This window comes from Ovis canadensis, chromosome 8 (assembly GCF_042477335.2).
Source record: "Ovis canadensis isolate MfBH-ARS-UI-01 breed Bighorn chromosome 8, ARS-UI_OviCan_v2, whole genome shotgun sequence".
Classification (NCBI taxonomy): Eukaryota; Metazoa; Chordata; class Mammalia; order Artiodactyla; family Bovidae; genus Ovis; species Ovis canadensis.
Window position 1 is genome coordinate 1210398 of NC_091252.1, and position 70903 is coordinate 1281300.

Here is a 70903-nt window from a genome sequence, read left to right on the forward strand (position 1 = left end):
GGAAAGCCTCGTGGGAAAGCCTCGTGGGAAAGACTCGAGGGAAAACCATAGATCCTTTGATCCACGCGGCGGACTGCGTGACACTGCTGCTACCGCTCTGGAGGAAAGCGCAAGTGCATGCCCGCATTCGAGACGAGGACTGACTCCCCTGGGGAGACTCCAGAAGTACCCCAAGATCCATGTCAGCACTGGAGAGGAATCCTCAGGTTCCGGCCCCGACTCCACACAAGGTCTTAGGCCCCGGCATCGACGGGAGAGGAATCCCGAGAGGCCCCCGAGAAACTCGCATCGGGACTGGCCTTTCCTGAGGCCACCAGAGCGGGTCCCTGAGGTCCCCGTCGTAAGTCGAGAGCACCTGCCGCAACTCGAGAAAATCCAGGAGGTTTTGCCCTCCAGGCGAGATGAGGCCCATTTCCGCTGAGGTTCTCGAGGCCAATCACGTCTCACCACTGGAACTTCCAAAGGGTCCTTCACACCCTTGCTGCAACTCCAGAAGTTCCCCGACATACCCGTCTACACTCGAGAGGAAGCACGTGGTGTCCCGCACACATCCAGGGGAGACCCGTTTCCGCCTCCTAGCTCGAGATGAGGGATCTTTTCCCTGTTTCCTAGGGAAAGAATTCCCGGCGTTCCTGTCGCATCTCAAGAGGTGGCGCTCTCCACAGGAAAGGCGAGAGGAACTCCAGGGTCATGCCACTATTCCAAGAGTCCCCCAGATGTGTCAGTCCATTCCAGAGGAACCTGTTTTCCCTGCACTGCCTTGACGTTCAAGCCGAGGATCGACTCCCACCACGTGTGCACGTGGGACAGCCCTGTGGGAAAGCCTCGTGGGAAAGCCTCGTGGGAAAGACTCGAGGGAAAACCATAGATCCTTTGATCCACGCGGCGGACTGCGTGACACTGCTGCTACCGCTCTGGAGGAAAGCGCAAGTGCATGCCCGCATTCGTGACGAGGACTGACTCCCCTGGGGAGACTCCAGAAGTACCCCAAGATCCATGTCAGCACTGGAGAGGAATCCTCAGGTTCCGGCCCTGACTCCACACAAGGTCTTAGGCCCCGGCATCGACGGGAGAGTAATCCCGAGAGGCCCCCGAGGAACTCGCATGGGGACTGGCCTTTCCTGAGGCCACCAGAGCGGGTCCCTGAGGTCCCCGTCGTAAGTCGAGAGCACCTGCCGCAACTCGAGAAAATCCAGGAGGCTTTGCCCTCCAGGCGAGATGAGGCCCATTTCCGCTGAGGTTCTCGAGGCCAATCACGTCTCACCACTGGAACTTCCAAAGGGTCCTTCACACCCTTGCTGCAACTCAAGAAGTTCCCCGACATACCCGTCTCCACTCGAGAGGAAGCACGTGGGGTCCCGCACACATCCAGGGGAGCCCCGTTTCCGCCTCCTAGCTCGAGATGAGGGATCCTTTCCCTGTTTCGTAGGGAAAGAATTCCCGGCGTTCCCGTCGCATCTCAAGAGGAGGCGCTCTCCACTGGAAAGGCAAGAGAATCTCCAGGGTCGTGCCACCATTCCAAGAGTCCCCCAGATGTGTCAGTCCATTCCAGAGGAACCTGTTTTCCCTGCACTGCCTTGACGTTCAAGCCGAGGACCGAGTCCCACCACGTGTGCACGTGGGACAGCCCTGTGGGAAAGCCTCGTGGGAAAGCCTCGTGGGAAAGCCTCGAGGGAAAACCATAGATCCTTTGATCCACGCGGCGGACTGCGTGACACTGCTGCTACCGCTCTGGAGGAAAGCGCAAGTGCATGACCGCATTCGAGACGAGGACTGACTCCCCTGGGTAGACTCCAGAAGTACCCCAAGATCCACGTCAGCACTGGAGAGGAATCCTCAGGTTCCGGCCCCGACTCCACACAAGGTCTTAGGCCCCGGCATCGACGGGAGAGTAATCCCGAGAGGCCCCCGAGGAACTCGCATGGGGACTGGCCTTTCCTGAGGCCACCAGAGCGGGTCCCTGAGGTCCCCGTCGTAAGTCGAGAGCACCTGCCGCAACTCGAGAAAATCCAGGAGGTTTTGCCCTCCAGGCGAGATGAGGCACATTTCCGCTGAGGCTTCTCGAGGCTAATCACATCTAACCACTGGAACTTCCACAGGGTCCTTAACACCCTTGTTGCAACTCAAGAAGTTCCCCGACATACACGTCTCCACTCGAGAGGAAGCACGAGGGTCCCACACACATCCAGGGGAGCCCCGTTTCCGCCTCCTAGCTCGAGATGAGGGATCCTTTCCCTGTTTCGTAGGGAAAGAATTCCCGGCGTTCCCGTCGCATCTCAAGAGGAGGCGCTCTCCACAGGAAAGGCGAGAGGAACTCCAGGGTCGTGCCACCATTCCAAGAGTCCCCCAGATGTGTCAGTCCATTCCAGAGGAAACTGTTTTCCCTGCACTGCCTTGACGTTCAAGCAGAGGATCGACTCCCACCACGTGTGCACGTGGGACAGCCCTCTGGGAAAGCCTCGTGGGAAAGCCTCGTGGGATAGACTCGAGGGAAAACCATTGATCCTTTGATCCACGCGGCGGACTGCGTGACACTGCTGCTACCGCTCTGGAGGAAAGCGCAAGTGCATGCCCGCATTCGAGACGAGGACTGACTCCCCTGGGGAGACTCCAGAAGTACCCCAAGATCCATGTCAGCACTGGAGAGGAATCCTCAGGTTCCGGCCCCGACTCCACACAAGGTCTTAGGCCCCGGCATCGACGGGAGAGGAATCCCGAGAGGCCCCCGAGAAACTCGCATCGGGACTGGCCTTTCCTGAGGCCACCAGAGCGGGTCCCTGAGGTCCCCGTCGTAAGTCGAGAGCACCTGCCGCAACTCGAGAAAATCCAGGAGGTTTTGCCCTCCAGGCGAGATGAGGCCCATTTCCGCTGAGGTTCTCGAGGCCAATCACGTCTCACCACTGGAACTTCCAAAGGGTCCTTCACACCCTTGCTGCAACTCAAGAAGTTCCCCGACATACCCGTCTCCACTCGAGAGGAAGCACGTGGGGTCCCGCACACATCCAGGGGAGCCCCGTTTCCACCTCCTTGCTCGAGATGAGGGATCCTTTCCCTGTTTCGTAGGGAAAGAATTCCCGGCGTTCCCGTCGCATCTCAAGAGGAGGCGCTCTCCACTGGAAAGGCAAGAGAAACTCCAGGGTCGTGCCACCATTCCAAGAGTCCCCCAGATGTGTCAGTCCATTCCAGAGGAACCTGTTTTCCCTGCACTGCCTTGACGTTCAAGCCGAGGACCGAGTCCCACCACGTGTGCACGTGGGACAGCCCTGTGGGAAAGCCTCGTGGGAAAGCCTCGTGGGAAAGACTCGAGGGAAAACCATAGATCCTTTGATCCACGCGGCGGACTGCGTGACACTGCTGCTACCGCTCTGGAGGAAAGCGCAAGTGCATGACCGATTTCGAGACGAGGACTGACTCCCCTGGGGAGACTCCAGAAGTACCCCAAGATCCATGTCAGCACTGGAGAGGAATCCTCAGGTTCCGGCCCCGACTCCACACAAGGTCTTAGGCCCCGGCATCGACGGGAGAGGAATCCCGAGAGGCCCCCGAGGAACTCGCATGGGGACTGGCCTTTCCTGAGGCCACCAGAGCGGGTCCCTGAGGTCCCCGTCGTAAGTCGAGAGCACCTGCCGCAACTCGAGAAAATCCTGGAGGTTTTGCCCTCCAGGCGAGATGAGGCCCATTTCCGCTGAGGCTTCTCGAGGCCAATCACATCTAATCACTGGAACTTCCAAAGGGTCCTTCACACCCTTGCTGCAACTCAAGAAGATCCCCGACATACCAGTCTCCACTCGAGAGGAAGCACGAGGGTCGCACACCCATCCAGGGGAGCCCCGTTTCCGCCTACTAGCTCGAGATGACGGATCCTTTCCCTGTTTCGTAGGGAAAGATTCCCGGCGTTCCCGTCGCATCTCAAGAGGAGGCGCTCTCCACAGGAAAGGCGAGAGGAACTCCAGGGTCTTGCCACCATTCCAAGAGTCCCCCTGATGTGTCAGTCCATTCCAGAGGAACCTGTTTTCCCTGCACTGCCTTGACGTTCAAGCTGAGGATCGACTCCCACCACGTGTGCACGTGGGACAGCCCTGTGGGAAAGCCTCGTGGGAAAGCCTCGTGGGAAAGACGCGAGGGAAACCATAGATCCTTTGATCCACGCGGCGGACTGCGTGACACTTCTCCTACCGCTCTGGAGGAAAGCGCGAGGGCATTCCCGCATTCGAGACGAGGACTGACTCCCCTGGGGAGACTCCAGAATTACCCCAAGATCCATGTCAGCACTGAAGAGGAATCCTCAGGTTCCGGCCCCGACTCCACACAAGGTCTTAGGCCCCGGCATCGACGGGAGAGGAATCCCAAGAGGCCCCCGAGGAACTCGCATGGGGACTGGCCTTTCCTGAGGCCACCAGAGCGGGTCCCTGAGGTCCCCGTCGTAAGTCGAGAGCACCTGCCGCAACTCGAGAAAATCCAGGAGGTTTTGCCCTCCAGGCGAGATGAGGCCCATTTCCGCTGAGGCTTCTCGAGGCAAATCACATCTAACCACTGGAACTTCCAAAGGGTCCTTCACACCCTTGCTGCAACTCAAGAAGTTCCCCGACATACCCGTCTCCACTCGAGAGGAAGCACGAGGGTCCCGCACACATCCAGGGGAGCCCCGTTTCTGCCTCCTAGCTCGAGATGAGGGATCCTTTCCCTGTTTCGTAGGGAAAGAATTCCCGGCGCTCCCGTCGCATCTCAAGTGAAGGCGCTCTCCACAGGAAAGGCGAGAGGAACTCCAGGGTCGTGCACCATTCCATGAGTCCCCCAGATGTGTCAGTCCATTCCAGAGGAATCTGTTTTCCCTGCACTGCCTTGACGTTCAAGCCGAGGATCGACTCCCACCACGTGTGCACCTGGGACAGCCCTGTGGGAAAGCCTCGTGGGAAAGCCTCGTGGGAAAGACTCGAGGGAAAACCATAGATCCTTTGATCCACGCGGCGGACTGCGTGACACTGCTGCTACCGCTCTGGAGGAAAGCGCAAGTGCATGTCCGCATTCGAGACGAGGACTGACTCCCCTGGGGAGACTCCAGAAGTACCCCAGGATCCATGTCAGCACTGGAGAGGAATCCTCAGGTTCCGGCCCCGACTCCACACAAGGTCTTAGGCCCCGGCATCGACGGGAGAGGAATCCCGAGAGGCCCCCGAGGAACTCGCATGGGGACTGCCCTTTCCTGAGGCCACCAGAGCGGGTACCCGAGGTCCCCGTCGTAAGTCGAGAGCACCTGCCGCAACTCGAGAAAATCCAGGAGGTTTTGCCCTCCAGGCGAGATGAGGCCCATTTCCGCTGAGGCTTCTCGAGGTTAATCACATCTAACCACTGGAACTTCCAAAGGGTCCTTCACACCCTTGCTGCAACTCAAGAAGTTCCCCGACATACCCGTCTCCACTCGAGAGGAAGCACGAGGGTCCCGCACACATCCAGGGGAGCCCCGTTTCCGCCTCCTAGCTCGAGATGAGGTATCCTTTCCCTGTTTCGTAGGGAAAGAATTCCCGGCGTTCCCGTCGCATCTCAAGAGGAGGCGCTCTCCACAGGAAAGGCGAGAGGATCTCCAGGGTCGTGCCACCATTCCAAGAGTCCCCCAGATGTGTCAGTCCATTCCAGAAGAACCTGTTTTCCCTGCACTGCCTTGACATTCAAGCCGAGGATCGACTCCCACCACTTGTGCACGTGGGACAGCCCTGTGGGAAAGCCTCGTGCGAAAGCCTCATGGGAAAGACTCGAGGGAAAACCATAGATCCTTTGATCCACGCGGCGGACTGCGTGACACTGCAGCTACCGCTCTGGAGGAAAGCGCAAGTGCATGTCCACATTCGAGACGAGTACTGACTCCCTTGGGGAGACTCCAGAAGTACCCCAGGATCCATGTCAGCACTGCAGAGGAATCCTCAGGTTCAGGCCCCGACTCCACACAAGGTCTTAGGCCCCGGCATCGACGGGAGAGGAATCCCGAGAGGCCCCCGAGGAACTCGCATGGGGACTGGCCTTTCCTGAGGCCACCAGAGCGGGTCCCCGAGGTCCCCGTCGTAAGTCGAGAGCACCTGCCGCAACTCGAGAAAATCCAGGAGGTTTTGCCCTCCAGGCGAGATGAGTCCCATTTCCGCTAAGGCTTCTCGAGGCTAATCACATCTAACCGCTGGAACTTCCAAAGGGTCCTTCACACCCTTGCTGCAACTCAAGAAGTTCCCCGACATACACGTCTCCACTCGAGAGGAAGCACGTGGGTCCCGCACACATCCAGGGGAGCCCCGTTTCCGCCTCCTAGCTCGAGATGAGGGATCCTTTCCCTGTTTCGTAGGGAAAGAATTCCCGGCGTTCCCGTCGCATCTCAAGAGGAGGCGCTCTCCACAGGAAAGGCGAGAGGAACTCCAGGGTCGTGCCACCATTCCAAGAGTCCCCCAGATGTGTCAGTCCATTCCAGAGGAACCTGTTTTCCCTGCACTGCCTTGACGTTCAAGCCGAGGATCGACTCCCACCACGTGTGCACGTGGGACAGCCCTGTGGGAAAGCCTCGTGGGAAAGCCTCGTGGGAAAGACTCGAGGGAAAACCATAGATCCTTTGATCAACGCGGCGGACTGCGTGACACACACTGCTACCGCTCTGGAGGAAAGCGCAAGTGCATGCCCGCATTCGAGACGAGGACTGACTCCCCTAGGGAGACTCCAGAAGTACCCCAGGATCCATGTCAGCACTGGAGAGGAATCCTCAGGTTCCGGCCCCGACTCCAAACAAGGACTTAGGCCCCGGCATGGACGGGAGAGGAATCCCGAGAGGCCCCTGAGGAACTCGCATGGGGACTGGCCTTTCCTGAGGCCACCAGAGCGGGTCCCTGAGGTCCCCGTCGTTAGTCGAGAGCACCTGCCGCAACTCGAGAAAATCCAGGAGGTTTTGCCCTCCAGGCGAGATGAGGCCCATTTCCGCTGAGGCTTCTCGAGGCTAATCACGTCTAACCACTGGAACATTCAAAGGGTCCTTCACACCCTTGCTGCAACTCAAGAAGTTCCCCGACATACCCGTCTCCACTTGAGAGGAAGCACGAGGGTCCCACACACATCCAGGTGAGCCCCGTTTCCGCCTCCTAGCTCGAGATGAGGGATCCTTTCCCTGTTTCGTAGGGAAAGAATTCCCTGCGTTCCCGTCGCATCTCAAGAGGAGTCGCTCTCCACAGGAAAGGCGAGAGGAACTCCAGGGTCGTGCCACCATTCCAAGAGTCACCCAGATGGGTCAGTCCATTCCAGAGGAACCTGTTTTCCCTGCACTGCCTTGACGTTCAAGCCGAGGATCGACTCCCACCACGTGTGCACGTGGGACAGCCCTGTGGGAAAGCCTCGTGGGAAAGCCTCGTGGGAAAGACTCGAGGGAAAACCATAGATCCTTTGATCCACGCGGCGGACTGCGTGACACTGCTGCTACCGCTCTGGAGGAAAGCGCAAGTGCATGCCCGCATTCGAGACGAGGACTGACTCCCCTGGGGAGACTCCAGAAGTAGCCCAAGATCCATGTCAGCACTGGAGAGGAATCCTCAGGTTCCGGCCCTGACTCCACACAAGGTCTTAGGCCCCGGCATCGACGGGAGAGGAATCCCGAGAGGCCCCCGAGGAACTCGCATGGGGACTGGCCTTTCCTGAGGCCACCAGAGCGGGTCCCCGAGGTCCCCGTCGTAAGTCGAGAGCACCTGCCGCAACTCGAGAAAATCCAGGAGGTTTTGCCCTCCAGGCGAGATGAGGCCCATTTCCGCTGAGGATTCTCGAGGCTAATCAGATCTAACCACTGGAACTTCCAAAGGGTCCTTCACACCCTTGCTGCAACTCAAGAAGTTCCCCGACATACCCGTCTCCACTCGAGAGGAAGCACGAGGGTCGCGCACACATCCAGGGGAGCCCCGTTTCCGCCGCCTAGCTCGAGATGAGGGATCCTTTCCCTGTTTCGTAGGGAAAGAATTCCCAGCGTTCCCGTCGCATCTCAAGAGAAGGCGCTCTCCACAGGAAAGGCGAGAGGAACTCCAGGGTCGTGCCACCATTCCAAGAGTCCCCCAGATGTGTCAGTCCATTCCAGAGGAACCTGTTTTCCCTGCACTGCCTTGACGCTCAAGCCGAGGATCGACTCCCACCACGTGTGCACGTGGGACAGCCCTGTGGGAAAGCCTCGTGGGAAAGCCTCGTGGGAAAGACTCGAGGGAAAACCATAGATCCTTTGATCCACGCGGCGGACTGCGTGACACTGCTGCTACCGCTCTGGAGGAAAGCATAAGTGCATGCCCGCATTCGAGAAGAGGACTGACTCCCCTGGGGAGACTCCAGAAGTTGCCCAAGATCCATGTCAGCACTGGAGAGGAATCCTCAGGTTCCGGCCCCGACTCCACACAAGGTCTTAGGCCCCGGCATCGACGGGAGAGGAATCCCGAGAGGCCCCCGAGGAACTCGCATGGGGACTGGCCTTTCCTGAGGCCAACAGAGCGGGTCCCCGAGGTCCCCGTCGTACGTCGAGAGCACCTGCCGCAACTCGAGAAAATCCAGGAGGTTTTGCCCTCCAGGCGAGATGAGGCCCATTTCCGCTGAGGCTTCTCGAGGCTAATCACATCTAACCACTGGAACTTCCAAAGGGTCCTTCACACCCTTGCTGCAACTCAAGAAGTTCCCCGACATACCCGTCTCCACTCGAGAGGAAGCACGAGGGTCCCGCACACATCCAGGGGAGCCCCGTTTCCGCCTCCTAGCTCGAGATGAGGGATCCTTTCCCTGTTTCGTAGGGAAAGAATTCCCGGCGTTCCCGTCGCATCTCAAGAGGAGGCGCTCTCCACAGGAAAGGCGAGAGGAACTCCAGGGTCGTGACACCATTCCAAGAGTCCCCCAGATGTGTCAGTCCATTCCAGAGGAACCTGTATTCCCTGCACTGCCTTGACGTTCAAGCCGAGGATCGACTCCCACCACGTGTGCACGTGGGACAGCCCTGTGGGAAAGCCTCGTGGGAAAGCCTCGTGGGAAAGACTCGAGGGAAAACCATAGATCCTTTGATCCACGCGGCGGACTGCGTGACACTGCTGCTACCGCTCTGGAGGAAAGCGCAAGTGCATGCCCCCATTCGAGTCGAGGACTGACTCCCCTGGGGAGACTCCAGAAGTACCCCAAGATCCATGTCAGCACTGGAGAGGAATCCTCAGGTTCCGGCCCCGACTCCACACAAGGTCTTAGGCCCCGGCATCGATGGGAGAGGAATCCCGAGAGGCCCCCGAGGAACTCGCATGGGGACTGGCCTTTCCTGAGGCCACCAGAGCGGGTCCCTGAGGTCCCCGTCGTAAGTCGAGAGCACCTGCCGCAACTCGAGAAAATCCAGGAGGTTTTGCCCTCCAGGCGAGATGAGGCCCATTTCCGCTGAGGCTTCTCGAGGCCAATCACATCTAACCACTGGAACTTCCAAAGGGTCCTTCACACCCTTGCTGCAACTCAAGAAGTTCCCCGACATACCCGTCTCCACTCGAGAGGAAGCACGTGGGGTCCGGCCCACATCCAGGGGAGCTCCGTTTCCGACTCCTAGCTCGAGATGAGGGATCCTTTCCCTGTTTCGTAGGGAAAGAATTCCCGGCGTTCCCGTCGCATCTCAAGACGAGGCGCTCTCCACAGGAAAGGCGAGAGGAACTCCAGGGTCGTGCCACCATTCCAAGAGTCCCCCAGATGTGTCAGTCCATTCCAGAGGAACCTGTTTTCCCTGCACTGCCTTGACGTTCAAGCCGAGGATCGACTCCCACCACGTGTGCACGTGGGACAGCCCTGTGGGAAAGCCTCGTGGGAATGCCTCGTGGAAAAGACTCGAAGGAAAACCATAGATCCTTTGACCCACGAGGCGGACTGCGTGACACTGCTGCTACCGCTCTGGAGGAAAGCGCAAGTGCATGCCCGCATTCGAGACGAAGACTGACTCCCCTGGGGAGACTCCAGAAGTACCCCAAGATCCATGTCAGCACTGGAGAGGAATCCTCAGGTTCCGGCCCCGACTCCACACAAGGTCTTAGGCCCCGGCATCGACGGGAGAGGAATCCCGAGAGGCCCCCGAGGAACTCGCATGGGGACTGGCCTTTCCTGAGGCCACCAGAGCGGGTCCCTGAGGTCCCCGTCGTAAGTCGAGAGCACCTGCCGCAACTCGAGAAAATCCAGGAGGTTTTGCCCTCCAGGCGAGATGAGGCCCATTTCCGCTGAGGCTTCTCCAAGCTAATCACGTCTAACAACTGGAACTTCCAAAGGGTCCTTCACACCCTTGCTGCAACTCAAGAAGTTCCCCGACATACCCGTCTCCACTCGAGAGGAAGCACGTGGGTCCCGCACACATCCAGGGGAGCCCCGTTTCCGCCTCCTAGCTCGAGATGAGGGATCCTTTCCCTGTTTCGTAGGGAAAGAATTCCCGGCGTTCCCGTCGCATCTCAAGAGGAGGCGCTCTCCACAGGAAATGCGAGAGGAACTCCAGGGTCGTGCCACCATTCCAAGAGTCCCCCAGATGTGTCAGTCCATTCCAGAGGAACCTGTTTTCCCTGCACTGCCTTGACGTTCAAGCCGAGGATCGACTCCCACCACGTGTGCACGTGGGACAGCCCTGTGGGAAAGCCTCGTGGGAAAGCCTCGTGGGAAAGACTCGAGGGAAAACCATAGATCCTTTGATCCACGCGGCGGACTGTGTGACACGGCTGCTACCGCTCTGGAGGAAAGCGCAAGTGAATGCCCGCATCGAGACGAGCACTGACTCCCCTTGGGAGACTCCAGAAGTACCCCAAGATCCATGTCAGCACTGGAGAGGAATCCTCAGGTTCCGGCCCCGAATCCACACAAGGTCTTAGGCCCCGGCATCGACGGGAGAGGAATCCCGAGAGGCCCCCGAGGAACTCGCATGGGGACTGGCCTTTCCTGAGGCCACCAGAGCGGGTCCCTGAGGTCCCCGTCGTAAGTCGAGAGCACCTGCCGCAACTCGAGAAAATCCAGGAGGTTTTGCCCTCCAGGCGAGATGAGGCCCATTTCCGCTGAGGCTTCTCGAGGCTAATCACGTCTAACAACTGGAACTTCCAAAGGGTCCTTCACACCCTTGCTGCAACTCAAGAAGTTCCCCGACATACCCGTCTCCACTCTAGAGGAAGCACGTGGGTCCCGCACACATCCAGGGGAGCCCCGTTTCCGCCTCCTAGCTCGAGATGAGGGATCCTTTCCCTGTTTCGTAGGGAAAGAATTCCCGGCGTTCCCGTCGCATCTCAAGAGGAGGCGCTCTCCACAGGAAAGGCGAGAGGAACTCCAGGGTCGTGCCACCATTCCAAGAGTCCCCCAGATGTGTCAGTCCATTCCAGAGGAACCTGTTTTCCCTGCACTGCCTTGACGTTCAAGCCGAGGATCGACTCCCACCACGTGTGCACGTGGGACAGCCCTGTGGGAAAGCCTCGAGGGAAAGACTCGTGGGAAAGACTCGAGGGAAAACCATAGATCCTTTGATCCACGCGGCGGACTGCGTGACACTGCTGCTACCGCTCTGGAGGAAAGCGCAAGTGCATGCCCGCATTCGAAACGAGGACTGACTCCCCTGGGGAGACTCCAGAAGTACCCCAAGATCCATGTCAGCACTGGAGAGGAATCCTCAGGTTCCGGCCACGACTCCACACAAGGTCTTAGGCCCCGGCATCGACGGGAGAGGAATCCCGAGAGGCCCCCGAGGAACTCGCATGGGGACTGGCCTTTCCTGAGGCCACCAGAGCGGGTCCCTGAGGTCCCCGTCGTAAGTCGAGAGAACCTGCAGCAACTCGAGAAAATCCAGGAGGTTTTGCCCTCCAGGCGAGATGAGGCCCATTTCCGCTGAGGCTTCTCGAGGCCAATCACATCTAACCACTGGAACTTCCAAAGGGTCCTTCACACCCTTGCTGCAACTCAAGAAGTTCCCCGACAAACCGTCTCCACTCGAGAGGAAGCACGTGGTGTCCCGCACACATCCAGGGGAGCCCCGTTTCCGCCTCCTAGCTCGAGATGAGGGATCCTTTCCCTGTTTCGTAGGGAAAGAATTCCCGGCGTTCCCGTCGCATCTCAAGAGGAGGCGCTCTCCACAGGAAAGGCGAGAGGAACTCCAGGGTCGTGCCACCATTCCAAGAGTCCCCCAGATGTGTCAGTCCATTCCAGAGGAACCTGTTTTCCCTGCACTGCCTTGACGTTCAAGCCGAGGATCGACTCCCACCACGTGTGCACGTGGGACAGCCCTGTGGGAAAGCCTCGTGGGAAAGCTTCGTGGGAAAGACTCGAGGGAAAACCATAGATCCTTTGATCCACGCGGCGGACTGCGTGACACTGCTGCTACCGCTCTGGAGGAAAGCGCAAGTGCATGCCCGCATTCGAGACGAGGACTGACTCCCCTGGGGAGACTCCAGAAGTACCCCAAGATCCATGTCAGCACTGGAGAGGAATCCTCAGGTTCCGGCCCCGACTCCACACAAGGTCTTAGGCCCCGGCATCGACGGGAGAGGAATCCCGAGAGGCCCCCGAGGAACTCGCATGGGGACTGGCCTTTCCTGAGGCCACCAGAGCGGTTCCCTGAGGTCCCCGTCGTAAGTAGAGAGCACCTGCCGCAACTCGAGAAAATCCAGGAGGTTTTGCCCTCCAGGCGAGATGAGGCCCATTTCCGCTGAGGCTTCTCGAGGCCAATCACATCTAACCACTGGAACTTCCAAAGGGTCCTTCACACCCTTGCTGCAACTCAAGAAGTTCCCCGACAAACCGTCTCCACTCGAGAGGAAGCACGTGTTGTCCCGCACACATCCAGGGGAGACCCGTTTCCGCCTCCTAGCTCGAGATGAGTGATCCTTTCCCTGTTTCGTCGGGAAAGAATTCCCGGCGTTCCCGTCGCATCTCAAGAGGAGGCGCTCTCCACAGGAAAGGCGAGAGGAACTCCAGGGTCGTGCCACCATTCCAAGAGTCCCCCAGATGTGTCAGTCCATTCCAGAGGAACCTGTTTTCCCTGCACTGCCTTGACGTTCAAGCCGAGGATCGACTCCCACCACGTGTGCACGTGGGACAGCCCTGTGGGAAAGCCTCGTGGGAAAGCCTCGTGGGAAAGACTCGAGGGAAAACCATAGATCCTTTGATCCACGCGGCGGACTGCGTGACACTGCTGCTACCGCTCTGGAGGAAAGCGCAAGTGCATGCCCGCATTCGAGACGAGGACTGACTCCCCTGGGGAGACTCCAGAAGTACCCCAATATCCATGTCAGCACTGGAGAGGAATCCTCAGGTTCCGGCCCCGAATCCACACAAGGTCTTAGGCCCCGGCATCGACGGGAGAGGAATCCCGAGAGGCCCCCGAGGAACTCGCATGGGGACTGGCCTTTCCTTAGGCCACCAGAGCGGGTCCCTGAGGTCCCCGTCGTAAGTCGAGAGCACCTGCCGCAACTCGAGAAAATCCAGGAGGTTTTGCCCTCCAGGCGAGATGAGGCCCATTTCCGCTGAGGCTTCTCGAGGCTAATCACGTCTAACAACTGGAACTTCCAAAGGGTCCTTCACACCCTTGCTGCAACTCAAGAAGTTCCCCGACATACCCGTCTCCACTCGAGAGGAAGCACGTGGGTCCTGCACACATCCAGGGGAGCCCCGTTTCCGCCTCCTAGCTCGAGATGAGGGATCCTTTCCCTGTTTCGTAGGGAAAGAATTCCCAGCGTTCCCGTCGCATCTCAAGAGGAGGCGCTCTCCACAGGAAAGGCGAGAGGAACTCCAGGGTCGTGCCACCATTCCAAGAGTCCCTCAGATATGTCAGTCCATTCCAGAGGAACCTTTTTTCCCTGCACTGCCTTGACGTTCAAGCCGAGGATCGACTCCCACCACGTGTGCACGTGGGACAGCCCTGTGGGAAAGCCTCGTGGGAAAGCCTCGTGGGAAAGACTCGAGGGAAAACCATAGATCCTTTGATCCACGCGGCGGACTGCGTGACACTGCTGCTACCGCTCTGGAGGAAAGCGCAAGTGCATGCCCGCTTTCGAGACGAGGACTGACTCCCCTGGGGAGACTCCAGAAGTACCCCAAGATCCATGTCAGCACTGGAGAGGAATCCTCAGGTTCCGGCCCCGACTCCACACAAGGTCTTAGGCCCCGGCATCGACGGGAGAGGAATCCCGAGAGGCCCCCGAGGAACTCGCATGGGGACTGGCCTTTCCTGAGGCCACCAGAGCGGGTCCCTGAGGTCCCCGTCGTAAGTCGAGAGCACCTGCCGCAACTCGAGAAAATCCAGGAGGTTTTGCCCTCCAGGCGAGATGAGGCCCATTTCCGCTGAGGCTTCTCGAGGCCAATCACATCTAACCACTGGAACTTCCAAAGGGTCCTTCACACCCTTGCTGCAACTCAAGAAGTTCCCCGACAAACCGTCTCCACTCGAGAGGAAGCACGTGGTGTCCCGCACACATCCAGGGGAGCCCCGTTTCCGCCTCCTAGCTCGAGATGAGGGATCCTTTCCCTGTTTCGTAGGGAAAGAATTCCCGGCGTTCCCGTCGCACCTCAAGAGGAGGCGCTCTCCACAGGAAAGGCGAGAGGAACTCCAGGGTCGTGCCACCATTCCAAGAGTCCCCCAGATGTGTCAGTCCATTCCAGAGGAACCTGTTTTCCCTGCACTGCCTTGACGTTCAAGCCGAGGATCGACTCCCACCACGTGTGCACGTGGGACAGCCCTGTGGGAAAGCCTCGTGGGAAAGCCTCGTGGGAAAGACTCGAGGGAAAACCATAGATCCTTTGATCCACGCGGCGGACTGCGTGACACTGCTGCTACCGCTCTGGAGGAAAGCGCAAGTGCATGCCCGCATTCGAGACGAGGACTGACTCCCCTGGGGAGACTCCAGAAGTACCCCAAGATCCATGTCAGCACTGGAGAGGAATCCTCAGGTTCCGGCCCCGACTCCACACAAGGTCTTAGGCCCCGGCATCGACGGGAGAGGAATCCCGAGAGGCCCCCGAGGAACTCGCATGGGGACTGGCCTTTCCTGAGGCCACCAGAGCGGGTCCCTGAGGTCCCCGTCGTAAGTCGAGAGCACCTGCCGCAACTCGAGAAAATCCAGGAGGTTTTGCCCTCCAGGCGAGATGAGGCCCATTTCCGCTGAGGCTTCTCGAGGCTAATCACGTCTAACAACTGGAACTTCCAAAGGGTCCTTCACACCCTTGCTGCAACTCAAGAAGTTCCCCGACATACCCGTCTCCACTCGAGAGGAAGCACGTGGGTCCCGCACACATCCAGGGGAGCCCCGTTTCCGCCTCCTAGCTCGAGATGAGGGATCCTTTCCCTGTTTCGTAGGGAAAGAATTCCCGGCGTTCCCGTCGCATCTCAAGAGGAGGCGCTCTCCACAGGAAAGGCGAGAGGAACTCCAGGGTCATGCCACCATTCCAAGAGTCCCCCAGATGTGTCAGTCCATTCCAGAGGAACCTGTTTTCCCTGCACTGCCTTGACGTTCAAGCCGAGGATCGACTCCCACCACGTGTGCACGTGGGACAGCCCTGTGGGAAAGCCTCGTGGGAAAGCCTCGTGGGAAAGACTCGAGGGAAAACCATAGATCCTTTGATCCACGCGGCGGACTGCGTGACACTGCTGCTACCGCTCTGGAGGAAAGCGCAAGTGCATGCCCGCATTCGAGACGAGGACTGACTCCCCTGGGGAGACTCCAGAAGTACCCCAAGATCCATGTCAGCACTGGAGAGGAATCCTCAGGTTCCGGCCCCGACTCCACACAATGTCTTAGGCCCCGGCATCGATGGGAGAGGAATCCCGAGAGGCCCCTGAGGAACTCGCATGGGGACTGGCCTTTCCTGAGGCCACCAGAGCGGGTCCCTGAGGTCCCCGTCGTAAGTCGAGAGCACCTGCCGCAACTCGAGAAAATCCAGGAGGTTTTGCCCTCCAGGCGAGATGAGGCCCATTTCCGCTGAGGCTTCTCGAGGCCAATCACATCTAACCACTGGAACTTCCAAAGGGTCCTTCACACCATTGCTGCAACTCAAGAAGTTCCCCGACATACCCGTCTGCACTCGAGAGGAAGCACGTGGGGTCCCGCACACATCCAGGGGAGCCCCGTTTCCGCCTCCTAGCTCGAGATGAGGGATCCTGTCCCTGTTTCGTAGCGAAAGAATTCCCGGCGTTCCCGTCGCATCTCAAGAGGAGGCGCTCTCCACAGGAAAGGCGAGAGGAACTCCAGGGTCGTGCCACCATTCCAAGAGTCCCCCAGATGTGTTAGTCCATTCCAGAGGAACCTGTTTTCCCTGCACTGCCTTGACGTTCAAGCCGAGGATCGACTCCCACCACGTGTGCACGTGGGACAGCCCTGTGGGAAAGCCTCGTGGGAAAGCCTCGTGGGAAAGACTCGAGGGAAAACCATAGATCCTTTGATCCACGCGGCGGACTGCGTGACACTGCTGCTACCGCTCTGGAGGAAAGCGCAAGTGCATGCCCGCATTCGAGACGAGGACTGACTCCCCTGGGTAGACTCCAGAAGTACCCCAAGATCCATGTCAGCACTGGAGAGGAATCCTCAGGTTCCGGCCACGACTCCACACAAGGTCTTAGGCCCCGGCATCGACGGGAGAGGAATCCCGAGAGGCCCCCGAGGAACTCGCATGGGGACTGGCCTTTCCTGAGGCCACCAGAGCGGGTCCCTGAGGTCCCCGTCGTAAGTCGAGAGCACCTGCCGCAACTCGAGAAAATCCAGGAGGTTTTGCCCTCCAGGCGCGATGAGGCCCATTTCCGCTGAGGCTTCTCGAGGCTAATCACATCTAACCACTGGAACTTCCAAAGGGTCCTTCACACCATTGCTGCAACTCAGGAAGTTCCCCGACATACCCGTCTCCACTCGAGAGGAAGCACGTGGGGTCCCGCACACATCCAGGGGAGCCCCGTTTCCGCCTCCTAGCTCGAGATGAGGGATCCTTTCCCTGTTTCGTAGGGAAAGAATTCCCGGCGTTCCCATCGCATCTCAAGAGGAGGCGCTCTCCACAGGAAAGGCGAGAGGAACTCCAGGGTCGTGCCACCATTCCAAGAGTCCCCCAGATGTGTCAGTCCATTCCAGAGGAACCTGTTTTCCCTGCACTGCCTTGACGTTCAAGCCGAGGATCGACTCCCACCACGTGTGCACGTGGGACAGCCCTGTGGGAAAGCCTCGTGGGAAAGCCTCGTGAGAAAGACTCGAGGGAAAACCATAGATCCTTTGATCCACGCGGCGGACTGCGTGACACTGCTGCTACCGCTCTGGAGGAAAGCGCAAGTGCATGCCCGCATTCGAGACGAGGACTGACTCCCCTGGGGAGACTCCAGAAGTACCCCAAGATCCATGTCAGCACTGGAGAGGAATCCTCAGGTTCCGGCCCCGACTCCACACAAGGTCTTAGGCCCCGGCATCGACGGGAGAGGAATCCCGAGAGGCCCCCGAGGAACTCGCATGGGGACTTGCCTTTCCTGAGGCCACCAGAGCGGGTCCCTGAGGTCCCCGTCGTAAGTCGAGAGCACCTGCCGCAACTCGAGAAAATCCAGGAGGTTTTGCCCTCCAGGCGAGATGAGGCCCATTTCCTCTGAGGCTTCTCGAGGCTAATCACATCTAACCACTGGAACTTCCAAAGGGTCCTTCACACCATTGCTGCAACTCAAGAAGTTCCCCGACATACCCGTCTCCACTCGAGAGGAAGCACGTGGTGTCCCGCACACATCCAGGGGAGCCCCGTTTCCGCCTCCTAGCTCGAGATGAGGGATCCTTTCCCTGTTTCGTAGGGAAAGAATTCCCGGCGTTCCCGTCGCATCTCAAGAGGAGGCGCTCTCCACAGGAAAGGCGAGAGGAACTCCAGGGTCGTGACACCATTCCAAGAGTCCCCCAGATGTGTCAGTCCATTCCAGAGGAACCTGTTTTCCCTGCACTGCCTTGACGTTCAAGCCGAGGATCGACTCCCACCACGTGTGCACGTGGGACAGCCCTGTGGGAAAGCCTCGTGGGAAAGCCTCGTGGGAAAGACTCGAGGAAAAACCATAGATCCTTTGATCCACGCGGCGGACTGCGTGACACTGCTGCTACCGCTCTGGAGGAAAGCGCAAGTGCATGCCCGCATTCGATACGAGGACTGACTCCCCTGGGGAGACTCCAGAAGTACCCCAAGATCCATGTCAGTACTGGAGAGGAATCCTCAGGTTCCGGCCCCGATTCCACACAAGGTCTTAGGCCCCGGCATCGACGGGAGAGGAATCCCGAGAGGCCCCCGAGGAACTCGCATGGGGACTGGCCTTTCCTGAGGCCACCAGAGCGGGTCCCTGAGGTCCCCGTCGTAAGTCGAGAGCACCTGCCGCAACTCGAGGAAATCCTGGAGGTTTTGCCCTCCAGGCGAGTTGAGGCCCATTTCCGCTGAGGCTTCTCGAGGCCAATCACATCTAACCACTGGAACTGCCAAAGGGTCCTTCACACCATTGCTGCAACTCAAGAAGTTCCCCGACATACCCGTCTCCACTCGAGAGGAAGCACGTGGGGTCCCGCACACATCCAGGGGAGCCCCGTTTCCGCCTCCTAGCTCGAGATAAGGTGTCCTTTCCCTGTTTCGTAGGGAAAGAATTCCCGGCGTTCCCGTCGCATCTCAAGAGGAGGCGCTCTCCACAGGAAAGGCGAGAGGAACTCCAGGGTCGTGCCACCATTCCAAGAGTCCCCCAGATGTGTCAGTTCATTCCAGAGGAACCTGTTTTCCCTGCACTGCCTTGACGTTCAAGCCGAGGATCGACTCCCACCACGTGTGCACGTGGGACAGCCCTGTGGGAAAGCCTCGTGGGAAAGCCTCGTGGGAAAGACTCGAGGGAAAACCATAGATCTTTGATCCACGCGGCGGACTGCGTGACACTGCTGCTACCGCTCTGGAGGAAAGCGCAAGTGCATGCCCGCATTCGATACGAGGACTGACTCCCCTGGGGAGACTCCAGAAGTACCCCAAGATCCATGTCAGCACTGGAGAGGAATCCTCAGGTTCCGGCCCCGACTCCACACAAGGTCTTAGGCCCCGGCATCGACGGGAGAGGAATCCCGAGAGGCCCCCGAGGAACTCGCATGGGGACTGGCCTTTCCTGAGGCCACCAGAGCGGGTCCCTGAGGTCGCCGTCGTAAGTCGAGAGCACCTGCCGCAACTCGAGAAAATCCAGGAGGTTTTGCCCTCCAGGCGCGATGAGGCCCATTTCCGCTGAGGCTTCTCGAGGCTAATCACATCTAACCACTGGAACTTCCAAAGGGTCCTTCACACCATTGCTGCAACTCAGGAAGTTCCCCGACATACCCGTCTCCACTCGAGAGGAAGCACGTGGGGTCCCGCACACATCCAGGGGAGCCCCGTTTCCGCCTCCTAGCTCGAGATGAGGGATCCTTTCCCTGTTTCGTAGGGAAAGAATTCCCGGCGTTCCCATCGCATCTCAATTGGAGGCGCTCTCCACAGGAAAGGCGAGAGGAACTCCAGGGTCGTGCCACCATTCCAAGAGTCCCCCAGATGTGTCAGTCCATTCCAGAGGAACCTGTTTTCCCTGCACTGCCTTGACGTTCAAGCCGAGGATCGATTCCCACCACGTGTGCACGTGGGACAGCCCTGTGGGAAAGCCTCGTGGGAAAGCCTCGTGAGAAAGACTCGAGGGAAAACCATAGATCCTTTGATCCACGCGGCGGACTGCGTGACACTGCTGCTACGGCTCTGGAGGAAAGCGCAAGTGCATGCCCGCATTCGAGACGAGGACTGACTCCCCTGGGGAGACTCCAGAAGTACCCCAAGATCCATGTCAGCACTGGAGAGGAATCCTCAGGTTCCGGCCACGACTCCACACAAGGTCTTAGGCCCCGGCATCGACGGGAGAGGAATCCCGAGAGGCCCCCGAGGAACTCGCATGGGGACTGGCCTTTCCTGAGGCCACCAGAGCGGGTCCCTGAGGTCCCCGTCGTAAGTCGAGAGCACCTGCCGCAACTCGAGGAAATCCAGGAGGTTTTGCCCTCCAGGCGAGATGAGGCCCATTTCCGCTGAGGCTTCTCGAGGCCAATCACATCTAACCACTGGAACTGCCAAAGGGTCCTTCACACCATTGCTGCAACTCAAGAAGTTCCCCGACATACCCGTCTCCACTCGAGAGGAAGCACGTGGGGTCCCGCACACATCCAGGGGAGCCCCGTTTCCGCCTCCTAGCTCGAGATGAGGTGTCCTTTCCCTGTTTCGTAGGGAAAGAATTCCCGGCGTTCCCGTCGCATCTCAAGAGGAGGCGCTCTCCACAGGAAAGGCGAGAGGAACTCCAGGGTTGTGCCACCATTCCAAGAGTCCCCCAGATGTGTCAGTCCATTCCAGAGGAACCTGTTTTCCCTGCACTGCCTTGACGTTCAAGCCGAGGATCGACTCCCACCACGTGTGCACGTGGGACAGCCCTGTGGGAAAGCCTCGTGGGAAAGCCTCGTGGGAAAGACTCGAGGGAAAACCGTAGATCCTTTGATCCACGCGGCGGACTGCGTGACACTGCTGCTACCGCTCTGGAGGAAATCGCAAGTGCATGCCCGCATTCGAGACGAGGACTGACTCCCCTGGGGAGACTCCAGAAGTACCCCAAGATCCATGTCAGCACTGGAGAGGAATCCTCAGGTTCCGGCCACGACTCCACACAAGGTCTTAGGCCCCGGCATCGACGGGAGAGGAATCCCGAGAGGCCCCCGAGGAACTCGCATGTGGACTGGCCTTTCCTGAGGCCACCAGAGCGGGTCCCTGAGGTCCCCGTCGTAAGTCGAGAGCACCTGCCGCAACTCGAGAAAATCCAGGAGGTTTTGTCCTCCAGGCGAGATGAGGCCCATTTCCGCTGAGGCTTCTCGAGGCTAATCATGTCACCACTGGAACTTCCAAAGGGTCCTTCACACCCTTGCTGCAACTCAAGAAGTTCCCCGACATACCCGTCTCCACTCGAGAGGAAGAACGTGGGTCCCGCACACATCCAGGGGAGCCCCGTTTCCGCCTCCTAGCTCTAGATGAGGGATCCTTTCCCTGTTTCGTAGGGAAAGAATTCCCGGCGTTCCCGTCGCATCTCAAGAGGAGGCGCTCTCCACAGGAAAGGCGAGAGGAACTCCAGGGTTCTGACACCATTCCAAGAGTCCCCCAGATGTGTCAGTCCATTCCAGAGGAACCTCTTTTCCCTGAACTGCCTTGACGTTCAAGCCGAGGATCGACTCCCACCACGTGTGCACGTGGGACAGCCCTGTGGGAAAGCCTCGTGGGAAAGCCTCGTGGGAAAGACTCGAGGGAAAACCATAGATCCTTTGATCCACGCGGCGGACTGCGTGACACTGCTGCTACCGCTCTGGAGGAAAGCGCAAGTGCATGCCCGCATTCGAGACGAGGACTGACTCCCCTGGGGAGACTCCAGAAGTACCCCAAGATCCATGTCAGCACTGGAGAGGAATCCTCAGGTTCTGGCCACGACTCCACACAAGGTCTTAGGCCCCGGCATCGACGGGAGAGGAATCCCGAGAGGCCCCCGAGGAACTCGCATGGGGACTGGCCTTTCCTGAGGCCACCAGAGTGGGTCCCTGAGGTCCCCGTCGTAAGTCGAGAGCACCTGCCGCAACTCGAGAAAATCCAGGAGGTTTTGCCCTCCAGGCGAGATGAGGCCCATTTCCGCTGAGGCTTCTCGAGGCCAATCACATCTAACCACTGGAACTTCCAAAGGGTCCTTCACACCATTGCTGCAACTCAAGAAGTTCCCCGACATACCTGTCTGCACTCGAGAGGAAGCACGTGGGGTCCCGCACACATCCAGGGGAGCCCCGTTTCCGCCTCCTAGCTCGAGATGAGGGATCCTGTCCCTGTTTCGTAGGGAAAGAATTCCCGGCGTTCCCGTCGCATCTCAAGAGGAGGCGCTCTCCACAGGAAAGGCGAGAGGAAATCCAGGGTCGTGCCACCATTCCAAGAGTCCCCCAGATGTGTCAGTCCATTCCAGAGGAACCTGTTTTCCCTGCACTGCCTTGACGTTCAAGCCGAGGATCGACTCCCACCACGTGTGCACGTGGGACAGCCCTGTGGGAAAGCCTCGTGGGAAAGCCTCGTGGGAAAGACTCGAGGGAAAACCATAGATCCTTTGATCCACGCGGCGGACTGCGTGACACTGCTGCTACCGCTCTGGAGGAAAGCGCAAGTGCATGCCCGCATTCGAGACGAGGACTGACTCCCCTGGGGAGACTCCAGAAGTACCCCAAGATCCATGTCAGCACTGGAGAGGAATCCTCAGGTTCTGGCCACGACTCCACACAAGGTCTTAGGCCCCGGCATCGACGGGAGAGGAATCCCGAGAGGCCCCCGAGGAACTCGCATGGGGACTGGCCTTTCCTGAGGCCACCAGAGCGGGTCCCTGAGGTCCCCGTCGTAAGTCGAGAGCACCTGCCGCAACTCGAGAAAATCCAGGAGGTTTTGCCCTCCAGGCGCGATGAGTCCCATTTCCGCTGAGCCTTCTCGAGGCCAATCACATCTAACCACTGGAACTGCCAAAGGGTCCTTCACACCATTGCTGCAACTCAAGAAGTTCCCCGACATACCCGTCTCCACTCGAGAGGAAGCACGTGGGGTCCCGCACACATCCAGGGGAGCCCCGTTTCCGCCTCCTAGCTCGAGATAAGGTGTCCTTTCCCTGTTTCGTAGGGAAAGAATTCCCGGCGTTCCCGTCGCATCTCAAGAGGAGGCGCTCTCCACAGGAAAGGCGAGAGGAACTCCAGGGTCGTGCCACCATTCCAAGAGACCCCCAGATGTGTCAGTCCATTCCAGAGGAACCTGTTTTCCCTGCACTGCCTTGACGTTCAAGCCGAGGATCGACTCCCACCACGTGTGCACGTGGGACAACCCTGTGGGAAAGCCTCGTGGGAAAGCCTCGTGTGAAAGACTCGAGGGAAAACCATAGATCCTTTGATCCACGCGGCGGACTGCGTGACACTGCTGCTACCGCTCTGGAGGAAAGCGCTAGTGCATGCCCGCATTCGAGACGAGGACTGACTCCCCTGGGGAGACTACAGAAGTACCCCAAGATCCATGTCAGCACTGGAGAGGAATCCTCAGGTTCCGGCCACGACTCCACACAAGGTCTTAGGCCCCGGCATCGACGGGAGAGGAATCCCGAGAGGCCCCCGAGGAACTCGCATGGGGACTGGCCTTTCCTGAGGCCACCAGAGCGGGTCCCTGAGGTCCCCGTCGTAAGTCGAGAGCACCTGCCGCAACTCGAGAAAATCCAGGAGGTTTTGCCCTCCAGGCGCGATGAGGCCCATTTCCGCTGAGGCTTCTCGAGGCTAATCACGTCTAACCACTGGAACTTCAAAAGGGTCCTTCACACCCTTGCTGCAACTCAAGAAGTTCCCCGACATACCCGTCTCCACTCGAGAGGAAGGACGTGGGTCCCGCACACATCCAGGGGAGCCCCGTTTCCGCCTCCTAGCTCGAGATGAGGGATCCTTTCCCTGTTTCGTAGGGAAAGAATTCCCGGCGTTCCCGTCGCATCTCAAGAGGAGGCGCTCTCCACAGGAAAGGCGAGAGGAACTCCAGGGTCGTGACACCATTCCAAGAGTCCCCCAGATGTGTCAGTCCATTCCAGAGGAACCTGTTTTCCCTGCACTGCCTTGACGTTCAAGCCGAGGATCGACTCCCACCACGTGTGCACGTGGGACAGCCCTGTGGGAAAGCCTCGTGGGAAAGCCTCGTGGAAAAGACTCGAGGGAAAACCATAGATCCTTTGATCCACGCGGCGGACTGCGTGACACTGCTGCTACCGCTCTGGAGGAAAGCGCAAGTGCATGCCCGCATTCGAGACGAAGACTGACTCCCCTGGGGAGACTCCAGAAGTACCCCAAGATCCATGTCAGCACTGGAGAGGAATCCTCAGGTTCCGACCCCGACTCCACACAAGGACTTAGGCCCCGGCATCGACGGGAGATCAATCCCGAGAGGCCCCCGAGGAACCCGCATAGGGACTGGCCTTTCCTGTGGCCACCAGAGCGGGTCCCTGAGGTCCCCGTCGTAAGTCGAGAGCACCTGCCGCAACTCGAGAAAATCCAGGAGGTTTTGCCCTCCAGGCGAGATGAGGCCCATTTCCGCTGAGGCTTCTCGAGGCTAATCATGTCTAACCACTGGAACTTCCAAAGGGTCCTTCACACCCTTGCTGCAACTCAAGAAGTTCCCCGACATACCCGTCTGCACTCGAGAGGAAGCACGTGGGTCCCGCACACATCCAGGGGAGCCCCGTTTCCGCCTCCTAGCTCGAGATGAGGGATCCTTTCCCTGTTTCGTAGGGAAAGAATTCCCGGCGTTCCCGTCGCATCTCAAGAGGAGGCGCTCTCCACAGGAAAGGCGAGAGGAACTCCAGGGTCGTGCCACCATTCCAAGAGTCCCCCAGATGTGTCAGTCCATTCCAGAGGAACCTGTTTTCCCTGAACTGCCTTGACGTTCAAGCCGAGGATCGACTCCCACCTCGTGTGCACGTGGGACAGCCCTGTGGGAAAGCCTCGTGGGAAAGCCTCGTGGGAAAGACTCGAGGGAAAACCATAGATCCTTTGATCCACGCGGCGGACTGCGTGACACTGCTGCTACCGCTCTGGAGGAAAGCGCAAGTGCATGCCCGAATTCGAGACGAGGACTGACTCCCCTGGGGAGACTCCAGACGTACCCCAAGATCCATGTCAGCACTGGAGAGGAATCCTCAGGTTCCGGCCCCGACTCCACACAAGGTCTTAGGCCCCGGCATCGACGGGAGAGGAATCCCGAGACGCCCCCGAGGAACTCGCATGGGGACTGGCCTTTCCTGAGGCCACCAGAGCGGGTCCCTGAGGTCCCCGTCGTAAGTCGAGAGCACCTGCCGCAACTCGAGAAAATCCAGGAGGTTTTGCCCTCCAGGCGAGATGAGGCCCATTTCCGCTGAGGCTTCTCGAGGCCAATCACATCTAACCACTGGAACTGCCAAAGGGTCCTTCACACCATTGCTGCAACTCAAGAAGTTCCCCGACATAACCGTCTGCACTCGAGAGGAAGCACGTGGGGTCCCGCACACATCCAGGGGAGCCCCGTTTCCGCCTCCTAGCTCGAGATGAGGGATCCTTTCCCTGTTTCGTAGGGAAAGAATTCCCGGCGTTCCCGTCGCATCTCAAGAGGAGGCGCTCTCCACAGGAAAGGCGAGAGGAACTCCAGGGTCGTGCCACCATTCCAAGAGTCCCCCAGATGTGTCAGTCCATTCCAGAGGAACCTGTTTTCCCTGAACTGCCTTGACGTTCAAGCCGAGGATCGACTCCCACCTCGTGTGCACGTGGGACAGCCCTGTGGGAAAGCCTCGTGGGAAAGCCTCGTGGGAAAGACTCGAGGGAAAACCATAGATCCTTTGATCCACGCGGCGGACTGCGTGACACTGCTGCTACCGCTCTGGAGGAAAGCGCAAGTGCATGCCCGCATTCGAGACGAGGACTGACTCCCCTGGGGAGACTCCAGACGTACCCCAAGATCCATGTCAGCACTGCAGAGGAATCCTCAGGTTCCGGCCCCGAATCCACACAAGGTCTTAGGCCCCGGCATCGAAGGGAGAGGAATCCCGAGAGGCCCCCGAGGAACTCGCATGCGGACTGGCCTGTCCTGAGGCCATCAGAGCGGGTCCCTGAGGTCCCCGTCGTAAGTCGAGAGCACCTGCCGCAACTCGAGAAAATCCAGGAGGTTTTGCCCTCCAGGCGAGATGAGGCCCATTTCCTCTGAGGCTTCTCGAGGCTAATCACATCTAACCACTGGAACTTCCAAAGGGTCCTTCACACCATTGCTGCAACTCAAGAAGTTCCCCGACATACCCGTCTCCACTCGAGAGGAAGCACGTGGTGTCCCGCACACATCCAGGGGAGCCCCGTTTCCGCCTCCTAGCTCGAGATGAGGGATCCTTTCCCTGTTTCGTAGGGAAAGAATTCCCGGCGTTCCCGTCGCATCTCAAGAGGAGGCGCTCTCCACAGGAAAGGGGAGAGGAACTCCAGGGTCGTGACACCATTCCAAGAGTTCCCCAGATGTGTCAGTCCATTCCAGAGGAGCCTGTTTTCCCTGCACTGCCTTGACGTTCAAGCCGAGGATCGACTCCCACCACGTGTGCACGTGGGACAGCCCTGTGGGAAAGCCTCGTGGGAAAGCCTCGTGGGAAAGACTCGAGGGAAAACCATAGATCCTTTGATCCACGCGGCGGACTGCGTGACACTGCTGCTACCGCTCTGGAGGAAAGCGCAAGTGCATGCCCGCATTCGAGACGAGGACTGACTCCCCTGGGGAGACTCCAGAAGTACCCCAAGATCCATGTCAGCACTGGAGAGGAGTCCTCAGGTTCCGGCCCCGACTCCACACAAGGTCTTAGGCCCCGGCATCGACGGGAGAGGAATCCGAGAGGCCCCCGAGGAACTCGCATGGGGACTGGCCTTTCCTGAGGCCACCAGAGCGGGTCCCTGAGGTCCCCGTCGTAAGTCGAGAGCACCTGCCGCAACTCGAGAAAATCCAGGAGGTTTTGCCCTCCAGGCGAGATGAGGCCCATTTCCGCTGAGGCTTCTCGAGGCTAATCACGTCTAACAACTGGAACTTCCAAAGGGTCCTTCACACCCTTGCTGCAACTCAAGAAGTTCCCCGACATACCAGTCTCCACTCCAGAGGAAGCACGTGGGTCCCGCACACATCCAGGGGAGCCCCGTTTCCGCCTCCTAGCTCGAGATGAGGGATCCTTTCCCTGTTTCGTAGGGAAAGAATTCCCGGCGTTCCCGTCGCATCTCAAGAGGAGGCGCTCTCCACAGGAAAGGCGAAGGAACTCCAGGGTCGTGCCACCATTCCAAGAGTCCCCCAGATGTGTCAGTCCATTCCAGAGGAACCTGTTTTCCCTGCACTGCCTTGACGTTCAAGCAGAGGATCGACTCCCACCACGTGTGCACGTGGGACAGCCCTGTGGGAAAGCCTCGTGGGAAAGCCTCGTGGGAAAGACTCGAGGGAAAATCATAGATCCTTTGATCCACGCGGCGGACTGCGTGACACTGCTGCCACCGCTCTGGAGGAAAGCGCAAGTGCATGCCCGCATTCGAGACGAGGACTGACTCCCCTGGGGAGACTCCAGAAGTACCACAAGATCCGTGTCAGCACTGGAGAGGAATCCTCAGGTTCCGGCCACGACTCCACACAAGGTCTTAGGCCCCGGCATCGACATGAGAGGAATCCCGAGAGGCCCCCGAGGAACTCGCATGGGGACTGGCCTTTCCTGATGCCACCAGAGCGGGTCCCTGAGGTCCCCGTCGTAAGTCGAGAGCACCTGCCGCAACTCGAGAAAATCCAGGAGGTTTTGCCCTCCAGGCGAGATGAGGCCCATTTCCGCTGAGGCTTCTGGAGGCCAATCACATCTAACCACTGGAACTTCCAAAGGGTCCTTCACACCCTTGCTGCAACTCAAGAAGTTCCCCGACATACCCGTCTGCACTCGAGAGGAAGCAAGTGGTGTCCCGCACACATCCAGGGGAGCCCCGTTTCCGCCTCCTAGCTCGAGATGAGGGATCCTTTCCCTGTTTCATAGGGAAAGAAATCCCGGCGTTCCCGTCGCATCTCAAGAGGAGGCGCTCTCCACAGGAAAGGCGAGAGGAACTCCAGGGTCGTGGAACCATTCCAAGAGTCCCCCAGATGTGTCAGTCCATACCAGAGGAACCTGTTTTCCCTGCACTGCCTTGACGTTCAAGCCGAGGATCGACTCCCACCACGTGTGCACGTGGGACAGCCCTGTGGGAAAGCCTCGTGGGAAAGCCTCGTGGGAAAGACTCGAGGGAAAACCATAGATCCTTTGATCCACGCGGCGGACTGCGTGACACTGCTGCTACCGTTCTGGAGGAAAGCGCAAGTGCATGCCTGCATTCGAGACGAGGACTGACGCCCCTGGGGAGACTCCAGAAGTACCCCAAGATCCATGTCAGCACTGGAGAGGAATCCTCAGGTTCCGGCCCCGACTCCACGCAAGCTCTTAGGCCCCGGCATCTACGGGAGAGGAATCCCGAGACGCCCCCGAGGAACTCACATGGGGACTGGCCTTTCCTGAGGCCACCAGAGCGGGTCCCTGAGGTCCCCGTCGTAAGTCGAGAGCACCTGCCGCAACTCGAGAAAATCCAGGAGGTTTTGCCCTCCAGGCGAGATGAGGCCCATTTCCGCTGAGGCTTCTCGAGGCCAATCACATCTAACCACTGGAACTTCCAAAGGGTCCTTCACATCATTGCTGCAACTCAAGAAGTTCCCGACATACCCGTCTGCACTCGAGAGGAAGCACGTGGTGTCCCGCACACATCCAGGGGAGCCCCGTTTCCGCCTCCTAGCTCGAGATGAGGGATCCTTTCCCTGTTTCGTAGGGAAAGAATTCCCGGCGTTCCCGTCGCATCTCAAGAGGAGGCGCTCTCCACAGGAAAGGCGAGAGGAACTCCAGGGTCGTGCCACCATTTCAAGAGTCCCCCAGATGTGTCAGTCCATTCCAGAGGAACCTGTTTTCCCTGCACTGCCTTGACGTTCAAGCAGAGGATCGACTCCCACCACGTGTGCACGTGGGAAAGCCCTGTGGGAAAGCCTCGTGGGAAAGCCTCGTGGGAAAGACTCGAGGGAAAACCAAACATCCTTTGATCCACGCGGCGGACTGCGTGACACTGCTGCTACCGCTCTGGAGGAAAGCGCAAGTGCATGCCCGCATTCGAGACGAGGACTGACTCCCCTGGGGAGACTCCAGACGTACCCCAAGATCCATGTCCGCACTGGAGAGGAATCCTCTGGTTCCGGCCCCGACTCCACACAAGGTCTTATGCCCCGGCATCGACGGGAGAGGAATCCCGAGAGGCCCCCGAAGAACTCGCATGGGGACTGGCCTTTCCTGAGGCCACCAGAGCGGGTCCCTGAGGTCCCCGTCGTAAGTCGAGAGCACCTGCCGCAACTCGAGAAAATCCAGGAGGTTTTGCCCTCCAGGCGAGATGAGGCCCATTTCCGCTGAGGCTTCTCGAGGCCAATCACATCTAACCACTGGAACTTCCAAAGGGTCCTTCACACCATTGCTGCAACTCAAGAAGTTCCCCGACATACCCGTCTCCACTCGAGAGGAAGCACGTGGGGTCCCGCACACATCCAGGGGAGCCCCGTTTCCACCTCCTAGCTCGAGATGAGGGATCCTTTCCCTGTTTCGTAGGGAAAGAATTCCCGGCGTTCCCGTCGCATCTCAAGAGGAGGCGCTCTCCACAGGAAAGGCGAGAGGAACTCCAGGGTCGTGCCACCATTCCAAGAGTCCCCCAGATGTGTCAGTCCATTCCAGAGGAACCTGTTTTCCCTGCACTGCCTTGACATTCAAGCCGAGGATCGACTCCCACCACGTGTGCACGTGGGACAGCCTTGTGGGAAAGCCTCGTGGGAAAGCCTCGTGGGAAAGACTCGAGGGAAAACCATAGATCCTTTGATCCACGCGGCGGACTGCGTGACACTGCTGCTACCGCTCTGGAGGAAAGCACAATGCATGCCCGCATTCGAGACGAGGACTGACTCCCCTGGGGAGACTTCAAAAGTACCCCAAGATCCATGTCAGCACTGGAGAGGAATCCTCAGGTTCCGGCCCCGACTCCACACAAGGTCTTAGGCCCCGGCATCGACGGGAGAGGAATCCCGAGAGGCCCCCGAGGAACTCGCATGGGGACTGGCCTTTCCTGAGGCCACCAGAGCGGGTCCCTGAGGTCCCCGTCGTAAGTCGAGAGCACCTGCCGCAACTCGAGAAAATCCAGGAGGTTTTGCCCTCCAGGCGAGATGAGGCCCATTTCCGATGAGGCTTCTGGAGGCCAATCACATCTAACCACTGGAACTTCCAAAGGGTCCTTCACACCCTTGCTGCAACTCAAGAAGTTCCCCGACATACCCGTCTGCACTCGAGAGGAAGCAAGTGGTGTCCCGCACACATCCAGGGGAGCCCCGTTTCCGCCTCCTAGCTCGAGATGAGGGATCCTTTCCCTGTTTCATAGGGAAAGAATTCCCGGCGTTCCCGTCGCATCTCAAGAGGAGGCGCTCTCCACAGGAAAGGCGAGAGGAACTCCAGGGTCGTGCCACCATTCCAAGAGTCCCCCAGATGTGTCAGTCCATACCAGAGGAACCTGTTTTCCCTGCACTGCCTTGACGTTCAAGCCGAGGATCGACTCCCACCACGTGTGCACGTGGGACAGCCCTGTGGGAAAGCCTCGTGGGAAAGCCTCGTGGGAAAGACTCGAGGGAAAACCATAGATCCTTTGATCCACGCGGCGGACTGCGTGACACTGCTGCTACCGTTCTGGAGGAAAGCTCAAGTGCATGCCTGCATTCGAGACGAGGACTGACGCCCCTGGGGAGACTCCAGAAGTACCCCAAGATCCATGTCAGCACTGGAGAGGAATCCTCAGGTTCCGGCCCCGACTCCACGCAAGGTCTTAGGCCCCGGCATCTACGGGAGAGGAATCCCGAGACGCCCCCGAGGAACTCACATGGGGACTGGCCTTTCCTGAGGCCACCAGAGCGGGTCCCTGAGGTCCCCGTCATAAGTCGAGAGCACCTGCCGCAACTCGAGAAAATCCAGGAGGTTTTGCCCTCCAGGCGAGATGAGGCCCATTTCCGCTGAGGCTTCTCGAGGCCAATCACATCTAACCACTGGAACTTCCAAAGGGTCCTTCACACCATTGCTGCAACTCAAGAAGTTCCCCGACATACCCGTCTCCACTCGAGAGGAAGCACGTGGTGTCCCGCACACATCCAGGGGAGCCCCGTTTCCGCCTCCTAGCTCGAGATGAGGGATCCTTTCCCTGTTTCGTAGGGAAAGAATTCCCGGCGTTCCCGTCGCATCTCAAGAGGAGGCGCTCTCCACAGGAAAGGCGAGAGGAACTCCAGGGTCGTGCCACCATTCCAAGAGTCCCCCAGATGTGTCAGTCCATTCCAGAGGAACCTGTTTTCCCTGCACTGCCTTGACGTTCAAGCCGAGGATCGACTCCCACCACGTGTGCACGTGGGACAGCCCTGTGGGAAAGCCTCGTGGGAAAGCCTCGTGGGAAAGACTCGAGGGAAAACCATAGATCCTTTGATCCACGCGGCGGAATGAGTGACACTGCTGCTACCGCTCTGGAGGAAAGCGCAAGTGCATGCCCGCATTCGAGACAAGGACTGACTCCCCTGGGGAGACTCCAGAAGTACCCCAGGATCCATGTCAGCACTGGAGAGGAATCCTCACGTTCCGGCCCCGACTCCACACAAGGTCTTAGGCCCCGGCATCGACGGGAGAGGAACCCCGAGAGGCCCCCGAGGAACTCGCATGGGGACTGGCCTTTCCTGAGGCCACCAGAGCGGTTCCCTGAGGTCCCCGTCGTAAGTCGAGAGCACCTGCCGCAACTCGAGAAAATCCAGGAGGTTTTGCCGTCCAGGCGAGACGAGGCCCATTTCCGCTGAGGCTTCTCGAGGCCAATCACATCTAACCACTGGAACTGCCAAAGGGTCCTTCACACCATTGCTGCAACTCAAGAAGTTCCCCGACATACCCGTCTGCACTCGAGAGGAAGCACGTGGTGTCCCGCACACATCCAGGGGAGCCCCGTTTCCGCCTCCTAGCTCGAGATGAGGGATCCTTTCCCTGTTTCGTAGGGAAAGAATTCCCGGCGTTCCCGTCGCATCTCAAGAGGAGGCTCTCTCCACAGGAAAGGCGAGAGGAACTCCAGGGTCGTGCCACCATTTCAAGAGTCCCCCAGATGTGTCAGTCCATTCCAGAGGAACCTGTTTTCCCTGCACTGCCTTGACGTTCAAGCCGAGGATCGACTCCCACCACGTGTGCACGTGGGAAAGCCCTGTGGGAAAGCCTCGTGGGAAAGCCTCGTGGGAAAGACTCGAGGGAAATCCATAGATCCTTTGATCCACGCGGCGGACTGCGTGACACTGCTGCTACCGCTCTGGAGGAAAGCGCAAGTGCATGCCCGCATTCGAGACGAGGACTGACTCCCCTGGGGAGACTCCAGACGTACCCCAAGATCCATGTCAGCACTGGAAAGGAATCCTCAGGTTCCGGCCCCGAGTCCACACAAGGTCTTATGCCCCGGCATCGACGGGAGAGGAATCCCGAGAGGCCCCCGAAGAACTCGCATGGGGACTGGCCTTTCCTGAGGCCACCAGAGCGGGTCCCTGAGGTCCCCGTCGTAAGTCGAGAGCACCTGCCGCAACTCGAGAAAATCCAGGAGGTTTTGCCCTCCAGGCGAGATGAGGCCCATTTCCGCTGAGGCTTCTCGAGGCCAATCACATCTAACCACTGGAACTTCCAAAGGGTCCTTCACACCATTGCTGCAACTCAAGAAGTTCCCCGACATACCCGTCTCCACTCGAGAGGAAGCACGTGGGGTCCCGCACACATACAGGGGAGCCCCGTTTCCGCCTCCTAGCTCGAGATGAGGGATCCTTTCCCTGTTTCGTAGGGAAAGAATTCCCGGCGTTCCCGTCGCATCTCAAGAGGAGGCGCTCTCCACAGGAAAGGCGAGAGGAACTCCAGGGTCGTGCCACCATTCCAAGAGTCCCCCAGATGTGTCAGTCCATTCCAGAGGAACCTGTTTTCCCTGCACTGCCTTGACATTCAAGCCGAGGATCGACTCCCACCACGTGTGCACGTGGGACAGCCTTGTGGGAAAGCCTCGTGGGAAAGCCTCGTGGGAAAGACTTGAGGGAAAACCATAGATCCTTTGATCCACGCGGCGGACTGCGTGACACTGCTGCTACCGCTCTGGAGGAAAGCACAATGCATGCCCGCATTCGAGACGAGGACTGACTCCCCTGGGGAGACTTCAAAAGTACCCCAAGATCCATGTCAGCACTGGAGAGGAATCCTCAGGTTCCGGCCCCGACTCCACACAAGGTCTTAGGCCCCGGCATCGACGGGAGAGGAATCCCGAGAGGCCCCCGAGGAACTCGCATGGGGACTGGCCTTTCCTGAGGCCACCAGAGCGGGTTCCTGAGGTCCCCGTCGTAAGTCGAGAGCACCTGCCGCAACTCGAGAAAATCCAGGAGGTTTTGCCCTCCAGGCGAGATGAGGCCCATTTCCGCTGAGGCTTCTCGAGGCTAATCACGTCTAACCACTGGAACTTCCAAAGGGTCCTTCACACCCTTGCTGCAACTCAAGAAGTTCCCCAACATACCCGTCTCCACTCGAGAGGAAGCACGTGGGTCCCGCACACATCCAGGGGAGCCCCGTTTCCGCCTCCTAGCTCGAGATGAGGGATCCTTTCCCTGTTTCGTAGGGAAAGAATTCCCGGCGTTCCCGTCGCATCTCAAGAGGAGGCGCTCTCCACAGGAAAGGCGAGAGGAACTCCAGGGTCGTGCCACCATTCCAAGAGTCCCCCAGATGTGTCAGTCCAGTCCAGAGGAACCTGTTTTCCCTGCACATGACGTTCAAGCTGAAGATCGACTCCCACCACGTGTGCACGTGGGACAGCCCTGTGGGAAAGCCTCGTGGGAAAGCCTCGTGGGAAAGGCTCGAGGGAAAACCATAGATCCTTTGATCCACGCGGCGGACTGCGTGACACTGCTGCTACCGCTCTGGAGGAAAGCGCAAGTGCATGCCCGCATTCGAGACGAGGACTGACTCCCCTGGGGAGACTCCAGAAGTACCCCAAGATCCATGTCAGCACTGGAGAGGAATCCTCAGATTCCGGCCCTGACTCCACACAAGGCCTTAGGCCCCGGCATCGACGGGAGAGGAATCCCGAGAGGCCCCCGAGGAACTCGCATGGGGACTGGCCTTTCCTGAGGCCACCAGAGCGGGTCCCTGAGGTCCCCGTCGTAAGTCGAGAGCACCTGCCGCAACTCGAGAAAATCCAGGAGGTTTTGCCCTCCAGGCGAGATGAGGCCCATTTCCCCTGAGGCTTCTCGAGGCTAATCACGTCTAACCACTGGAACATCCAAAGGGTCCTTCACACCCTTGCTGCAACTCAAGAAGTTCCCCGACATACCCGTCTCCACTCGAGAGGAAGCACGTGCGTCCCGCACACATCCAGGGGAGCCCCGTTTCCGCCTCCTAGCTCGAGATGAGGGATCCTTTCCCTGTTTCGTAGGGAAAGAATTCCCGGCCTTCCCGTCACATCTCAAGAGGAGGCGCTCTCCACAGGAAAGGCGAGAGGAACTCCAGGGTCGTGCCACCATTCCAAGAGTCCCCCAGATGTGTCAGTCCATTCCATAGGAACCGGTTTTCCCTGCACTGCCTTGACGTTCAAGCCGAGGATCGACTCCCACCACGTGTGCACGTGGGACAGCCCTGTGGGAAAGCCTCGTGGGAAAGCCTCGTGGGAAAGACTCGAGGGAAAACCATAGATCCTTTGATCCACGCGGCGGACTGCGTGACACTGCTGCTACCGCTCTGTAGGAAAGCGCAAGTGCATGCCCGCATTCGAGACGAGGACTGACTCCCCTGGGGAGACTCCAGAAGTACCCCAAGATCCATGTCAGCACTGGAGAGGAATCCTCAGGTTCCGGCCCCGACTCCACACAAGGTCTTAGGCCCCGGCATCGACGGGAGAGGAATCCCGAGACGCCCCCGAGGAACTCGCATGGGGACTGGCCTTTCCTGAGGCAACCAGAGCGGGTCCCTGAGGTCCCCGTCGTAAGTCGAGAGCACCTGCCGCAACTCGAGAAAATCCAGGAGGTTTTGCCCTCCAGGCGAGATGAGGCCCATTTCCGCTGAGGTTTCTCGAGGCTAATCACGTCTAACCACTGGAACTTCCAAAGGGTCCTTCACACCCTTGCTGCAACTCAAGAAGTTCCCGGACATACCCGTCTCCACTCGAGAGGAAGCACGTGGGGTCCCGCACACATCCAGGGGAGCCCCGTTTCCGCCTCCTAGCTCGAGATGAGGGATCCTTTCCCTGTTTCGTAGGGAAAGAATTCCCGGCGTTCCCGTCGCATCTCAAGAGGAGGCGCTCTCCACAGGAAAGGCGAAAGGAACTCCAGGGTCGTGCCACAATTCCAAGAGTCCCCCAGATGCGTCAGTCCATTCCAGAGAAACCTGTTTTCCCTGCACATGACGTTCAAGCCGAGGATCGACTCCCACCTCGTGTGCACGTGGGACAGCCCTGTGGGAAAGCCTCGTGGGAAAGCCTCGTGGGAAAGACTCGAGGGAAAACCATAGATCCTTTGATCCACGCGTGGAATGCGTGACACTGCTGCTACCGCTCTGGAGGAAAGTGCAATGCATGCCCGCATTCGAGAGGAGGACTGACTCCCCTGGGGAGACTCCAGAAGTACCCCAAGATCCATGTCAGCACTGGAGAGGAATCCTCAGGTTCCGGCCCCGACTCCACACAAGGTCTTAGGCCACGGCATCGACGGGAGAGGAACCCCCAGACGCCCCCGAGGAACTCGCATGGGGACTGGCCTTTCCTGAGGCCACCAGAGCGGTTCCCTGAGGTCCCCGTCGTAAGTCGAGAGCACCTGCCGCAACTCTAGAAAATCCAGGAGGTTTTGCCCTCCAGGTGAGATGAGGCCCATTTCCCCTGAGGGTTCTCGAGGCCAATCACATCTAACCACTGGAACTTCCAAAGGGTCCTTCACACCATTGCTGCAACTCAAGAAGTTCCCCGACATACCCGTCTCCACTCGAGAGGAAGCACGTGGTGTCCCGCACACATCCAGGGGAGCCCCGTTTCCGCCTCCTAGCTCGAGATGAGGGATCCTTTCCCTGTTTCGTAGGGAAAGAATTCCCGGCGTTCCCGTCGCATCTCAAGAGGAGGCGCTCTCCACAGGAAAGGCGAGAGGAACTCCAGGGTCGTGCCACCATTCCAAGAGTCCCCCAGATGTGTCAGTCCATTCCAGAGGAACCTGTTTTCCCTGCACTGCCTTGACGTTCAAGCCGAGGATCGACTCCCACCACGTGTGCACGTGGGACAGCCCTGTGGGAAAGCCTCGTGGGAAAGCCTCGTGGGAAAGACTCGAGGGAAAACCATAGATCCTTTGATCCACGCGGCGGACTGCGTGACACTGCTGCTACCGCTCTGGAGGAAAGCGCAAGTGCATGCCCGCATTCGAGACGAGGACTGACTCCCCTGGGGAGACTCCAGAAGTACCCCAAGATCCATGTCAGCACTGGAGAGGAATCCTCAGGTTCCGGCCCCGACTCCACACAAGGTCTTAGGCCCCGGAATCGACGGGAGAGGAATCCCGAGAGGCCCCCGAGGAACTCGCATGGGGACTGGCCTTTCCTGAGGCCACCAGAGCGGGTCCCTGAGGTCCCCGTCGTAAGTCGAGAGCACCTGCCGCAACTCGAGAAAATCCAGGAGGTTTTGCCCTACAGGCGAGATGAGGCCAATTTCCGCTGAGGCTTCTCGAGGCCAATCACATCTAACCACTGGAACTTCCAAAGGGTCCTTCACACCCTTGCTGCAACTCAAGAAGTTCCCCGACATACCCGTCTCCACTCGAGAGGAAGCACGTGGGTTCCCGCACACATCCAGGGGAGCCCCGTTTCCGCCTCCTAGCTCGAGATGAGGGATCCTTTCCCTGTTTCGTAGGGAAAGAATTCCCGGCGTTCCCGTCGCATCTCAAGAGGAGGCGCTCTCCACAGGAAAGGCGAAAGGAACTCCAGGGTGGTGCCACCATTCCAAGAGTCCCCCAGATGTGTCAGTCCATTCCAGAGGTACCTGTTTTCCCTGCACATGATGTTCAAGCCGAGGATTGACTCCCACCACGTGTGCACGTGGACAGCACTTTGGGAAAGCCTCATGGGAAAGCCTCGTGGGAAAGACTCGAGGGAAAACCATAGATCCTTTGATCCACGCGTGGAATGCGTGACACTGCTGCTACCGCTCTGGAGGAAAGTGCAATGCATGCCCGCATTCGAGACGAGGACTGACTCCCCTGGGGAGACTCCAGATGTACCCCAAGATCCATGTCAGCACTGGAGAGGAATCCTCAGGTTCCGGCCCCGACTCCACACAAGGTCTTAGGCCCCGGCATCGACGGGAGAGGAACCCCGAGACGCCCCCGAGGAACTCGCATGGGGACTGGCCTTTCCTGAGGCCACCAGAGCGGTTCCCTGAGGTCCCCGTCGTAAGTCGAGAGCACCTGCCGCAACTCCAGAAAATCCAGGAGGTTTTGCCCTCCAGGTGAGATGAGGCCCATTTCCCCTGAGGGTTCTCGAGGCCAATCACATCTAACCACTGGAACTTCCAAAGGGTCCTTCACACCATTGCTGCAACTCAAGAAGTTCCCCGACATACCCGTCTCCACTCGAGAGGAAGCACGTGGGGTCCCGCACACATCCAGGGGAGCCCCGTTTCCGCCTCCTAGCTCGAGATGAGGGATCCTTTCCCTGTTTCGTAGGGAAAGAATTCCCGGCGTTCCCGTCGCATCTCAAGAGGAGGCGCTCTCCACAGGAAAGGCGAGAGGAACTCCAGGGTCGTGCCACCATTCCAAGAGTCCCCCAGATGTGTCAGTCCATTCCAGAGGAACCTGTTTTCCCTGCACTGCCTTGACGTTCAAGTCGAGGATCGACTCCCACCACGTGTGCACGTGGGACAGCCCTGTGGGAAAGCCTCGTGGGAAAGCCTCGTGGGAAAGACTCGAGGGAAAACCATAGATCCTTTGATCCACGCGGCGGACTGCGTGACACTGCTGCTACCGCTCTGTAGGAAAGCGCAAGTGCATGCCCGCATTCGAGACGAAGACTGACTCCCCTGGGGAGACTCCAGAAGTACCCCAAGATCCATGTCAGCACTGGAGAGGAATCCTCAGGTTCCGGCCCCGACTCCACACAAGGTCTTAGGCCCCGGCATCGACGGGAGAGGAATCCCGAGACGCCCCCGAGGAACTCGCATGGGGACTGGCCTTTCCTGAGGCAACCAGAGCGGGTCCCTGAGGTCCCCGTCGTAAGTCGAGAGCACCTGCCGCAACTCGAGAAAATCCAGGAGGTTTTGCCCTCCAGGCGAGATGAGGCCCATTTCCGCTGAGGTTTCTCGAGGCTAATCACGTCTAACCACTGGAACTTCCAAAGGGTCCTTCACACCCTTGCTGCAACTCAAGAAGTTCCCGGACATACCCGTCTCCACTCGAGAGGAAGCACGTGGGGTCCCGCCCACATCCAGGGGAGCCCCGTTTCCGCCTCCTAGCTCGAGATGAGGGATCCTTTCCCTGTTTCGTAGGTAAAGAATTCCCGGCGTTCCCGTCGCATCTCAAGAGGAGGCGCTCTCCACAGGAAAGGCGAGAGGAACTCCAGGGTCGTGCCACCATTCCAAGAGTCCCCCAGATGTGTCAGTCCATTCCAGAGGAACCTGTTTTCCCTGCACTGCCTTGACGTTCAAGCCGAGGATCGACTCCCACCACGTGTGCACGTGGGACAGCCCTGTGGGAAAGCCTCGTGGGAAAGCCTCGTGGGAAAGACTCGAGGGAAAACCATAGATCCTTTGATCCACGCGGCGGACTGCGTGACACTGCTGCTACCGCTCTGGAGGAAAGCGCAAGTGCATGCCCGCATTCGAGACGAGGACTGACTCCCCTGGGGAGACTCCAGAAGTACCCCAAGATCCATGTCAGCACTGGAGAGGAATCCTCAGATTCCGGCCCTGACTCCACACAAGGCCTTAGGCCCCGGCATCGACGGGAGAGGAATCCCGAGAGGCCCCCGAGGAACTCGCATGGGGACTGGCCTTTCCTGAGGCCACCAGAGCGGGTCCCTGAGGTCCCCGTCGTAAGTCGAGAGCACCTGCCGCAACTCGAGAAAATCCAGGAGGTTTTGCCCTCCAGGCGAGATGAGGCCCATTTCCCCTGAGGCTTCTCGAGGCTAATCACGTCTAACCACTGGAACATCCAAAGGGTCCTTCACACCCTTGCTGCAACTCAAGAAGTTCCCCGACATACCCGTCTCCACTCGAGAGGAAGCACGTGCGTCCCGCACACATCCAGGGGAGCCCCGTTTCCGCCTCCTAGCTCGAGATGAGGGATCCTTTCCCTGTTTCGTAGGGAAAGAATTCCCGGCCTTCCCGTCACATCTCAAGAGGAGGCGCTCTCCACAGGAAAGGCGAGAGGAACTCCAGGGTCGTGCCACCATTCCAAGAGTCCCCCAGATGTGTCAGTCCATTCCATAGGAACCGGTTTTCCCTGCACTGCCTTGACGTTCAAGCCGAGGATCGACTCCCACCACGTGTGCACGTGGGACAGCCCTGTGGGAAAGCCTCGTGGGAAAGCCTCGTGGGAAAGACTCGAGGGAAAACCATAGATCCTTTGATCCACGCGGCGGACTGCGTGACACTGCTGCTACCGCTCTGTAGGAAAGCGCAAGTGCATGCCCGCATTCGAGACGAGGACTGACTCCCCTGGGGAGACTCCAGAAGTACCCCAAGATCCATGTCAGCACTGGAGAGGAATCCTCAGGTTCCGGCCCCGACTCCACACAAGGTCTTAGGCCCCGGCATCGACGGGAGAGGAATCCCGAGACGCCCCCGAGGAACTCGCATGGGGACTGGCCTTTCCTGAGGCAACCAGAGCGGGTCCCTGAGGTCCCCGTCGTAAGTCGAGAGCACCTGCCGCAACTCGAGAAAATCCAGGAGGTTTTGCCCTCCAGGCGAGATGAGGCCCATTTCCGCTGAGGTTTCTCGAGGCTAATCACGTCTAACCACTGGAACTTCCAAAGGGTCCTTCACACCCTTGCTGCAACTCAAGAAGTTCCCGGACATACCCGTCTCCACTCGAGAGGAAGCACGTGGGGTCCCGCACACATCCAGGGGAGCCCCGTTTCCGCCTCCTAGCTCGAGATGAGGGATCCTTTCCCTGTTTCGTAGGGAAAGAATTCCCGGCGTTCCCGTCGCATCTCAAGAGGAGGCGCTCTCCACAGGAAAGGCGAAAGGAACTCCAGGGTCGTGCCACAATTCCAAGAGTCCCCCAGATGCGTCAGTCCATTCCAGAGAAACCTGTTTTCCCTGCACATGACGTTCAAGCCGAGGATCGACTCCCACCTCGTGTGCACGTGGGACAGCCCTGTGGGAAAGCCTCGTGGGAAAGCCTCGTGGGAAAGACTCGAGGGAAAACCATAGATCCTTTGATCCACGCGTGGAATGCGTGACACTGCTGCTACCGCTCTGGAGGAAAGTGCAATGCATGCCCGCATTCGAGAGGAGGACTGACTCCCCTGGGGAGACTCCAGAAGTACCCCAAGATCCATGTCAGCACTGGAGAGGAATCCTCAGGTTCCGGCCCCGACTCCACACAAGGTCTTAGGCCACGGCATCGACGGGAGAGGAACCCCCAGACGCCCCCGAGGAACTCGCATGGGGACTGGCCTTTCCTGAGGCCACCAGAGCGGTTCCCTGAGGTCCCCGTCGTAAGTCGAGAGCACCTGCCGCAACTCTAGAAAATCCAGGAGGTTTTGCCCTCCAGGTGAGATGAGGCCCATTTCCCCTGAGGGTTCTCGAGGCCAATCACATCTAACCACTGGAACTTCCAAAGGGTCCTTCACACCATTGCTGCAACTCAAGAAGTTCCCCGACATACCCGTCTCCACTCGAGAGGAAGCACGTGGGGTCCCGCACACATCCAGGGGAGCCCCGTTTCCGCCTCCTAGCTCGAGATGAGGGATCCTTTCCCTGTTTCGTAGGGAAAGAATTCCCGGCGTTCCCGTCGCATCTCAAGAGGAGGCGCTCTCCACAGGAAAGGCGAGAGGAACTCCAGGGTCGTGCCACCATTCCAAGAGTCCCCCAGATGTGTCAGTCCATTCCAGAGGAACCTGTTTTCCCTGCACTGCCTTGACGTTCAAGCCGAGGATCGACTCCCACCACGTGTGCACGTGGGACAGCCCTGTGGGAAAGCCTCGTGGGAAAGCCTCGTGGGAAAGACTCGAGGGAAAACCATAGATCCTTTGATCCACGCGGCGGACTGCGTGACACTGCTGCTACCGCTCTGGAGGAAAGCGCAAGTGCATGCCCGCATTCGAGACGAGGACTGACTCCCCTGGGGAGACTCCAGAAGTACCCCAAGATCCATGTCAGCACTGGAGAGGAATCCTCAGGTTCCGGCCCCGACTCCACACAAGGTCTTAGGCCCCGGAATCGACGGGAGAGGAATCCCGAGAGGCCCCCGAGGAACTCGCATGGGGACTGGCCTTTCCTGAGGCCACCAGAGCGGGTCCCTGAGGTCCCCGTCGTAAGTCGAGAGCACCTGCCGCAACTCGAGAAAATCCAGGAGGTTTTGCCCTACAGGCGAGATGAGGCCAATTTCCGCTGAGGCTTCTCGAGGCCAATCACATCTAACCACTGGAACTTCCAAAGGGTCCTTCACACCCTTGCTGCAACTCAAGAAGTTCCCCGACATACCCGTCTCCACTCGAGAGGAAGCACGTGGGTTCCCGCACACATCCAGGGGAGCCCCGTTTCCGCCTCCTAGCTCGAGATGAGGGATCCTTTCCCTGTTTCGTAGGGAAAGAATTCCCGGCGTTCCCGTCGCATCTCAAGAGGAGGCGCTCTCCACAGGAAAGGCGAAAGGAACTCCAGGGTGGTGCCACCATTCCAAGAGTCCCCCAGATGTGTCAGTCCATTCCAGAGGTACCTGTTTTCCCTGCACATGATGTTCAAGCCGAGGATCGACTCCCACCACGTGTGCACGTGGACAGCACTTTGGGAAAGCCTCATGGGAAAGCCTCGTGGGAAAGACTCGAGGGAAAACCATAGATCCTTTGATCCACGCGTGGAATGCGTGACACTGCTGCTACCGCTCTGGAGGAAAGTGCAATGCATGCCCGCATTCGAGACGAGGACTGACTCCCCTGGGGAGACTCCAGATGTACCCCAAGATCCATGTCAGCACTGGAGAGGAATCCTCAGGTTCCGGCCCCGACTCCACACAAGGTCTTAGGCCCCGGCATCGACGGGAGAGGAACCCCGAGACGCCCCCGAGGAACTCGCATGGGGACTGGCCTTTCCTGAGGCCACCAGAGCGGTTCCCTGAGGTCCCCGTCGTAAGTCGAGAGCACCTGCCGCAACTCCAGAAAATCCAGGAGGTTTTGCCCTCCAGGTGAGATGAGGCCCATTTCCCCTGAGGGTTCTCGAGGCCAATCACATCTAACCACTGGAACTTCCAAAGGGTCCTTCACACCATTGCTGCAACTCAAGAAGTTCCCCGACATACCCGTCTCCACTCGAGAGGAAGCACGTGGGGTCCCGCACACATCCAGGGGAGCCCCGTTTCCGCCTCCTAGCTCGAGATGAGGGATCCTTTCCCTGTTTCGTAGGGAAAGAATTCCCGGCGTTCCCGTCGCATCTCAAGAGGAGGCGCTCTCCACAGGAAAGGCGAGAGGAACTCCAGGGTCGTGCCACCATTCCAAGAGTCCCCCAGATGTGTCAGTCCATTCCAGAGGAACCTGTTTTCCCTGCACTGCCTTGACGTTCAAGTCGAGGATCGACTCCCACCACGTGTGCACGTGGGACAGCCCTGTGGGAAAGCCTCGTGGGAAAGCCTCGTGGGAAAGACTCGAGGGAAAACCATAGATCCTTTGATCCACGCGGCGGACTGCGTGACACTGCTGCTACCGCTCTGTAGGAAAGCGCAAGTGCATGCCCGCATTCGAGACGAAGACTGAATCCCCTGGGGAGACTCCAGAAGTACCCCAAGATCCATGTCAGCACTGGAGAGGAATCCTCAGGTTCCGGCCCCGACTCCACACAAGGTCTTAGGCCCCGGCATCGACGGGAGAGGAATCCCGAGACGCCCCCGAGGAACTCGCATGGGGACTGGCCTTTCCTGAGGCAACCAGAGCGGGTCCCTGAGGTCCCCGTCGTAAGTCGAGAGCACCTGCCGCAACTCGAGAAAATCCAGGAGGTTTTGCCCTCCAGGCGAGATGAGGCCCATTTCCGCTGAGGTTTCTCGAGGCTAATCACGTCTAACCACTGGAACTTCCAAAGGGTCCTTCACACCCTTGCTGCAACTCAAGAAGTTCCCGGACATACCCGTCTCCACTCGAGAGGAAGCACGTGGGGTCCCGCACACATCCAGGGGAGCCCCGTTTCCGCCTCCTAGCTCGAGATGAGGGATCCTTTCCCTGTTTCGTAGGTAAAGAATTCCCGGCGTTCCCGTCGCATCTCAAGAGGAGGCGCTCTCCACAGGAAAGGCGAGAGGAACTCCAGGGTCGTGCCACCATTCCAAGAGTCCCCCAGATGTGTCAGTCCATTCCAGAGGAACCTGTTTTCCCTGCACTGCCTTGACGTTCAAGCCGAGGATCGACTCCCACCACGTGTGCACGTGGGACAGCCCTGTGGGAAAGCCTCGTGGGAAAGCCTCGTGGGAAAGACTCGAGGGAAAACCATAGATCCTTTGATCCACGCGGCGGACTGCGTGACACTGCTGCTACCGCTCTGGAGGAAAGCGCAAGTGCATGCCCGCATTCGAGACGAGGACTGACTCCCCTGGGGAGACTCCAGAAGTACCCCAAGATCCATGTCAGCACTGGAGAGGAATCCTCAGGTTCCGGCCCCGAATCCACACAAGGTCTTAGGCCCCGGCATCGACGGGAGAGGAATCCCGAGAGGCCCCCGAGGAACTCGCATGGGGACTGGCCTTTCCTGAGGCCACCAGAGCGGGTCCCTGAGGTCCCCGTCGTAAGTCGAGAGCACCTGCCGCAACTCGAGAAAATCCAGGAGGTTTTGCCCTCCAGGCGCGATGAGGCCCATTTCCGCTGAGGCTTCTCGAGGCTAATCACGTCTAACAACTGGAACTTCCAAAGGGTCCTTCACACCCTTGCTGCAACTCAAGAAGTTCCCCGACATACACGTCTCCACTCGAGAGGAAGCACGTGGGTCCCGCACACATCCAGGGGAGCCCCGTTTCCGCCTCCTAGCTCGAGATGAGGGATCCTTTCCCTGTTTCGTAGGGAAAGAATTCCCGGCGTTCCCGTCGCATCTCAAGAGGAGGCGCTCTCCACAGGAAAGGCGAGAGGAACTCCAGGGTCATGCCACCATTCCAAGAGTCCCCCAGATCGGTCAGTCCATTCCAGAGGAACCTGTTTTCCCTGCACTGCCTTGACGTTCAAGCCGAGGATCGACTCCCACCACGTGTGCACGTGGGACAGCCCTGTGGGAAAGCCTCGTGGGAAAGCCTCGTGGAAAAGACTCGAGGGAAAACCATAGATCCTTTGATCCACGCGGCAGACTGCGTGACACTGCTGCTACCGCTCTGGAGGAAAGCGCAAGTGCATGCCCGCATTCGAGACGAAGACTGACTCCCCTGGGGAGACTCCAGAAGTACCCCAAGATCCATGTCAGCACTGGAGAGGAATCCTCAGGTTCCGGCCACGACTCCACACAAGGTCTTAGGCCCCGGCATCGACGGGAGAGGAATCCCGAGAGGCCCCCGAGGAACTCGCATGGGGACTGGCCTTTCCTGAGGCCACCAGAGCGGGTCCCTGAGGTCCCCGTCGTAAGTCGAGAGCACCTGCCGCAACTCGAGAAAATCCAGGAGGTTTTGCCCTCCAGGCGCGATGAGGCCCATTTCCGCTGAGGCTTCCCGAGGCCTATCACATCTAACCACTGGAACTTCCAAAGGGTCCTTCACACCATTGCTGCAACTCAAGAAGTTCCCCGACATACCCGTCTCCACTCGAGAGGAAGCACGTGGGGTCCCGCACACATCCAGGGGAGCCCCGTTTCCGCCTCCTAGCTCGAGATGAGGTGTCCTTTCCCTGTTTCGTAGGGAAAGAATTCCCGGCGTTCCCGTCGCATCTCAAGAGGAGGCGCTCTCCACAGGAAAGGCGAGAGGAACTCCAGGGTTGTGCCACCATTCCAAGAGTCCCCCAGATGTGTCAGTCCATTCCAGAGGAACCTGTTTTCCCTGCACTGCCTTGACGTTCAAGCCGAGGATCGACTCCCACCACGTGTGCACGTGGGACAGCCCTGTGGGAAAGCCTCGTGGGAAAGCCTCGTGGGAAAGACTCGAGGGAAAAACATAGATCCTTTGATCCACGCGGCGGACTGCGTGACACTGCTGCTACCGCTCTGGAGGAAATCGCAAGTGCATGCCCGCATTCGAGACGAGGACTGACTCCCTGGGGAGACTCCAGAAGTACCCAAAGATCCATGTCAGCACTGGAGAGGAATCCTCAGGTTCCGGCCACGACTCCACACAAGGTCTTAGGCCCCGGCATCGACGGGAGAGGAATCCCGAGAGGCCCCCGAGGAACTCGCATGGGGACTGGCCTTTCCTGAGGCCACCAGAGCGGGTCCCTGAGGTCCCCGTCGTATGTCGAGAGCACCTGCCGCAACTCGAGAAAATCCAGGAGGTTTTGTCCTCCAGGCGAGATGAGGCCCATTTCCGCTGAGGCTTCTCGAGGCTAATCATGTCTAACCACTGGAACTTCCAAAGGGTCCTTCACACCCTTGCTGCAACTCAAGAAGTTCCCCGACATACCCGTCTCCACTCGAGAGGAAGAACGTGGGTCCCGCACACATCCAGGGGAGCCCCGTTTCCGCCTCCTAGCTCTAGATGTGGGATCCTTTCCCTGTTTCGTAGGGAAAGAATTCCCGGCGTTCCCGTCGCATCTCAAGAGGAGGCGCTCTCCACAGGAAAGGCGAGAGGAACTCCAGGGTCCTGACACCATTCCAAGAGTCCCCCAGATGTGTCAGTCCATTCCAGAGGAACCTCTTTTCCCTGAACTGCCTTGACGTTCAAGCCGAGGATCGACTCCCACCACGTGTGCACGTGGGACAGCCCTGTGGGAAAGCCTCGTGGGAAAGCCTCGTGGAAAAGACTCGAGGGAAAACCATAGATCCTTTGATCCACGCGGCGGACTGCGTGACACTGCTGCTACCGCTCTGGAGGAAAGCGCAAGTGCATGCCCGCATTCGAGACGAGGACTGACCCCCCTGGGAAGACTCCAGAAGTACCCCAAGATCCATGTCAGCACTGGAGAGGAATCCTCAGGTTCCGGCCCCGACTCCACACAAGGTCTTAGGCCCCGGCATCGACGGGAGGGGTATCCCGAGAGGCCCCCGAGGAACTCGCATGGGGACTGGCCTTTCCTGAGGTCACCAGAGCGGGTCCCTGAGGTCCCCGTCGTAAGTCGAGAGCACCTGCCTCAACTCGAGAAAATCCAGGAGGTTTTGCCCTCCAGGCGAGATGAGGCCCATTTCCGCTGAGGCTTCTCGAGGCCAATCACGTCTAACCACTGGAACTTCCAAAGGGTCCTTCACACCCTTGCTGCAACTCAAGAAGTTCCCCGACATACCCGTCTCCACTCGAGAGGAAGCACGTGGGTCCCGCACACATCCAGAGGAGACCCGTTTCCGCCTCCTAGCTCGAGATGAGGGATCCTTTCCCTGTTTCTTAGGGACAGAATTCCCGGCGTTCCCGTCGCATCTCAAGAGGAGGCGCTCTCCACAGGAAAGGCGAGAGGAAGTCGAGGGTCGTGCCACCATTCCAAGAGTCCCCCAGATGTGTCAGTCCATTCCAGAGGAACCTGTTTTCCCTGCACTGCCTTGACGTTCAAGCCGAGGATCGACTCCCACCACGTGTGCACGTGGGACAGCCCTGTGGGAAAGCCTCGTGGGAAAGCCTCGTGGGAAAGACTCGAGGGAAAACCATAGATCCTTTGATCCACGCGGCGGACTGCGTGACACTGCTGCTACCGCTCTGGAGGAAAGCGCAAGTGCATGCCCGCATTCGAGACGAGGACTGACTCCCCTGGGGAGACTCCAGAAGTACCCCAAGATCCATGTCAGCACTGGAGAGGAATCCTCAGGTTCCGGCCCCGACTCCACACAAGGTCTTAGGCCCCGGCATCGACGGGAGAGGAATCCCGAGAGGCCCCCGAGGAACTCGCATGGGGACTGGCCTTTCCTGAGGCCACCAGAGCGGGTCCCTGAGGACCCCGTCGTAAGTCGAGAGCACCTGCCGCAACTCGAGAAAATCCAGGAGGTTTTGCCCTCCAGGCGAGATGAGGCCCATTTCCGCTGAGGCTTCTCGAGGCCAATCACATCTAACCACTGGAACTTCCAAAGGGTCCTTCACACCCTTACTGCAACTCAAGAAGTTCCCCGACATACCCGTCTCCACTCGAGAGGAAGCACGTGGTGTCCCGCACACATCCAGGGGAGCCCCGTTTCCGCCTCCTAGCTCGAGATGAGGGATCCTTTCCCTGTTTCGTAGGGAAAGAATTCCCGGCGTTCCCGTCGCATCTCAAGAGGAGGCGCTCTCCACAGGAAAGGCGAGAGGAACTCCAGGGTCGTGCCACCATTCCAACAGTCCCCCAGATGTGTCAGTCCCTTCCAGAGGAAACTGTTTTCCCTGCACTGCCTTGACGTTCAAGCCGAGGATCGACTCCCACCACGTGTGCACGTGGGACAGCCCTGTGGGAAAGCCTCGTGGGAAAGACTCGAGGGAAAACCATAGATCCTTTGATCCACGCGGCGGACTGCGTGACACTGCTGCTACCGCTCTGGAGGAAAGCTCAAGTGCATGCCCGCATTCGAGACGAGGACTGACTCCCCTGGGGAGACTCCAGAAGTAACCCAAGATCCATGTCAGCACTGGAGAGGAATCGTCATTTCCGGCCCCGACTCCACACAAGGTCTTAGGCCCCGGCATCGACGGGAGAGGAATCCCGAGAGGCCCCAGAGGATCTCGCATGGGGACAGGCCATTCCTGAGGCCAACAGAGCGGGTCCCTGAGGTCCCCGTCGTAAGTCGAGAGCACCTGCCGCAACTCGAGAAAATCCAGGAGGTTTTGCCCTCCAGGCGAGATGAGGCCCATTTCCGCTGAGGCTTCCCGAGGCCAATCACATCTAACCACTGGAACTTCCAAAGGGTCCTTCACACCCTTGCTGCAACTCAGGAAGTTCCCCGACATACCCGTCTGCACTCGAGAGGAAGCACGTGGTGTCCCGTACACATCCAGGGGAGCCCCGTTTCCGCCTCCTAGCTCGAGATGAGGGATCCTTTCCCTGTTTCGTAGGGAAAGAATTCCCGGCGTTCCCGTCGCATCTCAAGAGGAGGCGCTCTCCACAGGAAAGGCGAGAGGAACTCCAGGGTCATGCCACCATTCCAAGAGTCCCCCAGATGTGTCAGTCCATTCCAGAGCAACCTGTTTTCCCTGCACTGCCTTGACGTTTAAGCCGAGGATCGACTCCCACCACGTGTGCACGTGGGACAGCCCTGTGGGAAAGCCTCGTGGGAAAGCCTCGTGGGAAAGACTCGAGGGAAAACCATAGATCCTTTGATCCACGCGGCGGACTGCGTGACACTGCTGCTACCGCTCTGGAGGAAAGCGCAAGTGCATGCCCGCATTCGAGACGAGTACTGACTCCCCTGGGGAGACTCCAGAAGAACCCCAAGATCCATGTCAGCACTGGAGAGGAATCCTCAGGTTCCGGCCCCGACTCCACACAAGGTCTTAGGCCCCGGCATCGAAGGGACAGGAATCCCGAGATGCCCCCGAGGAACTCGCTTGGGGACTGGCCTTTCCTGAGGCCACCAGAGCGGGTCCCTGAGGTCCCCGTCGTAAGTCGAGAGCACCTGCCGCAACTCGAGAAAATCCAGGAGGTTTTGCCCTCCAGGCGAGATGAGGCCCATTTCCGCTGAGGCTTCTCGAGGCCTATCACATCTAACCACTGGAACTTCCAAAGGGTCCTTCACACCCTTGCTGCCAATCAAGAAATTCCCCGACATACCCGTCTCCACTCGAGAGGAAGTACGTGGTGTCCCGCACACATCCAGGGGAGCCCCGTTTCCGCCTCCTAGCTCGAGATGAGGGATCCTTTCCCTCTTTCGTAGGGAAAGAATTCCCGGCGTTCCCGTTGCATCTCAAGAGGAGGCGCTCTCCACAGGAAAGGCGAGAGGAACTCCAGGGTCGTGCCACCATTCCAAGAGTCCCCCAGATGTGTCAGTCCATTCCAGACGAACCTGTTTTCCCTGCACTGCCTTGACGTTCAAGCCGAGGATCGACTCCCACCACGTGTGCACGTGGGACAGCCCTGTGGGAAAGCCTCGTGGGAAAGCCTCGTGGGAAAGACTCGAGGGAAAACCATAGATCCTTTGATCCACGCGGCGGACTGCGTGACACTGCTGCTACCGCTCTGGAGGAAAGCGCAAGTGCATGCCCGCATTCGAGACGAGGACTGACTCCCCTGGGGAGACTCCAGAAGTACCCCAAGATCCATGTCAGCACTGGAGAGGAATCCTCAGGTTCCGGCCCCGACTCCACACAAGGTCTTAGGCCCCGGCATCGACGGGAGAGGAATCCCGAGAGGCCCCCGAGGAACTCGCATGGGGACTGGCCTTTCCTGAGGCCACCAGAGCGGGTCCCTGAGGACCCCGTCGTAAGTCGAGAGCACCTGCCGCAACTCGAGAAAATCCAGGAGGTTTTGCCCTCCAGGCGAGATGAGGCCCATTTCCGCTGAGGCTTCTCGAGGCCAATCACATCTAACCACTGGAACTTCCAAAGGGTCCTTCACACCCTTGCTGCAACTCAAGAAGTTCCCCGACATACCCGTCTCCACTCGAGAGGAAGCACGTGGTGTCCCGCACACATCCAGGGGAGCCCCGTTTCCGCCTCCTAGCTCGAGATGAGGGATCCTTTCCCTGTTTCGTAGGGAAAGAATTCCCGGCGTTCCCGTCGCATCTCAAGAGGAGGCGCTCTCCACAGGAAAGGCGAGAGGAACTCCAGGGTCGTGCCACCATTCCAACAGTCCCCCAGATGTGTCAGTCCCTTCCAGAGGAAACTGTTTTCCCTGCACTGCCTTGACGTTCAAGCCGAGGATCGACTCCCACCACGTGTGCACGTGGGACAGCCCTGTGGGAAAGCCTCGTGGGAAAGCCTCGTGGGAAAGACTCGAGGGAAAACCATAGATCCTTTGATCCACGCGGCGGACTGCGTGACACTGCTGCTACCGCTCTGGAGGAAAGCGCAAGTGCATGCCCGCATTCGAGACGAGTACTGACTCCCCTGGGGAGACTCCAGAAGAACCCCAAGATCCATGTCAGCACTGGAGAGGAATCCTCAGGTTCCGGCCCCGACTCCACACAAGGTCTTAGGCCCCGGCATCGAAGGGACAGGAATCCCGAGATGCCCCCGAGGAACTCGCTTGGGGACTGGCCTTTCCTGAGGCCACCAGAGCGGGTCCCTGAGGTCCCCGTCGTAAGTCGAGAGCACCTGCCGCAACTCGAGAAAATCCAGGAGGTTTTGCCCTCCAGGCGAGATGAGGCCCATGTCCGCTGAGGCTTCTCGAGGCCTATCACATCTAACCACTGGAACTTCCAAAGGGTCCTTCACACCCTTGCTGCCAATCAAGAAATTCCCCGACATACCCGTCTCCACTCGAGAGGAAGCACGTGGTGTCCCGCACACATCCAGGGGAGCCCCGTTTCCGCCTCCTAGCTCGAGATGAGGGATCCTTTCCCTCTTTCGTAGGGAAAGAATTCCCGGCGTTCCCGTTGCATCTCAAGAGGAGGCGCTCTCCACAGGAAAGGCGAGAGGAACTCCAGGGTCGTGCCACCATTCCAAGAGTCCCCCAGATGTGTCAGTCCATTCCAGACGAACCTGTTTTCCCTGCACTGCCTTGACGTTCAAGCCGAGGATCGACTCCCACCACGTGTGCACGTGGGACAGCCCTGTGGGAAAGCCTCGTGGGAAAGCCTCGTGGGAAAGACTCGAGGGAAAACCATAGATCCTTTGATCCACGCGGCGGACTGCGTGACACTGCTGCTACCGCTCTGGAGGAAAGCGCAAGTGCATGCCCGCATTCGAGACGAGGACTGACTCCCCTGGGGAGACTCCAGAAGTACCCCAAGATCCATGTCAGCACTGGAGAGGAATCCTCAGGTTCCGGCCCCGACTCCACACAAGGTCTTAGGCCCCGGCATCGACGGGAGAGGAATCCCGAGAGGCCCCCGAGAAACTCGCATCGGGACTGGCCTTTCCTGAGGCCACCAGAGCGGGTCCCTGAGGTCCCCGTCGTAAGTCGAGAGCACCTGCCGCAACTCGAGAAAATCCAGGAGGTTTTGCCCTCCAGGCGAGATGAGGCCCATTTCCGCTGAGGTTCTCGAGGCCAATCACGTCTCACCACTGGAACTTCCAAAGGGTCCTTCACACCCTTGCTGCAACTCCAGAAGTTCCCCGACATACCCGTCTACACTCGAGAGGAAGCACGTGGTGTCCCGCACACATCCAGGGGAGACCCGTTTCCGCCTCCTAGCTCGAGATGAGGGATCTTTTCCCTGTTTCCTAGGGAAAGAATTCCCGGCGTTCCTGTCGCATCTCAAGAGGTGGCGCTCTCCACAGGAAAGGCGAGAGGAACTCCAGGGTCATGCCACTATTCCAAGAGTCCCCCAGATGTGTCAGTCCATTCCAGAGGAACCTGTTTTCCCTGCACTGCCTTGACGTTCAAGCCGAGGATCGACTCCCACCACGTGTGCACGTGGGACAGCCCTGTGGGAAAGCCTCGTGGGAAAGCCTCGTGGGAAAGACTCGAGGGAAAACCATAGATCCTTTGATCCACGCGGCGGACTGCGTGACACTGCTGCTACCGCTCTGGAGGAAAGCGCAAGTGCATGCCCGCATTCGTGACGAGGACTGACTCCCCTGGGGAGACTCCAGAAGTACCCCAAGATCCATGTCAGCACTGGAGAGGAATCCTCAGGTTCCGGCCCCGACTCCACAGAAGGTCTTAGGCCCCGGCATCGACGGGAGAGTAATCCCGAGAGGCCCCCGAGGAACTCGCATGGGGACTGGCCTTTCCTGAGGCCACCAGAGCGGGTCCCTGAGGTCCCCGTCGTAAGTCGAGAGCACCTGCCGCAACTCGAGAAAATCCAGGAGGCTTTGCCCTCCAGGCGAGATGAGGCCCATTTCCGCTGAGGTTCTCGAGGCCAATCACGTCTCACCACTGGAACTTCCAAAGGGTCTTTCACACCCTTGCTGCAACTCAAGAAGTTCCCCGACATACCCGTCTCCACTCGAGAGGAAGCACGTGGGGTCCCGCACACATCCAGGGGAGCCCCGTTTCCGCCTCCTAGCTCGAGATGAGGGATCCTTTCCCTGTTTCGTAGGGAAAGAATTCCCGGCGTTCCCGTCGCATCTCAAGAGGAGGCGCTCTCCACTGGAAAGGCAAGAGAAACTCCAGGGTCGTGCCACCATTCCAAGAGTCCCCCAGATGTGTCAGTCCATTCCAGAGGAACCTGTTTTCCCTGCACTGCCTTGACGTTCAAGCCGAGGACCGAGTCCCACCACGTGTGCACGTGGGACAGCCCTGTGGGAAAGCCTCGTGGGAAAGCCTCGTGGGAAAGCCTCGAGGGAAAACCATAGATCCTTTGATCCACGCGGCGGACTGCGTGACACTGCTGCTACCGCTCTGGAGGAAAGCGCAAGTGCATGACCGCATTCGAGACGAGGACTGACTCCCCTGGGTAGACTCCAGAAGTACCCCAAGATCCATGTCAGCACTGGAGAGGAATCCTCAGGTTCCGGCCCCGACTCCACACAAGGTCTTAGGCCCCGGCATCGACGGGAGAGGAATCCCGAGAGGCCCCCGAGGAACTCGCATGGGGACTGGCCTTTCCTGAGGCCACCAGAGCGGGTCCCTGAGGTCCCCGTCGTAAGTCGAGAGCACCTGCCGCAACTCGAGAAAATCCAGGAGGTTTTGCCCTCCAGGCGAGATGAGGCACATTTCCGCTGAGGCTTCTCGAGGCTAATCACATCTAACCACTGGAACTTCCACATGGTCCTTAACACCCTTGTTGCAACTCAAGAAGTTCCCCGACATACACGTCTCCACTGGAGAGGAAGCACGAGGGTCCCACACACATCCAGGGGAGCCCCGTTTCCGCCTCCTAGCTCGAGATGAGGGATCTTTTCCCTGTTTCGTAGGGAAAGAATTCCCGGCGTTCCCGTCGCATCTCAAGAGGAGGCGCTCTCCACAGGAAAGGCGAGAGGAACTCCAGGGTCGTGCCACCATTCCAAGAGTCCCCCAGATGTGTCAGTCCATTCCAGAGGAAACTGTTTTCCCTGCACTGCCTTGACGTTCAAGCAGAGGATCGACTCCCACCACGTGTGCACGTGGGACAGCCCTGTGGGAAAGCCTCGTGGGAAAGCCTCGTGGGATAGACTCGAGGGAAAACCATTGATCCTTTGATCCACGCGGCGGACTGCGTGACACTGCTGCTACCGCTCTGGAGGAAAGCGCAAGTGCATGCCCGCATTCGAGACGAGGACTGACTCCCCTGGGGAGACTCCAGAAGTACCCCAAGATCCATGTCAGCACTGGAGAGGAATCCTCAGGTTCCGGCCCCGACTCCACACAAGGTCTTAGGCCCCGGCATCGACGGGAGAGGAATCCCGAGAGGCCCCCGAGAAACTCGCATCGGGACTGGCCTTTCCTGAGGCCACCAGAGCGGGTCCCTGAGGTCCCCGTCGTAAGTCGAGAGCACCTGCCGCAACTCGAGAAAATCCAGGAGGTTTTGCCCTCCAGGCGAGATGAGGCCCATTTCCGCTGAGGTTCTCGAGGCCAATCACGTCTCACCACTGGAACTTCCAAAGGGTCCTTCACACCCTTGCTGCAACTCAAGAAGTTCCCCGACATACCCGTCTCCACTCGAGAGGAAGCACGTGGGGTCCCGCACACATCCAGGGGAGCCCCGTTTCCGCCTCCTAGCTCGAGATGAGGGATCCTTTCCCTGTTTCGTAGGGAAAGAATTCCCGGCGTTCCCGTCGCATCTCAAGAGGAGGCGCTCTCCACTGGAAAGGCAAGAGAAACTCCAGGGTCGTGCCACCATTCCAAGAGTCCCCCAGATGTGTCAGTCCATTCCAGAGGAACCTGTTTTCCCTGCACTGCCTTGACGTTCAAGCCGAGGACCGAGTCCCACCACGTGTGCACGTGGGACAGCCCTGTGGGAAAGCCTCGTGGGAAAGCCTCGTGGGAAAGCCTCGAGGGAAAACCATAGATCCTTTGATCCACGCGGCGGACTGCGTGACACTGCTGCTACCGCTCTGGAGGAAAGCGCAAGTGCATGACCGCATTCGAGAAGAGGACTGACTCCCCTGGGTAGACTCCAGAAGTACCCCAAGATCCATGTCAGCACTGGAGAGGAATCCTCAGGTTCCGGCCCCGACTCCACACAAGGTCTTAGGCCCCGGCATCGACGGGAGAGGAATCCCGAGAGGCCCCCGAGGAACTCGCATGGGGACTGGCCTTTCCTGAGGCCACCAGAGCGGGTCCCTGAGGTCCCCGTCGTAAGTCGAGAGCACCTGCCGCAACTCGAGAAAATCCAGGAGGTTTTGCCCTCCAGGCGAGATGAGGCACATTTCCGCTGAGGCTTCTCGAGGCTAATCACATCTAACCACTGGAACTTCCACATGGTCCTTAACACCCTTGTTGCAACTCAAGAAGTTCCCCGACATACACGTCTCCACTCGAGAGGAAGCACGAGGGTCCCACACACATCCAGGGGAGCCCCGTTTCCGCCTCCTAGCTCGAGATGAGGGATCCTTTCCCTGTTTCGTAGGGAAAGAATTCCCGGCGTTCCCGTCGCATCTCAAGAGGAGGCGCTCTCCACAGGAAAGGCGAGAGGAACTCCAGGGTCGTGCCACCATTCCAAGAGTCCCCCAGATGTGTCAGTCCATTCCAGAGGAAACTGTTTTCCCTGCACTGCCTTGACGTTCAAGCAGAGGATCGACTCCCACCACGTGTGCACGTGGGACAGCCCTCTGGGAAAGCCTCGTGGGAAAGCCTCGTGGGATAGACTCGAGGGAAAACCATTGATCCTTTGATCCACGCGGCGGACTGCGTGACACTGCTGCTACCGCTCTGGAGGAAAGCGCAAGTGCATGCCCGCATTCGAGACGAGGACTGACTCCCCTGGGGAGACTCCAGAAGTACCCCAAGATCCATGTCAGCACTGGAGAGGAATCCTCAGGTTCCGGCCCCGACTCCACACAAGGTCTTAGGCCCCGGCATCGACGGGAGAGGAATCCCGAGAGGCCCCCGAGAAACTCGCATCGGGACTGGCCTTTCCTGAGGCCACCAGAGCGGGTCCCTGAGGTCCCCGTCGTAAGTCGAGAGCACCTGCCGCAACTCGAGAAAATCCAGGAGGTTTTGCCCTCCAGGCGAGATGAGGCCCATTTCCGCTGAGGTTCTCGAGGCCAATCACGTCTCACCACTGGAACTTCCAAAGGGTCCTTCACACCCTTGCTGCAACTCAAGAAGTTCCCCGACATACCCGTCTCCACTCGAGAGGAAGCACGTGGGGTCCCGCACACATCCAGGGGAGCCCCGTTTCCACCTCCTAGCTCGAGATGAGGGATCCTTTCCCTGTTTCTTAGGGACAGAATTCCCGGCGTTCCCGTCGCATCTCAAGAGGAGGCGCTCTCCACAGGAAAGGCGAGAGGAAGTCGAGGGTCGTGCCACCATTCCAAGAGTCCCCCAGATGTGTCAGTCCATTCCAGAGGAACCTGTTTTCCCTGCACTGCCTTGACGTTCAAGCCGAGGATCGACTCCCACCACGTGTGCACGTGGGACAGCCCTGTGGGAAAGCCTCGTGGGAAAGCCTCGTGGGAAAGACTCGAGGGAAAACCATAGATCCTTTGATCCACGCGGCGGACTGCGTGACACTGCTGCTACCGCTCTGGAGGAAAGCGCAAGTGCATGCCCGCATTCGAGACGAGGACTGACTCCCCTGGGGAGACTCCAGAAGTACCCCAAGATCCATGTCAGCACTGGAGAGGAATCCTCAGGTTCCGGCCCCGACTCCACACAAGGTCTTAGGCCCCGGCATCGACGGGAGAGGAATCCCGAGAGGCCCCCGAGGAACTCGCATGGGGACTGGCCTTTCCTGAGGCCACCAGAGCGGGTCCCTGAGGACCCCGTCGTAAGTCGAGAGCACCTGCCGCAACTCGAGAAAATCCAGGAGGTTTTGCCCTCCAGGCGAGATGAGGCCCATTTCCGCTGAGGCTTCTCGAGGCCAATCACATCTAACCACTGGAACTTCCAAAGGGTCCTTCACACCCTTGCTGCAACTCAAGAAGTTCCCCGACATACCCGTCTCCACTCGAGAGGAAGCACGTGGTGTCCCGCACACATCCAGGGGAGCCCCGTTTCCGCCTCCTAGCTCGAGATGAGGGATCCTTTCCCTGTTTCGTAGGGAAAGAATTCCCGGCGTTCCCGTCGCATCTCAAGAGGAGGCGCTCTCCACAGGAAAGGCGAGAGGAACTCCAGGGTCGTGCCACCATTCCAACAGTCCCCCAGATGTGTCAGTCCCTTCCAGAGGAAACTGTTTTCCCTGCACTGCCTTGACGTTCAAGCCGAGGATCGACTCCCACCACGTGTGCACGTGGGACAGCCCTGTGGGAAAGCCTCGTGGGAAAGCCTCGTGGGAAAGACTCGAGGGAAAACCATAGATCCTTTGATCCACGCGGCGGACTGCGTGACACTGCTGCTACCGCTCTGGAGGAAAGCGCAAGTGCATGCCCGCATTCGAGACGAGTACTGACTCCCCTGGGGAGACTCCAGAAGAACCCCAAGATCCATGTCAGCACTGGAGAGGAATCCTCAGGTTCCGGCCCCGACTCCACACAAGGTCTTAGGCCCCGGCATCGAAGGGACAGGAATCCCGAGATGCCCCCGAGGAACTCGCTTGGGGACTGGCCTTTCCTGAGGCCACCAGAGCGGGTCCCTGAGGTCCCCGTCGTAAGTCGAGAGCACCTGCCGCAACTCGAGAAAATCCAGGAGGTTTTGCCCTCCAGGCGAGATGAGGCCCATTTCCGCTGAGGCTTCTCGAGGCCTATCACATCTAACCACTGGAACTTCCAAAGGGTCCTTCACACCCTTGCTGCCAATCAAGAAATTCCCCGACATACCCGTCTCCACTCGAGAGGAAGCACGTGGTGTCCCGCACACATCCAGGGGAGCCCCGTTTCCGCCTCCTAGCTCGAGATGAGGGATCCTTTCCCTCTTTCGTAGGGAAAGAATTCCCGGCGTTCCCGTTGCATCTCAAGAGGAGGCGCTCTCCACAGGAAAGGCGAGAGGAACTCCAGGGTCGTGCCACCATTCCAAGAGTCCCCCAGATGTGTCAGTCCATTCCAGACGAACCTGTTTTCCCTGCACTGCCTTGACGTTCAAGCCGAGGATCGACTCCCACCACGTGTGCACGTGGGACAGCCCTGTGGGAAAGCCTCGTGGGAAAGCCTCGTGGGAAAGACTCGAGGGAAAACCATAGATCCTTTGATCCACGCGGCGGACTGCGTGACACTGCTGCTACCGCTCTGGAGGAAAGCGCAAGTGCATGCCCGCATTCGAGACGAGGACTGACTCCCCTGGGGAGACTCCAGAAGTACCCCAAGATCCATGTCAGCACTGGAGAGGAATCCTCAGGTTCCGGCCCCGACTCCACACAAGGTCTTAGGCCCCGGCATCGACGGGAGAGGAATCCCGAGAGGCCCCCGAGAAACTCGCATCGGGACTGGCCTTTCCTGAGGCCACCAGAGCGGGTCCCTGAGGTCCCCGTCGTAAGTCGAGAGCACCTGCCGCAACTCGAGAAAATCCAGGAGGTTTTGCCCTCCAGGCGAGATGAGGCCCATTTCCGCTGAGGTTCTCGAGGCCAATCACGTCTCACCACTGGAACTTCCAAAGGGTCCTTCACACCCTTGCTGCAACTCCAGAAGTTCCCCGACATACCCGTCTACACTCGAGAGGAAGCACGTGGTGTCCCGCACACATCCAGGGGAGACCCGTTTCCGCCTCCTAGCTCGAGATGAGGGATCTTTTCCCTGTTTCCTAGGGAAAGAATTCCCGGCGTTCCTGTCGCATCTCAAGAGGTGGCGCTCTCCACAGGAAAGGCGAGAGGAACTCCAGGGTCATGCCACTATTCCAAGAGTCCCCCAGATGTGTCAGTCCATTCCAGAGGAACCTGTTTTCCCTGCACTGCCTTGACGTTCAAGCCGAGGATCGACTCCCACCACGTGTGCACGTGGGACAGCCCTGTGGGAAAGCCTCGTGGGAAAGCCTCGTGGGAAAGACTCGAGGGAAAACCATAGATCCTTTGATCCACGCGGCGGACTGCGTGACACTGCTGCTACCGCTCTGGAGGAAAGCGCAAGTGCATGCCCGCATTCGTGACGAGGACTGACTCCCCTGGGGAGACTCCAGAAGTACCCCAAGATCCATGTCAGCACTGGAGAGGAATCCTCAGGTTCCGGCCCCGACTCCACAGAAGGTCTTAGGCCCCGGCATCGACGGGAGAGTAATCCCGAGAGGCCCCCGAGGAACTCGCATGGGGACTGGCCTTTCCTGAGGCCACCAGAGCGGGTCCCTGAGGTCCCCGTCGTAAGTCGAGAGCACCTGCCGCAACTCGAGAAAATCCAGGAGGCTTTGCCCTCCAGGCGAGATGAGGCCCATTTCCGCTGAGGTTCTCGAGGCCAATCACGTCTCACCACTGGAACTTCCAAAGGGTCTTTCACACCCTTGCTGCAACTCAAGAAGTTCCCCGACATACCCGTCTCCACTCGAGAGGAAGCACGTGGGGTCCCGCACACATCCAGGGGAGCCCCGTTTCCGCCTCCTAGCTCGAGATGAGGGATCCTTTCCCTGTTTCGTAGGGAAAGAATTCCCGGCGTTCCCGTCGCATCTCAAGAGGAGGCGCTCTCCACTGGAAAGGCAAGAGAAACTCCAGGGTCGTGCCACCATTCCAAGAGTCCCCCAGATGTGTCAGTCCATTCCAGAGGAACCTGTTTTCCCTGCACTGCCTTGACGTTCAAGCCGAGGACCGAGTCCCACCACGTGTGCACGTGGGACAGCCCTGTGGGAAAGCCTCGTGGGAAAGCCTCGTGGGAAAGCCTCGAGGGAAAACCATAGATCCTTTGATCCACGCGGCGGACTGCGTGACACTGCTGCTACCGCTCTGGAGGAAAGCGCAAGTGCATGACCGCATTCGAGACGAGGACTGACTCCCCTGGGTAGACTCCAGAAGTACCCCAAGATCCATGTCAGCACTGGAGAGGAATCCTCAGGTTCCGGCCCCGACTCCACACAAGGTCTTAGGCCCCGGCATCGACGGGAGAGGAATCCCGAGAGGCCCCCGAGGAACTCGCATGGGGACTGGCCTTTCCTGAGGCCACCAGAGCGGGTCCCTGAGGTCCCCGTCGTAAGTCGAGAGCACCTGCCGCAACTCGAGAAAATCCAGGAGGTTTTGCCCTCCAGGCGAGATGAGGCACATTTCCGCTGAGGCTTCTCGAGGCTAATCACATCTAACCACTGGAACTTCCACATGGTCCTTAACACCCTTGTTGCAACTCAAGAAGTTCCCCGACATACACGTCTCCACTGGAGAGGAAGCACGAGTGTCCCACACACATCCAGGGGAGCCCCGTTTCCGCCTCCTAGCTCGAGATGAGGGATCCTTTCCCTGTTTCGTAGGGAAAGAATTCCCGGCGTTCCCGTCGCATCTCAAGAGGAGGCGCTCTCCACAGGAAAGGCGAGAGGAACTCCAGGGTCGTGCCACCATTCCAAGAGTCCCCCAGATGTGTCAGTCCATTCCAGAGGAAACTGTTTTCCCTGCACTGCCTTGACGTTCAAGCAGAGGATCGACTCCCACCACGTGTGCACGTGGGACAGCCCTCTGGGAAAGCCTCGTGGGAAAGCCTCGTGGGATAGACTCGAGGGAAAACCATTGATCCTTTGATCCACGCGGCGGACTGCGTGACACTGCTGCTACCGCTCTGGAGGAAAGCGCAAGTGCATGCCCGCATTCGAGACGAGGACTGACTCCCCTGGGGAGACTCCAGAAGTACCCCAAGATCCATGTCAGCACTGGAGAGGAATCCTCAGGTTCCGGCCCCGACTCCACACAAGGTCTTAGGCCCCGGCATCGACGGGAGAGGAATCCCGAGAGGCCCCCGAGAAACTCGCATCGGGACTGGCCTTTCCTGAGGCCACCAGAGCGGGTCCCTGAGGTCCCCGTCGTAAGTCGAGAGCACCTGCCGCAACTCGAGAAAATCCAGGAGGTTTTGCCCTCCAGGCGAGATGAGGCCCATTTCCGCTGAGGTTCTCGAGGCCAATCACGTCTCACCACTGGAACTTCCAAAGGGTCCTTCACACCCTTGCTGCAACTCAAGAAGTTCCCCGACATACCCGTCTCCACTCGAGAGGAAGCACGTGGGGTCCCGCACACATCCAGGGGAGCCCCGTTTCCACCTCCTAGCTCGAGATGAGGGATCCTTTCCCTGTTTCGTAGGGAAAGAATTCCCGGCGTTCCCGTCGCATCTCAAGAGGAGGCGCTCTCCACAGGAAAGGCAAGAGAAACTCCAGGGTCGTGCCACCATTCCAAGAGTCCCCCAGATGTGTCAGTCCATTCCAGAGGAACCTGTTTTCCCTGCACTGCCTTGACGTTCAAGCCGAGGACCGAGTCCCACCACGTGTGCACGTGGGACAGCCCTGTGGGAAAGCCTCGTGGGAAAGCCTCGTGGGAAAGACTCGAGGGAAAACCATAGATCCTTTGATCCACGCGGCGGACTGCGTGACACTGCTGCTACCGCTCTGGAGGAAAGCGCAAGTGCATGCCCGCTTTCGAGACGAGGACTGACTCCCCTGGGGAGACTCCAGAAGTACCCCAAGATCCATGTCAGCACTGGAGAGGAATCCTCAGGTTCCGGCCCCGACTCCACACAAGGTCTTAGGCCCCGGCATCGACGGGAGAGGAATCCCGAGAGGCCCCCGAGGAACTCGCATGGGGACTGGCCTTTCCTGAGGCCAGCAGAGCGGGTCCCTGAGGTCCCCGTCGTAAGTCGAGAGCACCTGCCGCAACTCGAGAAAATCCTGGAGGTTTTGCCCTCCAGGCGAGATGAGGCCCATTTCCGCTGAGGCTTCTCGAGGCCAATCACATCTAATCACTGGAACTTCCAAAGGGTCCTTCACACCCTTGCTGCAACTCAAGAAGATCCCCGACATACCAGTCTCCACTCGAGAGGAAGCACGAGGGTCGCACACACATCCAGGGGAGCCCCGTTTCCGCCTACTAGCTCGAGATGACGGATCCTTTCCCTGTTTCGTAGGGAAAGATTCCCGGCGTTCCCGTCGCATCTCAAGAGGAGGCGCTCTCCACAGGAAAGGCGAGAGGAACTCCAGGGTCTTGCCACCATTCCAAGAGTCCCCCTGATGTGTCAGTCCATTCCAGAGGAACCTGTTTTCCCTGCACTGCCTTGACGTTCAAGCTGAGGATCGACTCCCACCACGTGTGCACGTGGGACAGCCCTGTGGGAAAGCCTCGTGGGAAAGCCTCGTGGGAAAGACTCGAGGGAAACCATAGATCCTTTGATCCACGCGGCGGACTGCGTGACACTTCTCCTACCGCTCTGGAGGAAAGCGCAAGTGCATGCCCGCATTCGAGACGAGGACTGACTCCCCTGGGGAGACTCCAGAAGTACCCCAAGATCCATGTCAGCACTGGAGAGGAATCCTCAGGTTCCGGCCCCGACTCCACACAAGGTCTTAGGCCCCGGCATCGACGGGAGAGGAATCCCAAGAAGCCCCCGAGGAACTCGCATGGGGACTGGCCTTTCCTGAGGCCACCAGAGCGGGTCCCTGAGGTCCCCGTCGTAAGTCGAGAGCACCTGCCGCAACTCGAGAAAATCCAGGAGGTTTTGCCCTCCAGGCGAGATGAGGCCCATTTCCGCTGAGGCTTCTCGAGGCAAATCACATCTAACCACTGGAACTTCCAAAGGGTCCTTCACACCCTTGCTGCAACTCAAGAAGTTCCCCGACATACCCGTCTCCACTCGAGAGGAAGCACGAGGGTCCCGCACACATCCAGGGGAGCCCCGTTTCTGCCTCCTAGCTCGAGATGAGGGATCCTTTCCCTGTTTCGTAGGGAAAGAATTCCCGGCGCTCCCGTCGCATCTCAAGTGAAGGCGCTCTCCACAGGAAAGGCGAGAGGAACTCCAGGGTCGTGCACCATTCCATGAGTCCCCCAGAGGTGTCAGTCCATTCCAGAGGAATCTGTTTTCCCTGCACTGCCTTGACGTTCAAGCCGAGGATCGACTCCCACCACGTGTGCACGTGGGACAGCCCTTTGGGAAAGCCTCGTGGGAAAGCCTCGTGGGAAAGACTCGAGGGAAAACCATAGATCCTTTGATCCACGCGGCGGACTGCGTGACACTGCTGCTACCGCTCTGGAGGAAAGCGCAAGTGCATGTCCGCATTCGAGACGAGGACTGACTCCCCTGGGGAGACTCCAGAAGTACCCCAGGATCCATGTCAGCACTGGAGAGGAATCCTCAGGTTCCGGCCCCGACTCCACACAAGGTCTTAGGCCCCGGCATCGACGGGAGAGGAATCCCGAGAGGCCCCCGAGGAACTCGCATGGGGACTGCCCTTTCCTGAGGCCACCAGAGCGGGTACCCGAGGTCCCCGTCGTAAGTCGAGAGCACCTGCCGCAACTCGAGAAAATCCAGGAGGTTTTGCCCTCCAGGCGAGATGAGGCCCATTTCCGCTGAGGCTTCTCGAGGTTAATCACATCTAACCACTGGAACTTCCAAAGGGTCCTTCACACCCTTGCTGCAACTCAAGAAGTTCCCCGACATACCCGTCTCCACTCGAGAGGAAGCACGAGGGTCCCGCACACATCCAGGGGAGCCCCGTTTCCGCCTCCTAGCTCGAGATGAGGTATCCTTTCCCTGTTTCGTAGGGAAAGAATTCCCGGCGTTCCCGTCGCATCTCAAGAGGAGGCGCTCTCCACAGGAAAGGCGAGAGGATCTCCAGGGTCGTGCCACCATTCCAAGAGTCCCCCAGATGTGTCAGTCCATTCCAGAAGAACCTGTTTTCCCTGCACTGCCTTGACATTCAAGCCGAGGATCGACTCCCACCACTTGTGCACGTGGGACAGCCCTGTGGGAAAGCCTCGTGGGAAAGACTCATGGGAAAGACTCGAGGGAAAACCATAGATCCTTTGATCCACGCGGCGGACTGCGTGACACTGCAGCTACCGCTCTGGAGGAAAGCGCAAGTGCATGTCCACATTCGAGACGAGTACTGACTCCCTTGGGGAGACTCCAGAAGTACCCCAGGATCCATGTCAGCACTGCAGAGGAATCCTCAGGTTCAGGCCCCGACTCCACACAAGGTCTTAGGCCCCGGCATCGACGGGAGAGGAATCCCGAGAGGCCCCCGAGGAACTCGCATGAGGTCTGGCCTTTCCTGAGGCCACCAGAGTGGGTCCCCGAGGTCCCCGTCGTAAGTCGAGAGCACCTGCCGCAACTCGAGAAAATACAGGAGGTTTTGCCCTCCAGGCGAGATGAGGCCCATTTCCGCTGAGGCTTCTCGAGGCTAATCACATCTAACCTCTGGAACTTCCAAAGGGTCCTTCACACCCTTGCTGCAACTCAAGAAATTCCCCGACATACACGTCTCCACTCGAGAGGAAGCACGTGTGTCCCGCACACATCCAGGGGAGCCCCGTTTCCGCCTCCTAGCTCGAGATGAGGGATCCTTTCCCTGTTTCGTAGGGAAAGAATTCCCGGCGTTCCCGTCGCATCTCAAGAGGAGGCGCTCTCCACAGGAAAGGCGAGAGGAACTCCAGGGTCGTGCCACCATTCCAAGAGTCCCCCAGATGTGTCAGTCCATTCCAGAGGAACCTGTTTTCCCTGCACTGCCTTGACGTTCAAGCCGAGGATCGACTCCCACCACGTGTGCACGTGGGACAGCCCTGTGGGAAAGCCTCGTGGTAAAGCCTCGTGGGAAAGACTCGAGGGAAAACCATAGATGCTTTGATCCACGCGGCGGACTGCGTGACACTGCTGCTACCGCTCTGGAGGAAAGCGCAAGTGCATGCCCGCATTCGAGACGAGGACTGACCCCCCTGGGAAGACTCCAGAAGTACCCCAAGATGCATGTCAGCACTGGAGAGGAATCCTCAGGTTCCGGCCCCGACTCCACACAAGGTCTTAGGCCCCGGCATCGACGGGAGGGGTATCCCGAGAGGCCCCCGAGGAACTCGCATGGGGACTGGCCTTTCCTGAGGTCACCAGAGCGGGTCCCTGAGGTCCCCGTCGTAAGTCGAGAGCACCTGCCTCAACTCTAGAAAATCCAGGAGGTTTTGCCCTCCAGGCGAGATGAGGCCCATTTCCGCTGAGGCTTCTCGAGGCCAATCACGTCTAACGACTGGAACTTCCAAAGGGTCCTTCACACCCTTGCTGCAACTCAAGAAGTTCCCCGACATACCCGTCTCCACTCGAGAGGAAGCACGTGGGTCCCGCACACATCCAGAGGAGACCCGTTTCCGCCTCCTAGCTCGAGATGAGGGATCCTTTCCCTGTTTCTTAGGGACAGAATTCCCGGCGTTCCCGTCGCATCTCAAGAGGAGGCGCTCTCCACAGGAAAGGCGAGAGGAAGTCGAGGGTCGTGCCACCATTCCAAGAGTCCCCCAGATGTGTCAGTCCATTCCAGAGGAACCTGTTTTCCCTGCACTGCCTTGACGTTCAAGCCGAGGATCGACTCCCACCACGTGTGCACGTGGGACAGCCCTGTGGGAAAGCCTCGTGGGAAAGCCTCGTGGGAAAGACTCGAGGGAAAACCATAGATCCTTTGATCCACGCGGCGGACTGCGTGACACTGCTGCTACCGCTCTGGAGGAAAGCGCAAGTGCATGCCCGCATTCGAGACGAGGACTGAGTCCCCTGGGGAGACTCCAGAAGTACCCCAAGATCCATGTCAGCACTGGAGAGGAATCCTCAGGTTCCGGCCCCGACTCCACACAAGGTCTTAGGCCCCGGCATCGACGGGAGAGGAATCCCGAGAGGCCCCCGAGGAACTCGCATGGGGACTGGCCTTTCCTGAGGCCACCAGAGCGGGTCCCTGAGGTCCCCGTCGTAAGTCGAGAGCACCTGCCTCAACTCGAGAAAATCCAGGAGGTTTTGCCCTCCAGGCGAGATGAGGCCCATTTCCGCTGAGGCTTCTCGAGGCCAATCACATCTAACCACTGGAACTTCCAAAGGGTCCTTCACACCCTTGCTGCAACTCAAGAAGATCCCCGACATACCCGTCTCCACTCGAGAGGAAGCACGTGGTGTCCCGCACACATCCAGGGGAGCCCCGTTTCCGCCTCCTAGCTCGAGATGAGGGATCCTTTTCCTGTTTCGTAGGGAAAGAATTCCCGGCGTTCCCGTTGCATCTCAAAAGGAGGCGCTCTCCACAGGAAAGGCGAGAGGAACTCCAGGGTCGTGCCACCATTCCAACAGTCCCCCAGATGTGTCAGTCCATTCCAGAGGAACCTGTTTTCACTGCACGGCCTTGACGTTCAAGCCGAGGATCGACTCCCACCATGTGTGCACGTGGGACAGCCCTCTGGGAAAGCCTCGTGGGAAAGCCTCGTGGGAAAGACTCGAGGGAAAACCATAGATCCTTTGATCCACGCGGCGGACTGTGTGACACTGCTGCTACCGCTCTGGAGGAAAGCGCAAGTGCATGCCCGCATTCGAGACGAGGACTGACTCCCCTGGGGAGACTCCAGAAGTACCCCAAGATAGATGTCAGCACTGGAGAGGAATCCTCAGGTTCCCGGCCCGTCTCCACACAAGGTCTTAGGCCCTGGCATCGACGGGAGAGGAATCCCGAGAGGCCCCCGAGGAACTCGCATGGGGACTGGCCTTTCCTGAGGCCACCAGAGCGGGTCCCTGAGGTCCTCGTTGTAAGTCGAGAGCACCTGCCGCAACTCGAGAAAATCCAGGAGGTTTTGCCCTCCAGGCGAGAGGAGGCCCATTTCCGCTGAGGCTTTTCGAGGCCAATCACATCTAACCACTGGAACTTCCAAAGGGTCCTTCACACCCTTGCTGCAACTCAAGAAGTTCCCCGACATACCCGTCTCCACTCGAGAGGAAGCACGTGGTGTCCCGCACACATCCAGGGGAGCCCCGTTTCCGCCTCCTAGCTCGAGATGAGGGATCCTTTCCCTGTTTCGTAGGGAAAGAATTCCCGGCGTTCCCGTCGCATCTCAAGAGGAGGCGCTCTCCACAGGAAAGGCGAGAGGAACTCCAGGGTCGTGCCACCATTCCAAGAGTCCCCCAGATGTGTCAGTCCATTCCAGAGGAACCTGTTTTCCCTGCACTGCCTTGACGTTCAAGCCGAGGATCGACTCCCACCACGTGTGCACGTGGGACAGCCCTGGGGGAAAGCCTCGTGGGAAAGACTCGAGGGAAAACCATAGATCCTTTGATCCACGCGGCGGACTGCGTGACACTGCTGCTACCGCTCTGGAGGAAAGCGCAAGTGCATGCCCGCATTCGAGACGAGGACTGACTCCCCTGGGGAGACTCCAGAAGTAACCCAAGATCCATGTCAGCACTGGAGAGGAATCCTCATTTCCGGCCCCGACTCCACACAAGGTCTTAGGCCCCGGCATCGACGGGAGAGGAATCCCGAGAGGCCCCAGAGGATCTCGCATGGGGACAGGCCATTCCTGAGGCCAACAGAGCGGGTCCCTGAGGTCCCCGTCGTAAGTCGAGAGCACCTGCCGCAACTCGAGAAAATCCAGGAGGTTTTGCCCTCCAGGCGAGATGAGGCCCATTTCCGCTGAGGCTTCCCGAGGCCAATCACATCTAACCACTGGAACTTCCAAAGGGTCCTTCACACCCTTGCTGCAACTCAAGAAGTTCCCCGACATACCCGTCTGCACTCGAGAGGAAGCACGTGGTGTCCCGCACACATCCAGGGGAGCCCCGTTTCCGCCTCCTAGCTCGAGATGAGGGATCCTTTCCCTGTTTTGTAGGGAAAGAATTCCCGGCGTTCCCGTCGCATCTCAAGAGGAGGCGCTCTCCACAGGAAAGGCGAGAGGAACTCCAGGGTCGTGCCACCATTCCAAGAGTCCACCAGATGTGTCAGTCCATTCCAGAGGAACCTGTTTTCCCTGCACTGCCTTGACGTTCAAGCCGAGGATCGACTCCCACCACGTGTGCACGTGGGACAGCCCTGTGGGAAAGCCTCGTGGGAAAGCCTCGTGGGAAAGACTCCAGGGAAAACCATACATCCTTTGATCCACGCGGCGGACTGCGTGACACTCCTGCTACCGCTCTGGAGGAAAGCGCAAGGGCATGCCCACATTCGAGACGAGGACTGACTCCCCTGGGGAGACTCCAGAAGTACCCCAAGATCCATGTCAGCACTGGAGAGGAATCCTCAGGTTCCGGCCCCGACTCCACACAAGGTCTTAGGCCCCGGCATCGACGGGAGAGGAATCCCGAGAGGCCCCCGAGGAACTCGCATGGGGACTGGCCTTTCCTGAGGCCACCAGAGCGGGTCCCTGAGGTCCCCGTCGTAAGTCGAGAGCACCTGCCGCAACTCGAGAAAATCCAGGAGGTTTTGCCCTCCAGGCGAGATGAGGCCCATTTCCGCTGAGGCTTCTCGAGGCCAATCACATCTAACCACTGGAACTTCCAAAGGGTCCTTCACACCCTTGCTGCAACTCAGGAAGTTCCCCGACATACCCGTCTGCACTCGAGAGGAAGCACGTGGTGTCCCGTACACATCCAGGGGAGCCCCGTTTCCGCCTCCTAGCTCGAGATGAGGGATCCTTTCCCTGTTTCGTAGGGAAAGAATTCCCGGCGTTCCCGTCGCATCTCAAGAGGAGGCGCTCTCCACAGGAAAGGCGAGAGGAACTCCAGGGTCATGCCACCATTCCAAGAGTCCCCCAGATGGGTCAGTCCATTCCAGAGGAACCTGTTTTCCCTGCACTGCATTGACGTTCAAGCCGAGGATCGACTCCCACCACGTGTGCACGTGGGACAGCCCTTTGGGAAAGCCTCGTGGGAAAGCCTCGTGGGAAAGACTCGAGGGAAAACCATAGATCCTTTGATCCACGAGGCGGACTGCGTGACACTGCTGCTACCGTTCTGGAGGAAAGCGCAAGTGCATGCCCGCATTCGAGACGAGGACTGACTCCCCTGGGGAGACTCCAGAAGTACCCCAAGATCTATGTCAGCACTGGAGAGGAATTCTCAGGTTCCGGCCCCGACTCCACACAAGGTCTTAGGCCCCAGCATCGACGGGAGAGGAATCCCGAGAGCCCCCTGAGGAACTCGCATGGGGACTGGCCTTTCCTGAGGCCACCAGAGCGGGTCCCTGAGGTCCCCGTCGTAAGTCGAGAGCACCTGCCGCAACTCGAGAAAATCCAGGAGGTTTTGCCCTCCAGGCGAGATGAGGCCCATTTCCGCTGAGGCTTCTCGAGGCTAATCACATCTAACCACTGGACCTTCCAAAGGGTCCTTCACACCCTTGCTGCAACTCAAGAAGTTCCCCGACATACCCGTCTCCACTCGAGAGGAAGCACGAGGGTCCCGCACACATCCAGGGGAGCCCCGTTTCCGCCTCCTAGCTCTAGATGAGGGATCCTTTCCCTGTTTCGTAGGGAAAGAATTCCCGGCGTTCCCGTCGCATCTCAAGAGAAGGCGCTCTCCACAGGAAAGGCGAGAGGAACTCCAGGGTCGTGCCACCATTCCATGAGTCCCCCAGATGTGTCAGTCCATTCCAGAAGAATCTGTTTTCCCTGCACTGCCTTGACGTTCAAGCCGAGGATCGACTCCAACCACGTGTGCACGTGGGACAGCCCTGTGGGAAAGCCTCGTGGGAAAGCCTCGTGGGAAAGACTCGAGGGAAAACCATAGATCCTTTGATCCACGCGGCGGACTGCGTGACACTGCTGCTACCGCTCTGGAGGAAAGCGCAAGCGCATGTCCGCATTCGAGACGAGGACTGACTCCCCTGGGGAGACTCCAGAAGTACCCCAGGATCCATGTCAGCACTGGAGAGGAAACCTCAGGTTCCGGTCCCGACTCCACACAAGGTCTTAGGCCCCGGCATCGACGGGAGAGGAATCCCGAGAGGCCCCCGAGGAACTCGCATGGGGACTGGCCTTTCCTGAGGCCACCAGAGCGGGTCCCCGAGGTCCCCGTCATAAGTCGAGAGCACCTGCCGCAACTCGAGAAAATCCAGGAGGTTTTGCCCTCCAGGCGAGATGAGGCCCATTTCCGCTGAGGCTTCTCGAGGCTAATCACATCTAACCACTGGAACTTCCAAAGGGTCCTTCACACCCTTGCTGCAACTCAAGAAGTTCCCCGACATACCCGTCTCCACTCGAGAGGAAGCACGTGGGTCACGCACACATCCAGGGGAGCCCCGTTTCCGCCTCCTAGCTCGAGATGAGGGATCCTTTCCCTGTTTCGTAGGGAAAGAATTCCCGGCGTTCCCGTCGCATCTCAAGAGGAGGCGCTCTCCACAGGAAAGGCGAGAGGAACTCCAGGGTCCTGCCACCATTCCAAGAGTCCCCCAGATGTGTCAGTCCATTCCAGAGGAACCTGTTTTCCCTGCACTACCATGACGTTCAAGCCGAGGATCGAGTCCCACCACGTGTGCACGTGGGACAGCCCTGTGGGAAAGCCTCGTGGGAAAGCCTCGTGGGGGAGACTCGTGGGAAAACCATAGATCCTTTGATCCACGCGGCGGACTGCGTGACACTGCTGCTACCACTCTGGAGGAAAGCGCAAGTGCATGCCCGCATTCGAGAGAAGGACTACCTCCCCTGGGGAGACTCCAAAAGTACCCCAAGATCCATGTCAGCACTGGAGAGGAATCCTCAGGTTCCGGCCCCGACTCCACACAAGGTCTTAGGCCCCGGCATCGACGGGAGAGGAATCCCGAGAGGCCCCCGAGGAACTCGCATGGGGACTGGCCTTTCCTGAGGCCACCAGAGCGGGTCCCCGAGGTCCCCGTCGTAAGTCGAGAGCACCTGCCGCAACTCGAGAAAATCCAGGAGGTTTTGCCCTCCAGGCGAGATGAGTCCCATTTCCGCTAAGGCTTCTCGAGGCTAATCACATCTAACCGCTGGAACTTCCAAAGGGTCCTTCACACCCTTGCTGCAACTCAAGAAGTTCCCCGACATACACGTCTCCACTCGAGAGGAAGCACGTGGGTCCCGCACACATCCAGGGGAGCCCCGTTTCCGCCTCCTAGCTCGAGATGAGGGATCCTTTCCCTGTTTCGTAGGGAAAGAATTCCCGGCGTTCCCGTCGCATCTCAAGAGGAGGCGCTCTCCACAGGAAAGGCGAGAGGAACTCCAGGGTCGTGCCACCATTCCAAGAGTCCCCCAGATGTGTCAGTCCATTCCAGAGGAACCTGTTTTCCCTGCACTGCCTTGACGTTCAAGCCGAGGATTGACTCCCACCACGTGTGCACGTGGGACAGCCCTGTGGGAAAGCCTCGTGGGAAAGCCTCGTGGGAAAGACTCGAGGGAAAACCATAGATCCTTTGATCCACGCGGCGGACTGCGAGACACTGCTGCTACCGCTCTGGAGGAAAGCGCAAGTGCATGCCCGCATTCGAGACGAGGACTGACTCCCCTAGGGAGACTCCAGAAGTACCCCAGGATCCATGTCAGCACTGGAGAGGAATCCTCAGGTTCCGGCACCGACTCCAAACAAGGACTTAGGCCCCGGCATGGACGGGAGAGGAATCCCGAGAGGCCCCTGAGGAACTCGCATGGGGACTGGCCTTTCCTGAGGCCACCAGAGCGGGTCCCTGAGGTCCCCGTCGTTAGTCGAGAGCACCTGCCGCAACTCGAGAAAATCCAGGAGGTTTTGCCCTCCAGGCGAGATGAGGCCCATTTCCGCTGAGGCTTCTCGAGGCTAATCACGTCTAACCACTGGAACATTCAAAGGGTCCTTCACACCCTTGCTGCAACTCAAGAAGTTCCCCGACATACCCGTCTCCACTTGAGAGGAAGCACGTGGGGTCCGGCCCACATCCAGGGGAGCTCCGTTTCCGACTCCTAGCTCGAGATGAGGGATCCTTTCCCTGTTTCGTAGGGAAAGAATTCCCGGCGTTCCCGTCGCATCTCAAGACGAGGCGCTCTCCACAGGAAAGGCG